This window comes from Gymnodraco acuticeps, unplaced genomic scaffold (genome assembly GCF_902827175.1).
Source record: "Gymnodraco acuticeps unplaced genomic scaffold, fGymAcu1.1, whole genome shotgun sequence".
Taxonomy (NCBI): Eukaryota; Metazoa; Chordata; class Actinopteri; order Perciformes; family Bathydraconidae; genus Gymnodraco; species Gymnodraco acuticeps.
In genome coordinates, this window is record NW_022990184.1 from 90,019 (window position 1) to 162,107 (window position 72,089).

General features: G+C 42.1%; 1 protein-coding gene, 3 long non-coding RNA genes and 2 pseudogenes across 9 annotated transcripts; 3 read left to right on the forward strand and 3 right to left on the reverse strand.

The window, feature by feature from the left end:
• The first annotated feature begins 2,188 nt into the window (after nt 1-2,188).
• Nucleotides 2,189-12,441, forward strand: LOC117547233 (annotated as a pseudogene).
• A 992-nt stretch (nt 12,442-13,433) lies between these two features.
• Nucleotides 13,434-47,786, forward strand: LOC117547232 (carbohydrate sulfotransferase 12-like). 4 transcript variants are annotated; one of them, XM_034217821.1, is made up of 7 exons: nt 13,434-13,614; nt 18,244-18,359; nt 18,576-18,737; nt 38,074-38,240; nt 40,711-40,854; nt 40,930-41,237; nt 46,624-47,786. In XM_034217821.1, exons 1-7 carry the CDS (start codon nt 13,502-13,504, stop codon nt 46,862-46,864), a joined length of 1,251 nt encoding a protein of 416 aa, XP_034073712.1. In that variant the 5' UTR covers nt 13,434-13,501; the 3' UTR covers nt 46,865-47,786. The 4 variants fall into 4 exon arrangements, with proteins under 4 accessions (XP_034073712.1, XP_034073711.1, XP_034073713.1 ...); XM_034217820.1 differs by having other exon boundaries at nt 40,711-41,237; XM_034217822.1 differs by having other exon boundaries at nt 18,576-18,648; nt 38,147-38,240; nt 40,711-41,237.
• Nucleotides 20,408-22,599, reverse strand: LOC117547236. The gene is made up of 4 exons (XR_004569141.1): nt 22,029-22,599; nt 21,562-21,703; nt 21,374-21,466; nt 20,408-21,167 (listed from the first exon to the last, which is right to left on the reverse strand). It is a non-coding gene; the product is annotated as an uncharacterized LOC117547236 (long non-coding RNA).
• On the reverse strand, nt 25,071-28,279 carry LOC117547239. Of its 2 annotated transcripts, none has more exons than XR_004569144.1 (5): nt 27,792-27,918; nt 26,508-26,673; nt 26,326-26,354; nt 25,721-25,912; nt 25,071-25,197 (listed from the first exon to the last, which is right to left on the reverse strand). It is a non-coding gene; the product is annotated as an uncharacterized LOC117547239 (long non-coding RNA). The 2 variants fall into 2 exon arrangements; XR_004569145.1 differs by lacking the exon at nt 25,071-25,197 and adding an exon at nt 28,069-28,279 and having other exon boundaries at nt 25,368-25,912; nt 27,792-27,852.
• On the forward strand, nt 31,197-36,442 carry LOC117547235. Of its 2 annotated transcripts, XR_004569140.1 has the most exons (7): nt 31,197-32,002; nt 32,619-32,738; nt 32,839-32,972; nt 33,965-34,385; nt 34,711-34,852; nt 34,948-35,040; nt 35,247-36,442. It is a non-coding gene; the product is annotated as an uncharacterized LOC117547235 (long non-coding RNA). The 2 variants fall into 2 exon arrangements; XR_004569139.1 differs by lacking the exon at nt 31,197-32,002 and having other exon boundaries at nt 32,134-32,738.
• A 216-nt stretch (nt 47,787-48,002) lies between the features above and the next one.
• LOC117547222 lies at nt 48,003-52,706 on the reverse strand (annotated as a pseudogene).
• Between the last annotated feature and the right edge of the window lie 19,383 nt (nt 52,707-72,089).

Here is a 72,089-nt window from a genome sequence, read left to right on the forward strand (position 1 = left end):
TCGCCATCAGAAGAGAATGCGTCCTCAAATCTCTAATGATCTACCTGGGTGAACCTGTTGACCATCTCATCAAAGAATTCCAGGTAAGACCTCCCACTCACTCACAAGAAGTTTGTTCATAAAAGAAAACATATTTGTACTGCATGCAAATAACTGCTTGGTTAGAAAGATAGTCATTTGTGATGACCTCCTGAGCTTTCCTCTTGGGCCGACTGAACTGACGCCTCAGGCCTGTTGAACTACACTCTGTGGTCCTCATCCATTCCCCTTTTTTTTGCATGATCTGCAGGACGCTGAGGCTGGAGAACTGGAGCAGGCAACAATGGAAGCCTTTGACACTGGGAAAGAGGATCAGCTTCATCGACCCAAAGACGTCAAGGTTCTCATCGAAGGAACAGAGGTCCTCAGCGGCTTGCCCTCGGTTGCGACAGCTTTTGCCATGCTCTTCGGGCTCATATACGCACTGAAATGGGGCGAAGCCTGCGAGCTAGTTCAGGCAGTCAACTCGAGCACTTATGCTGCATTCATACATAACGCCCCCTTGCCACTCTACAACCAACCAAACAGAGTCTCCTTAATATGCCGCTCTATTTAACCTGCCAGATCTCTCTCCATGCATTGCTTGCTGCTGCTATTGCTGCAGATACCTCTACGTCGCTGCTGCTCGCTGCCCCACCACCACCCCAGCTTCCACCTGTAGGCTCGGGGGTTAGTTATTTGATCATCACTCATCGTGCTATGTATATCTATGGAGTGATGATGCCCGAGCCTAGTCGCCAAACTCAACTATATGCTGCTTCTAATAAACATGTTAAAGGAACACGTGAGTTGTCTGACTGAACTTAAGATATCAGAAATAACTGCAATCCACTTTTGAAGTTGTGCAAAAAGTCCTGATGGAGGGGAAAAAGATGAGCCCAAAAGTGAATAGACTGAGAACCCAGCTGGTAGACACTTTGTTGCACTCACTCACAGTTACCATTGTTACATGGTAAGGTTTCTAAAACCAAGGTTTTATAATAATTATGCATTGTAAAACATTTGCGAAAAAGTGTTGTGTTCAGAAGTTGCACTTACAGTATGACCGATTTTCACTGTAGAAGTTATGCATGTCTGATCATTTTCAGAGATTACATGTCTCACAGGCGCACGTTGTCAGTGTTGCTTTAAAAAAGTGTGCAGTGGGTAATAAGGACATGTCTTTTTTCTAAGAGTTTGATGTTTGGAAGCGGCCCACATATTACCGCATTTTAACTGTGGTACTTATTAACATGTCTAAGATCAGGTAATGGCTGCCTCAGAGGCCAAAGCTGGTTGTGTGAACAACTTGTTTTTCATTCAAATAAATGTGCTCTGGTGTTAAAATATACAGATTGATCTGAAGAAATTGAGTCAATGTAAAATATTTCGTGTGATTGATTACTCTAATATTTTTTTGTTGGTACAACGTTTTACTTTTATTAGTGTACCTTTCAGTTGCATTGCACTCCTTAAACGTGTTTGAGACACTTTAGATAACAATGTGGCTGTCATTTGATTAACTCTGAAAATACAGAGGTTTTTATTGAATAAATCACCCAAAAATCAAATGAATTGAGTTACAGGTGTCCCCTCAGCTGTGCAGACTTATTTAATAATATGATAGGAAATTGTGGAGTAAAGTTAATATCTATCTTGTACACACACTTTTCCTCTACTGATTATATTACTGGATGGAAACTGAAAGCACGGGAACATTAATAAACTACACAACAGAAAGTATGAATAACATTAATGAAATTGTGACTGTAGATATGTTTATACTTTATATTATTTACTGTAAATGTTTAATTTAGATTTAATTATTGTGATTATTTTCTATCTAAATCTCACAATGGGGTAGGTTACAGGAACTTTTCATCAACAGATTGCTTTAGTCTGGCTTAACTCTTCACTGATTGGTTGCACACACTTTAAATGTACTGGCTATGCAAAACAGAAGGTGGGGCTCATTATCATATTAAAAAACCGCGCGTTTATTTGATCAAATAAACGCGCGTTTATTTGATAAAAAAAACGGGCGAATAGTGGCACTTGAGGCTTTCCATAAAAACGCGCGTTTTAAACGGGCGAATAGTGGCACTTGAGGCTTTCCATACATATCCAACAAAACCCCGCCGCGGCCAAAAACCTCACACACACAAGCCCATGTATCACAACACTGGCCATGGCAGACTAGGAACAGTCCTGTTCATCTTGTCTCCTGCTTTACAGTCAACCAGACCCTCACAGTGCACTTCATCCCAACAGCTATCAGCAAGGTGAGTGGTGTTTAAATGGATTGTAGCAGTATCAAAACAATTTGAGTTGTTTCATTATAACCACTCATGCATCCCTCTGTGAGTTCATCTGATCAGAGTGAGTGTTTAATGTATTTACTGAATTGTGTTAGTTCCTGAGGTGACGCCTTGCATTTCTGTAGCTCTTAGCTGCTTTTTGCAAATGTGTTCTAAATTAATTGTATGTGTGTTTCTTCGGTCCTTCCGTAGGACACAATAAAATATTAGTTTTATAGATCTAGAAACCACATTTTATGAATGTCGAGCCCAGTGCACTTTGAATTGAAATATGTGACACCTTCCTTTATGTCTTACACAGCACTCCGACTGGTATTTACACACTATTTATACAGTATTCAATCAGGAAGAAATAGGGATAATGGCTTTTACCATCATTCATCATATTTAGTGTCACTAAAATGTCAATCTTTTTGTTTCTGATTCATTGACAGCTCCCCTGTTGCTATGGCACAGTACAGTGGATTCAAGCAGCTCCTCATATATGCGGTATCCATGTTTATCATTGCATTGTCCTTTTACCAATGGGACATGTCACAAAGAAAACAAGGTACAGTGTGTGTATGTGTGTGTGGTTCTTACCGTTCCTGCTGTGCATCCTGTTTGGTCTTCCTGCTCCAGACACTATTTTCATGCTCCACTGCCTATGACAAATAGTAATTTAATAGATTAATAAATGTTGACACTGTGACCTCACCCCACAGTGCTTGCTTTTGGATAATTGTGGCTCACATTAAACTAAACAAACATTTTGCTCTTATTCCAGAGGAGAGGATCCATGAGACGCAGGAGCTGAGGAAGCAGCCGCTGAGAGAAACATGTGCCGGGGACAAAGAGACATTCAAGCACCGTTTAGAAGACGTCAGAAACAATGAGCTGGCGAACCTCATTGTGGACGACAAACACGGCATCATATACTGTTACATTCCCAAGGTGACACGCACAATACACTCTTATGGTACTAACTGAGGCTCAATGCACTCACTGTGTCTGAACCAATTAAGCTGGTTCCTTTCAATAAAAAAATATGGAGATATTATGTTATTAACACTAACTCACTGCATCTAAATTAAATAAAAGAAACTACTTTGCACACTTTTCCAATGTATACTGTATTCTATGTTTATAATAGTAGTAGATTGGTCTATTTTAGAGTATTTTAACTTATTGGATACATTTTATATTGTGTATTATTTAGATACAAGACATTATCTCATACTGTTTGGTTTATTATTTCAATTTTTATTTGTAAATGTTTTTAACTCATGTGTAATGCCTGTTAACATATATATACATTTTTATTGATTGGGATAAACCCCTTGAGATGCACCATCTCGTTTTCAAGGGGGTCCCGACAATAGCAACAACTTACAGACATACATAAACAAAAAGACGAAATGCAAAACATGACACACAAGACAAACCACATACAGTCTGTTAAGTAAAATTCAAGCAATGCATACAATCATTACAATTTGAGACAGTCAAGCAAATCAGTTTCATCAATATCAGTTTCATTAATAACAAGTGCAGACCAGTTGAAAGTGAGATGATAATGCATGTTTAAACATACTCAATTATGCAAAAGATCTAATAGCAGCAGGTAAAGTATTCCAGTCAGTTGAGGCTTTGAATATGAACGCTCTTCTGTCAATCCATTTTTTTGCAGAGGGGACAGAGAAATAAATCTGAACAGAATGTCTAACTTGATGATTTGGTGAGTAGGGTACAAAATACTGCTTTAAATAAGGGGGATAGTTAAGATAAATGCATTTAAATATCAGCTGGAGCCAATGCGTGTGTCTTCTTACATTTAAAGAAGGCCATTTAAGTTGGTTATACATTGTGCAGTGATGTGTACGAAAAAGACAACCAAGAACAAATCTGCATAGTCTATTGTAGGCTATGTTGAGTGGAGCAAGATCTGATTTATGTGCATTTTGGTAGACAACATCACAATAGTCCATAATCGGAAGAATAAGTTGAGAAGCAATTCTCTTTCGGACACTGAGCGTAAAACAATTGCGAGAGCGGTGTAAAACACTGATTCCGTAATTGACTTTTTGTATTACATGCTTTATATGTAGTTTAAATGAAAGTTCAGAGTCTAGCCATACACCAAGATATTTAAAGCTATCAACTTTATGCAGCGAAGTGCCATCCTTACATGTTATTACTACATTAGGTTTGGATTTGAGCTTCTGCCTGGTACCAAAGACCATGGTATAAGATTTTGTTTTGTTAAGCAGTAGTTTATTGTGTGATAGACAGTCCTGTAAGATATTAAAAATCCAATTGAAGAGAGATCTGAATTTGTGAAAAATCGGATTTGGATGTATATATGACAGTGTCATCAGCATAAAGGTGATTACAACAATTAATGAGACAAGAAGATAAATCATTTATGTAAATAGAGAACAGAAGTGGGCCCAGAGTTGATCCTTGGGGTACACCCTTTTGTTGGATCAACAGGTCAGACTGTTTCCATTAACAACCACACATTGCTTTCTACTGTGAAGGTACGAGTTAAACCATAACACTGTATTATTAGAAAGGCCAATGCCGTGAAGTTTATCCAAGAGCAGATATCGATCAACGAAATCAAAGGCTTTTGTCAAGTCAATAAAAATGGCACCTGTGAGTTCACCATCATCTGCAGCAGAGTACAAGTCATTCGTAAATGCTGCTGTGACAAAACAAGTTCCCAATTTGGGATGAATAACGTATATCTAATCTAAACGTTAATCTAGTCCTGTTGCAAGCAGGTACATTTAAGTGAGAAGAGCAAAAAAGGTGGAATGCAAAGACAGAAATTCAATCTCCAAACCGATAAATAATCCTCTCGTAGACATCGCCCCTTTACTCCAACCTCATTCTTTTAAGCTTGAAAACACGTGGCACATTTAAACCAGGATATCTGCTGGTTACACAAGACTCGAAAACATGGCAGCCTGAGAGCTGAGATTTTTCCACCTAGAAACTAAATTCAGTTTCAGTAATCTTATTAGCAATTATTTACCCTTCTACTATAGCGTGTAGATCCTTGTCCTTTTTTTTAATCTGCTGGATAACCATATTAACAAAGACACTAATATCACTGATGTGCAACAACACTGGCTGTACATATGAAAACTGTTTTGCAAAGCCACTGCTCGTGCAATTTACGTTTTATTTTTGGTTTCAATTTATCTGCAATCTGTCCGGCTCCTACAACTTTCATATGTTCGCTAACATACTGCTACTTAATTTTTCCATGCTGTACTTATTTGCATATCATTTTATTAACATTTTGCCTTTTTTGTTATTATATATATCTACTCTTTTTCCTCTTGCCTTTTATTCGCACTGTACATTTGCTGCTGTCACACCTTACATTTCCCCACTGCTGCAGAATAAAGGATTTCTGATTTATAACAGGTGGCGTGCACCAACTGGAAGAGAGTGATGTTTTCCCTGACCAAGGACGAGCCGTATCCTGACCCCCGCCTCCATTTCTCCTGATTTAGTCCATCTCCCCAACATTCTGCCTTTCCTGAACAGCTTCCCAAGATCAGAGATTAAGGTCAGTCCACACAATGACACATCAAAAGTGTCTAACGGTTACAACCAGGAAGCTTTAACTTTTTCTTTCTTACAGGCCAAGCTGAAGCACTACACAAAGTTCCTGTATGTCCGGGACCCATTTGTGCGTCTCATCTCCGCTTACAGAAACAAGTTCCAGGAACACAATGAGTACTTCTACCAACGATATGGCCGGCATATTCTGCGCCTGTATGCAAACCAGCCTGACCCTCCACAGAGTTTGAAAGAGGCCAACGCGTCCGGGATGAGGGTCTCCTTTCAGAACTTCATTCAGTACCTGCTGGACCCTCTGACGGAGAGGAATGAGCCATTTGAGCCCCACTGGAGGCAGATGCAGCGCCTGTGCCTCCCTTGTCTCATAAAGTACGTTCATTAATGACTGTTTCTGGACATGTAAAGTGGTCTATGGAGGAACTACTTTATACACAAAGTACACATGGAGCTTTAAAGGTTTCATCATTATAGTTCTCAGATATACACAAAACATGTCTCTGAAGTGTTTGGCTCCAAATACCAAACAGATCATTGCAGCATCCCATAATCCCCTCTGTTTCAGCCCTGTTCCAAAAGTGCTCTGTCTGTTACTTCAGATGAAAATAAGGAGCCACTCCCCACGCCCCTCTGAGAGATATTTGGTTAAAAAGAACACATTTGGTGCTCTAGGAGGAGATTCAGGTGATAAGGTGTGGGGGGGGGGCTTGGTTGGTGATTGGCTAATGGTTACACAAGCCAAAACAAACGTTCAGACAGGTTTTTATATAAATGGATCAGGACAAAAAGAGACAGAATATTTTTTCCTGAAACTTTCAGAATCTCTTAACGCAGAGGGGACACATGTTGATGTAGAAGAGACATGAAAAAGTGGATTTTGCATAATAGGTGACCTTTAAGTGCCGTCCATACCCATGTGAACCACCTAATCCAGTGGTTTTCAAACGGTTGGGCGCGACCCCTGGTGGGTCGCGGAGGTACTGCAGGGGGGGCGCGGGAAGATTTTTTTATTTTCTCCTTTTAGCTTTGTGAAGCACCTTGAGATCATAGCCGCGGGAAGTCATTTTGCTCAGGGGGTGCTGCCAAAAGTGGGGAGGGAGCCGCTTAAGCGATACAAGCCGCATCAATTGTTTGTTAAAGGCGAGACACGGCAGGCAAAAACATCGTTTTTCATGCACTGGTCAATTTTGAGATGTTGTGCTATTTTGATTCCATAACATGTTTTCTTTCAGGCTTTTGGAAGGAAAACGTACAAAATACACATTTAAGTGTTCATTTTACTATAGTTTGTCTATTTGCATCTGTATATTTCTCCTAAATTCACCAAAAGTTAGCATTCTAACGTAACATAAAGTACCGCGACCGCTGTTTGCACAATGTCATCGTTGGAAAAGCTCCGTCTCTCCTGCACAATCTCATCGGATCCAAATATGGGTCATTTCCTTTGTATCAGCAACCAATCGTGAAAGTACAAAAGGGTCTTAAACCAAGAAACGAAATCTCATTGGCTGGTGTCAACTTCTGACAACGTGATTCGTTCAGATGCGTCACGTGATGTGCTAAAACACTTCCTGGTTAGCTTTCCGCTAGAAATTTAAATCTCAAAATGGCAAAAGAACGGCGAAAAAACGTTCACAGAGAAGACAACAACAATTGTCACTTGCACGAAGCAAGATTATACAAAAACCAAATTACCCCGAACATGAAATACCTTCACGGAGTGCGTCGAGGCGCAAGCTGTCATCCAAAGAACAGGAGGGTTTAGCTAGCGCCTCACTGCAATCTTTAAAGGTCATTTTCTCAAAATGAGTTTTTTCTCCTACTCTGAGTCAGAAATGTCCACTTCAGTTGCACTTACATACACCAAACCTTCCAGTTATATTCCTATCAATATTATGAAGGCTTTTACAGAAGGGTTTGTTCATATATCATTCATAGCCTGAATTATATAAGATTTTATACCTAGAAACATGGCGAAAATTGATATTTTAGGGCTGTTGACAGTATTTTCTGATTTATGGAGTGATAAAAAGAGATATCCAAAATCCCTTATGTAAAAGCCTTAGATGCTAATATGACTACAAAATTAAACGAGAATTTTGAACCTGGCTTTATCCAAAGTTCAGATTTCGGTTCCTGAAATGTGTTAAAATATGCGCAAATTTAATGAGATAATGGATCATTTGCATATTCAGAAAACTTGTAATATAAGAAACAATTGCCTTATTGTAGGTAATTAACTGGATAAATTACCCTATTCACCTGGGGTGTCTCGCCTTAAAGGCTTAATAAACCATTATAGACCTACATCACTTAGCAACAGCTGCACATGCCCACATGCTAACTATGGGTCTTACAAACCTACATAACATTACAAATAGTCAGAAAATATTATTTACAATATTAATAAAACTATGAATTCAATTTTAACTGATTGACAAGGCAAAACACTGCACAGCGGCAGCAGCATTAAAGGACAAATATCGTCTTACCTTGTGTTGGGGCTTCACAAAACTCCAAATGTAGCCTGGGGTGGCATTAATGAAGACCCTCATTAGAGTAGATACATCCACATTGTCCAAAATGTTACTATGGACATGCATTAAAGTCAGATGTGTCAGTCTCTTCTGTGTCATATTACTCTAGTTGTAGAGGTGGTGGGCTGAGGAGTAGCTGGTATTTTTATTGGGTTGTTTGTTGGAGAAAAAAATCCAAAATCCTTGTTTGCGCCATTCTAGAAAGTTGTCACTGCAGTGTGTGTGTCGCGTCAATTACGTCACTCTCCCAGGACCTACGACCTAGATGACTCGGATTTTATTTATTTAGAAAATAAATTCAAGCCACCTGATATATACAAATATATACTATGACTATTATATGCTACTGTATACAGCTAATTTTATTTTAAGTAAAATCATAACTATTTTATGTAGTTTAAAGGGATAGTGGAAATGGAACCTCAAATAGTTTCGTTTTAACTTATATACAAGCATAATTACGTACCAAAACAATCACACCTGATTACAAAAATATAATAATTGCCTTACGCATGTTAGAAGCACTTTATTGCAGCTTCCCCGAAGTTTTTTAGAAACGAAATGTTCGACTCAGCCAAACCGGAAGTGACGAAAACTTAGGAAGACGATACGATAACAAACCATGGCGTCTATGCAGAATGAACGTGGAAGGGCAAATATACCAGACAAAGAAGAAGGATTGTACGAGGTATCCAGTGATGATAGCGAGTCAGAAACATCCTCTCGGCTTTCCTACGAAAATGTCGTTTTAGGAACTGAATCTGAATCCGGTTCAGTAAGCGACGATGGTGACAATATTGAGCCAGACGATGGACCATTACGTCCTTATTTGTTCGAGCCCGAGCCCGAGGTGATGGTTCACGGCATGGGCAATGGCGAGGATGACCAGGACCAGGTGCCAGATGATGCACCCCTACGCACAAATAATCTTGACTGGTAGGTCCCTAAGCATAGCTCACGCATCTTAAGATCACCTGTAGCCTTTACAAATATTAATAATTGTTAACCAGTTAAGCCCGAAGGTCCCCCCAGTGGACCCCTCCCACAGTTTTTTTTCTCTCACATGTCTCAGGGCTTCTTAACATTTATGAAACTATTAATGTTTCATACCCTTTTAAAGGTAAGAAACTCCGCTAACTGACAATAAGAACAATTGTTAGCTAGAAAAAACACAAGAGTAATACCAATCCTTTGAATTAGCATTGAGCGAAACAATGCTAACTAATGCTAACGCTTTTTTACACACAACACACGGTAGAAATGCCCTTATTAGTTATTACTATCTTAACTGCACAAACAAGATATACGATTTAAAGCTGAGACTCCACAGATTCCACACATGTAATGTCATCACTGTAAGACCTCGAATTCCTGGAGCTATCAGCCAGAAAAGAGAAAGTAAAAACATCCGGTTCCAAAAATATTACAATAATTACGTCTTACCTTTTTTGATTTGTGATCAAAATTTCACCCACTGACGACGAATGGCTGGGTTTCTTGGAAACGCATGCGTCGATAAGCCATTCTCTGCATTTGCTGTCGCACTACAGCCATATAAAACACAACTATTCACCATAATAAAGGTCGGCTATTCACATGCAAATGCTATTGAATGTCCGCCATTGTTTGTGCCCGTCTTCCTATGCTCTCGTCATCACCCGAAGATTCCCGACGATTCCCGAAGTATTTCGTTTCATTGAGAGGGCGCAGTAAAATTGAAAATAAAATGAAACTAGGCGCATGAAATTAAAAAAAATTGTTTATTATGCTTATTTTTAATAAAAATACATAAGTTAAACCCAAAATTCGCGGATTTCCACTATCCCTTTAATCATTTTTATTTAGGTGGTCACTCCGTTTTTCAAATGTATACCACTCGCCAACAGGGGGTGCTGCAGCACCCCCAGCACCCCTACTTCCCGCGGCTATGCTTGAGATGACGTTGTTTTTAAAGTGTGCTATAAATCAAATGTATTATTATTATTATTCAATTGTAAACAAACACTGCTCGAAAATATCTCATTGGTCAGAGAGCTGTGGGCATAATGATGCCTTTTGCAACATCCTACTTGTGTGAGATAGGCTTTTCTGCTGTTGCTGCCATCAAAACGAAATACAGATCAAAGCTGAACATTGAGAATGAACTGAGAGTGGCAGTCTCAAAACAACAGCCCCCGGTTCCAAGGGAAAGCAAGCACACACAAGTCATTGATAGGCTATGTGTGGAATAGGAATGGTCAAGTGATGTGATCGTTTGCAACCTGCAGTAGAAATAGTAGTTAATTAATACATTTTCCTTAAAGAAATTTGAATTTAAAAATCTACTACTCAGGGAAGAAGGCCAACCAGTTTTAATTAGGCCAAATTAATTCACAGTATCTATTACAAGCACTTTTGTTCATGTGTAATCCATAATAAAATATAAAATTATAGTTGGATCTTTGTATCTTCTTATTATTAGTAGAGAAAATGTAATGTTTTTACAACAATATACAATTAATCCTACCAATATAGATGGGAACCGGGTTGGGGGGTCCCGAAAATATTTCCAATTACCCAAGGGGGGCCCGACTGAAAAAGTTTGGGAACCACTGACCTAATCTAATCCAAAATTGATCACAAATTAATAATACTATATTAAACAAAGACCAATGCCCAAATATAATAATGAAACGCCTTATAGAATTTACGCTAGAAACCACTCTCTCTCTTTAAACAACATAAAATAAATTCAAATATAGTTGTGATAACTATTCCAGATGCAGAATTTGACTCTCACAGCTACAAGACATCACAGAGGGAATAACATTGACATTGGGTTTAAGTCCAGACAGTACAAAAAAGAACACAATATTTCTTCTTAGATTTTGTTTAAGACCTCAGCATACAAGAAACAATTTGCCAGGGCAGATGATTGTTATTAATGTGTTATTTAATGTCTGACTTTTAAGGATTGGTCTCTGAATGGACTACTACATTGAAAACCAATTAAGTCAAGCCTTGTTGATGTTGTTTCAATCTTGAGGTTTTCCCTGTAGTTTTGTGAATGTGCACTACAGTGATTTAGAATTGTGTTAAAATAGGGAATCACAGGAGGGACACATTTCAACAAGACAATTACTTATTACTGCGGCTGAGACTGAAATAAATACAAGAACCCTGGGACACATATTACAAATGAAAGCAATGCTGTGGTTTGACCTGAGTTTGTTTGACCTGCCAGGTATGATTTCGTGGGCCATCAGGAGACTCTTCAGCAGGACGCCTCACAGCTGCTGAAGATCCTAATGCTGCAGGATGACATCCAGTTCCCTCCTTCCTATGAAAACATGACCACACCTGCTTTTCTGTTAGACTGGTTCAGCGCAGTGCCCCTAGAGGACAGGAGGAAGCTGTACAAGCTCTATGAGCAGGACTTCAGGATGTTCGGCTACAAAAGGCCTAGAGAACTGCTGGATGGTTGAGAGGATGTCATGACTACTAACTCACTGCTGAGCAAAGAACAATCTGTTAAGGACATGACAAATACTCAACCACCTCAACTTAAGTTATTATAAGCATTGTGGTTATTTAAAGGCATTTGTCTTTGCACAAAAGTCTGGGGAATTATTGTTTAAGGGGTTAGGATTATAGAAAAAAGATGCCAGGAGGTGGGTAACAAATAAGCAAATCCACAATAGTTGAAAACAAGATCTACTGTACTAGAAACTCAAAAGACAGGGAGATAACTAGGACATGGTGAAACAACAAGGGAAATAATACAGGAAGTGATGACAAAATGATATAGAAAGTGAGGAAACTAATACTAAATACACAAAAGCACAAAAGACTCATTGACATGAAGCACAGGTGGAACAAGCCAGGGTGGGGAAGACTATTACAATGGCGGGAAAACAAACAGAGGAAGAAATGAAACAAAAAAAGACACCATGGATGGAATGAAGTCTAGTGTGTTGGAATTTTAACATCATGAATAAAAGACCTCATTAATCATATTTAAAAAGCTCTCCCTTTCCCTTGCATCACCTCCAACATGTCCCCATGTAACACCTCCACCTCCTGCAGGAGCAATGCACGTTGCAGAGCAGCAGTGGTCCAGGAATCAGACTTTGTTTCCCTCCACACCGATATTACATAACACTTACTACAACTGGATTATGGTTTTTTGCTCCATACAGTTACATGTGGCGCTGGCGCAATGACATCATCTCACTGTGGATTTTCGGTTATATAGAGTCGTGTGTGTGTGTGCGTGTGTGTGTGTGTGTGTGTGTGTGTGCGTGCGTGCGTGTGTGTGCAGCAGGTCGCTTGAAAAAAAAAACCCGCTAGAAACATAAGGAGCGTCTCACCTACGATGCACGGTTTGGTTTCAGTTCAGGATCGACGGAGCGGACGCTGAGGCGGAGGAGAGAGACCTGCACTTGTTCTCTGGCGTGTCTGTCAGTCCTGTCAGTCCGTCTGCGTGCCTCTGTGTGTGAGCGTGCGTGCCAGTGTGTGTTCGTGTGTGCGTGTTTGTGCAGATATTTGGGGAAACACCCTGATACTGATACGAGAAGGGAAAAAACAAAACATATGGTGTTTCAAGCGCTGCGCTGTAACGACTGTAACGCTATGTCTTTAACACAGGCGGGTTGGAATGCACTAACAGGTGACTAATGATGATTTCCGTTCACACCTGAGGATCTACAGGAGGTGTGTTATGTAAATAACGCAGAGTTATTGGCGATGTTATAATTAATACAATTATCATTAAAAAACGTAATTTTAAAGTGATGCACAGATTTTTTTTTTGTGCAAGGGTCGCCTACTTCACCAATCAAACGCAGCAGGATGAAAGGGAATAATTGGGATGTAAGTGCATGCAATGAAGTCAGCAAAAACAATGCGTGGGAATAGCTTGTTTTGTGCCTGTTGCAACACGTGAACGCCCTGTAAGAGAGGGAGGAGCCAGGGAAAAACCCTCGCCTTCTAGCTGCAACAGCGCTCGAATAGGACACTTCCCCCTTATATCCAACAAAACCCCGCCGCGGCCAAAAACCTCACACACACAAGCCCATGTATCACAACACTGGCCATGGCAGACTAGGAACAGTCCTGTTCATCTTGTCTCCTGCTTTACAGTCAACCAGACCCTCACAGTGCACTTCATCCCAACAGCTATCAGCAAGGTGAGTGGTGTTTAAATGGATTGTAGCAGTATCAAAACAATTTGAGTTGTTTCATTATAACCACTCATGCATCCCTCTGTGAGTTCATCTGATCAGAGTCTGAGTGTTTAATGTATTTACTGAATTGTGTTAGTTCCTGAGGTGACGCCTTGAATTTCTGTAGCTCTTAGCTGCTTTTTGCAAATGTGTTCTAAATTAATTGTATGTGTGTTTCTTCGGTCCTTCCGTAGGACACAATAAAATATTAGTTTTATAGATCTAGAAACCACATTTTATGAATGTCGAGCCCAGTGCACTTTGAATTGAAATATGTGACACCTTCCTTTATGTCTTACACAGCACTCCGACTGGTATTTACACACTATTTATTAGGGATGCACCGAATATTCGGCCACCGAAAATTATCGGCCGAAAATGGTTAAAAAGGCCCTTTCGGCTTTCGGCCGAAAGGGTTTTAGCGCCGAAAACATATCACCGAATGTCAGAACAGGCTTACGTTGGTAACCTAACGTGTTGTTGTGATGACGTAATAAAGACGCGGCGACCATGCTCGCGGCTGGCTCACAGGGGGGGGGAACATTGACCTTTGTCATCGAGATTGCCCTGAGCCTTTAACAAATCGTATTAAATAATCTGATGACAGACTGTAAACAGAATAGCTGACATTTTAACAAACTAAATAACTCAGTTACCTCTAATCATTAACCCATGTTTGCAGTGGCGTTTATAGGTGTACAAAACTGGGGGGGCAGAAAGAGGTCGGGGAGAGAGAGAGAGAGAGGGGGGGGGGACAGAGAGAGGGAGGAGAGAGAGGGGGGACAGAGAGAGGGGGGGGAGGAGAGAGAGAGGGGGAGTGTCAAATTACATACTGAAGACCACAGGAGCAACACTGTGAGCGCATACATTTACGTACACAGCGTGGGGATGTCATAGTAATGCACCTTCATACATGGAGTAAAGGTCACCATCACAAAGTAATTCTTAACAATAACAACAACCGTAATGCTTTAGCATTAAAACACCATAGACTGTAAATATAAGGAAAACACAGACACTCATCATCGAGGTCACAATATCAATCGATCCAGCAGAGGCAAAACACAGAAGATCAACAAAATATATGACATAAATGAACTTACCAAAGCTGAAGGCTCACTTGAAAAGAAAAGCGGCACGGCGGTCCTTCCTCTGACAGAATGTGTCTATCACTTTGGGGATGAAGTCCTGTAGTTGCTGGATCAACTGGCTTTCAATTGAAAGCATGGCCAATGCGTTAAGTCGCGGCTGTCCCATGGTGTTGCGAGTGAAAGTCTTTATCCTTTTGAGGGTGGAAAAGTTCCTCTCTGACTCGGATGTCGTCATCGGAGTTGTCACTATTATTTTGACCAAAATAACAGTCTCAGCAAACGTTTCCTCCAAGTTGTTCTCGTGAATGGATTTCAACAGAGACAGGGCAGTGTTTCCAGTGTGAAGCTCACTGTGGCGGTAGAGCGTGGTCAGCTCAGACTTCAACTTCTCCTTGTTTCCCAACGCAGGCCACAGTTTCACGGCGCAGTCAAGCTCAGGTGTAGGAAATGACAGGACATGCTGTGGGAAGAATGAGCTGTCAACAAGCTTTGCAGCGATCAAATGGTCACTCTGTGAGAACCTCTGTTCCACCTGTGAGATGACTGTGTCACAAGCCTCCTTCATCACCGGCGCTGTGCTGCTGACTCGTCGGCCTGGCTCGTCTGTTCCATCATGAGCAGTGGCGGCCAATGCATCAGTTTTCTGCCTCATTTTCTGAACATTTTCCTTGAAACGGCAGAGCGCGCTGTTGATCCCAGGTGCATCGATGCTTCGTTTTTGCAGAGTGTTGTATAGAACATCCACTTCTGGCATAAGCAACGAAAAAAACTCCAGGAGCTGCATAAATGCTCGGTCCCGCAGTTTCTTTGACAGGCCGTATGCCTCACTTATGGTGACCGCATCCCATCCTGGTTGTGCGCGTATATGCTTCATACACTGAAGTAGTGCATCTCGGGTCTCCCAAACCGCGTTCACAGTTCTGCTTTTAAAGTTCCATCTCACAGCCGGTGGCCGTGGGATGCGTCTCTGTGTTGCCTCTGCAAGAGCTGCAACACGTTTTGGAGCACCGGAGAAAAAAGTGGAAAAAGCAGTTAGATCTGCAAAAAACACCTTCAGGATGCTCATCCTTGCTGAACACAGTTGCTGCAGGGTCAGGTTCAGTTGGTGGGCGTAGCAGTGAACAAACTGAGCGTTTGGGTACGTCTCCTTCATCACCGTCTGTAGCCCGCACACGTTACCGCTCATGACGGCCGCCCCGTCATAGGTCTGAGCGATTAGCTTTTATTTCAGCTTCAGGGGTTCCAGAACAGCCTTGATGCTGTTAGAGAGACCTACACCAGTTTTGTCCTTTACTTCCACAAACTCCAAAAAACGCTCTGTAACTGTGAGGTCAGGCATAATGTATCGCAGCACAATCACCATTTGCGATTTACAGGAGACATCGGTTGTCTCGTCAGCCTGAACGGCAACAAATGATGTGTTGTCCACTTGCTTGGCTATTTCCTCCCTGTACACATCATACATGCAGTCCAAGAGTTCATTCTGTATGGTGCTTGATGTCCCTTTGAAAACAAGCTGAGCTTCGTAGTGCCGTTGAAGCCTGGAATCGCCCTCACACATTGTCTCGAAAATTGACCTGAATATCCCTGGATTCAGAGAGTCCGCCGACTCGTTGTGGCCCCGCAGTGCTGTCTCACATTTCCCACACAGTTTAATACAGGTGATGATCCGACCAAGCACGTACCTGTTTTCTTCCACCTTCCTATTATGAGAATCAATGCCGCGTCTGTAGGCGCTGTCAATCTGAGCTGCAACATTCACCCTTCCAAGTAATCCCAATTTTACGGCATTTTCCAAATGACTGTTGCTGCTCTCATGCTTCATTGTCCTCTCCGAAAGATGCTTTAAGTCCTTGTAACCTGTCCTCGACCAAGTACCTTGATCTTCACCAAAAAGCAGGCAAGGAAAGCAAAAGAGGGAATTCTTCTGGATGCTCGCCGTTAGCCATTTCTTTTTAGCAAACCACTCAGCGTTAAACCCACGTTTAACTTTGCCCGCAGTCTGGACCATTTGGAAATCCGGTGGATGGTGGGCACCGAGGCGCTTTACCTCCAGTTTCTCTCCGAGACTAAGTGTCTCAAATGTGTGCTCCAGTAAATGGTCAACTTCATTCATTTTCTTTCAGTTTTTTACTTCTTTTAATCGCTGGTGATGTTAGCTATATGCTGCTCTCTCGTCTCCTCTTCAAACTACACGTGACGTTTCGCAGCACTGCACACGTGAGTACTTACAGCCAATCAATTCTGAATTATGTGAGATGACGTATGGTGGGGATGGGAGCACTATTTTTTTGCCACACACATTAAATAGAAAAATACTCTGAGCATGCGCAGTGTAGTTTTTACAATCACCGTTCACTTAGACTGTGAGAGGGAGGGGCAGGATCGGGTTGTGTCCCACATGGCTCTAAACAGCTCAAAACGGCACTCTAGACACTAATTAGAAGAACACAGACTAAAACAGAAATGTACAGACGAATCAGATTATTAAACATGACCTTAAAATATATTTTATATGTTTTTTTATTTATTTTTTAGTATTTTTTTGTAATCATTATTTGTAATACTTTCTTCTGACACTAGGTGGGGCTGTGCCCCACCTGCCCCTAATGACCCGCCGCCACTGCATGTTTGTATAATGTAGTTAACTCCGTGTGTTGCTGCTAGCATACATAACACCTGACGTGGAAACGTTACTCGTGATGGAGCTACATAGCTGCTAGAAAGACAGTCGAACCCGGTACATTCCTCCGTCTGCATGCGGTGCACTTTTGCTAAATGTTTAGACAAATTGCTCGTGCTTACATGCTAAACTCTTATTGCACTTATGGTAACAAGTATTCTCCACATCGAGACGGGTAAAGTTTAACCACACCTCGGAGCGCGTTCTCTCCGCCATCTCCGCAGTGTGCTCCGCTGCATGTAGCAGCTGCGTGTGTGTAAACTGCCCCGCCCCCTCGCACACAGACGGGGGAGAGAGATCTCGTCTGATCGAAAATACATCATAGACGCATTTGTTGTCTTTGCATATTAGAAACGAGTTGGCGACACTAAGACTGCGATATAATGTTTTTTAGCAATAATACATGACATATATAAATGTACTGTATGCATTCAAAAGTGCTGAATAAATGTTTTATGGACCCATAATAGTGATTATTATTTAAGTTAAGTTTTGCCATAATCATGTCTATTTCCATAATCAGGTAGCTGAACAACATTGGTAAAAAATGTATACATTATATATATATATATATATATATATATATATATATATATATATATTTATAATATTAATCATTTTTGGCCTTTTGGCATTCGGTTTTCGGCCAACTGTTTCCTATTTTCGGTATCGGTTTCGGCCAAGAATTTCCCATTCGGTGCACCCCTACTATTTATACAGTATTCAATCAGGAAGAAATAGGGATAATGGCTTTTACCATCATTCATCATATTTAGTGTCACTAAAATGTCAATCTTTTTGTTTCTGATTCATTGACAGCTCCCCTGTTGCTATGGCACAGTACAGTGGATTCAAGCAGCTCCTCATATATGCGGTATCCATGTTTATCATTGCATTGTCTTTTTACCAATGGGACATGTCACAAAGAAAACGAGGTACAGTGTGTGTATGTGTGTGTGGTTCTTACCGTTCCTGCTGTGCATCCTGTTTGGTCTTCCTGCTCCAGACACTATTTTCATGCTCCACTGCCTATGACAAATAGTAATTTAATAGATTAATAAATGTTGGCGCTGCGACCTCACCCCACAGTGCTTGCTTTTGGATAATTGTGGCTCACATTAAACTAAACAAACATTTTGCTCTTATTCCAGAGGAGAGGATCCATGAGACGCAGGAGCTGAGGAAGCAGCCGCTGAGAGAAACATGTGCCGGGGACAAAGAGACATTCAAGCACCATTTAGAAGACGTCAGAAACAATGAGCTGGCGAACCTCATTGTGGACGACAAACAGGCGGGCTGGAATGCACTAACAGGTGACTAATGATGATTTCCGTTCACACCTGAGGATCTACAGGAGGTGTGTTATGTAAATAACGCAGAGTTATTGGCGATGTTATAATTAATACAATTATCATTAAAAAACGTAATTTTAAAGTGATGCACAGATTATTTTTTTGTGCAAGGGTCGCCTACTTCACCAATCAAACGCAGCAGGATGAAAGGGAATAATTGGGATGTAAGTGCATGCAATGAAGTCAGCAAAAACAATGCGTGGGAATAGCTTGTTTTGTGCCTGTTGCAACACGTGAACGCCCTGTAAGAGAGGGAGGAGCCAGGGAAAAACCCTCGCCTTCTAGCTGCAACAGCGCTCGAATAGGACACTTCCCCCTTATACATATGGAAAGCCTCAAGTGCCACTATTCGCCCGTTTAAAACGCGCGTTTTTTTAATATGATAATGAGCCCCACCTTCTGTTTTGCATAGCCAGTACATTTAAAGTGTGTGCAACCAATCAGTGAAGAGTTAAGCCAGACTAAAGCAATCTGTTGATGAAAAGTTCCTGTAACCTACCCCATTGTGAGATTTAGATAGAAAATAATCACAATAATTAAATCTAAATTAAACATTTACAGTAAATAATATAAAGTATAAACATATCTACAGTCACAATTTCATTAATGTTATTCATACTTTCTGTTGTGTAGTTTATTAATGTTCCCGTGCTTTCAGTTTCCATCCAGTAATATAATCAGTAGAGGAAAAGTGTGTGTGTGTACAAGATAGATATTAACTTTACTCCACAATTTCCTACCGTATTATTAAATAAGTCTGCACAGCTGAGGGGACACCTGTAACTCAATTCATGTGATTTTTGGGTGATTTATTCAATAAAAACCTCTGTATTTTCAGAGTTAATCAAATGACAGCCACATTGTTATCTAAAGTGTCTCAAACACGTTTAAGGACAGTCACAATTTCATTAATGTTATTCATACTTTCTGTTGTGTAGTTTATTAATGTTCCCGTGCTTTCAGTTTCCATCCAGTAATATAATCAGTAGAGGAAAAGTGTGTGTGTGTACAAGATAGATATTAACTTTACTCCACAATTTCCTATCGTATTATTAAATAAGTCTGCACAGCTGAGGGGACACCTGTAACTCAATTCATGTGATTTTTGGGTGATTTATTCAATAAAAACCTCTGTATTTTCAGAGTTAATCAAATGACAGCCACATTGTTATCTAAAGTGTCTCAAACACGTTTAAGGAGTGCAATGCAACTGAAAGGTACACTAATAAAAGTAAAACGTTGTACCAACAAAAAAATATTAGAGTAATCAATCACACGAAATATTTTACATTGACTCAATTTCTTCAGATCAATCTGTATATTTTAACACCAGAGCACATTTATTTGAATGAAAAACAAGTTGTTCACACAACCAGCTTTGGCCTCTGAGGCAGCCATTACCTGATCTTAGACATGTTAATAAGTACCACAGTTAAAATGCGGTAATACGTGGGCCGCTTCCAAACATCAAACTCTTAGAAAAAAGACATGTCCTTATTATCCACTGCACACTTTTTTAAAGCAACACTGACAACGTGCGCCTGTGAGACATGTAATCTCTGAAAATGATTAGACATGCATAACTTCTACAGTGAAAATCGGTCATACTGTAAGTGCAACTTCTGACACTTTTTCGCAAATGTTTTACAATGCATAATTATTATAAAACCTTGGTTTTAGAAACCTTACCATGTAACAATGGTAACTGTGAGTGAGTGCAACAAAGTGTCTACCAGCTGGGTTCTCAGTCTATTCACTTTTGGGCTCATCTTTTTCCCCTCCATCAGGACTTTTTGCACAACTTCAAAAGTGGATTGCAGTTATTTCTGATATCTTAAGTTCAGTCAGACAACTCACGTGTTCCTTTAACATGTTTATTAGAAGCAGCATATAGTTGAGTTTGGCGACTAGGCTCGGGCATCATCACTCCATAGATATACATAGCACGATGAGTGATGATCAAATAACTAACCCCCGAGCCTACAGGTGGAAGCTGGGGTGGTGGTGGGGCAGCGAGCAGCAGCGACGTAGAGGTATCTGCAGCAATAGCAGCAGCAAGCAATGCATGGAGAGAGATCTGGCAGGTTAAATAGAGCGGCATATTAAGGAGACTCTGTTTGGTTGGTTGTAGAGTGGCAAGGGGGCGTTATGTATGAATGCAGCATAAGTGCTCGAGTTGACTGCCTGAACTAGCTCGCAGGCTTCGCCCCATTTCAGTGCGTATATGAGCCCGAAGAGCATGGCAAAAGCTGTCGCAACCGAGGGCAAGCCGCTGAGGACCTCTGTTCCTTCGATGAGAACCTTGACGTCTTTGGGTCGATGAAGCTGATCCTCTTTCCCAGTGTCAAAGGCTTCCATTGTTGCCTGCTCCAGTTCTCCAGCCTCAGCGTCCTGCAGATCATGCAAAAAAAAGGGGAATGGATGAGGACCACAGAGTGTAGTTCAACAGGCCTGAGGTGTCAGTTCAGTCGGCCCAAGAGGAAAGCTCAGGAGGTCATCACAAATGACTATCTTTCTAACCAAGCAGTTATTTGCATGCAGTACAAATATGTTTTCTTTTATGAACAAACTTCTTGTGAGTGAGTGGGAGGTCTTACCTGGAATTCTTTGATGAGATGGTCAACAGGTTCACCCAGGTAGATCATTAGAGATTTGAGGACGCATTCTCTTCTGATGGCGATGTCCACAGTCTGAGTAAGAACAGAGATATATATATATAATAAATTAAATGCAAATAAAGGAGGATTCAGCCACTGATCCCACAGATAAACTCATTCATAGATACCTCATCCAAAACCTGCAAGATCCCGGTGGTCTTCTGTTTCACAACTCCTCCCCTGCTCCTGATGACCTGAGTGTTTGTCCAACTGCGCCAAGAACTTTGTCTCCAATGGAATTGTTGTTATGCGCATTAACTCAGCATTTACCTAGAAAATATAAGCAGCATAGAAAACAAAAAATACTAAGAATTTATAATACACATGTTTTTTATAAAGAGCCAATGGTTTGATTAAAAGTACTCCAAGTCAGCTTGTATGAATGTAACATTTAAATTAATTAATCCACATATTTATTGAAAACCACCACCAAATAAAGACACTAAGAGTAATAGATGTAAAGCTTATATTGTGATATATATTAAAAAATAAACGTCAACATATTTGCCTCGGCTGTCTATAGTTGTTAGTTAGTTGGGCCCTCAATTCTTCTCCACTACAGGCTTACAATCAAGGGTTTCATCAAAATAATTACCTCTTCCATGTGAAAAAGTGCAGGCCACCGCTCCAAGAGGCCTTCAATGCTTGGCCTCCGATGCACTATTTCTTGTCTTCAGTATCCAAACGCCTTCGCCATCTTTTCTTTTATTGATTGCCGGTTGTTTCTTTTCTGTTGTTCTGCCAAAAGGGAAATTGTCTCTTGCTCCATGCTTTCTGGAGTCTCACCAATCGGCAAGGATGGAAAATGGTTGGCATCAGCTCGCCTGGCTCTCTTTAAAATTCTTCGCAGGGTAGGACTCTTCTTGAGACTTGGTCTTCAACGAGTTCACAGCAAGCTCTGCAGATGATTTGAGCTTGGTGTCAGTCTAGATTGGTTCTTTGTGTACTCTGCATTTCCTCTCTGTAATTGACATTCTGTGTCATAGGAGAAGACCGGGATTGGAAACACTTTTGGCCACTGCTGTGTTCTTAATGATTCTGAGTAGGGGTGCACCGAATGGGAAATTCTTGGCCGAAACCGATACTGAAAATAGGAAACAGTTGGCCGAAAACCGAATGCCGAAAGGCCGAAAATGATTAATAGAAATATATATATATAATGTATACATTTTTTACCAATGTTGTTCAGCTACCTGATTATGGAAATAGACATGATTATGGCAAAACTTAACTTAAATAATAATCACTATTATGGGTCCATAAAACATTTATTCAGCACTTTTGAATGCATACAGTACATTTATATAAGTCATGTATTATTGCTAAACAACATTATATCGCAGTCTTAGTGTCGCCAACTCGTTTCTAATATGCAAAGACAACAAATGCGTCTATGATGTATTTTCGATCAGACGAGATCTCTCTCCCCCGTCTGTGTGCGAGGGGGCGGGGCAGTTTACACACACGCAGCTGCTACATGCAGCGGAGCACACTGCGGAGGTGGCGGAGAGAACGCGCTCCGAGGTGTGGTTAAACTTTACCCGTCTCGATGTGGAGAATACTTGTTACCATAAGTGCAATAAGAGTTTTGCATGTAAGCACGAGCAATTTGTCTAAACATTTAGCAAAAGTGCACCGCATGCAGACGGAGGAATGTACCGGGTTCGACTGTCTTTCTAGCAGCTATGTAGCTCCATCACGAGTAACGTTTCCACGTCAGGTGTTATGTATGCTAGCAGCAACACACGGAGTTAACTACATGATACAAACATGGGTTAATGATTAGAGGAAACTGAGTTATTTAGTTTGTTAAAATTTCAGCTATTCTGTTTACAGTCTGTCATCAGATTATTGAATACGATTTGTTAAAGGCTCAGGGCAATCTAGATGACAAAGGTCAATGTTCCCCCCCCCCTGTGAGCCAGCCGCGAGCATGGTCGCCGCGTCTTTATTACGTCATCACAACAACACGTTAGGTTACCAACGTAAGCCTGTTCTGACATTCGGTGATATTTTTTCGGTGCTAAAACCCTTTCGGCCGAAAACCGAAAGGGCCTTTTTAACCATTTTCGGCCGATAATTTTCGGTGGCCGAATATTCGGTGCATCCCTAATATTTACCTTTGAATCTGGCCATGACTCATGCTGGTAGACCGCTAACGCTAGCATGCTTTATTCAGACATTGACTTTAGCCTTTAGTCAGGGGCGGACTGGGACACAAATTCAGCCCGGGACGTTCAGACGCACCGGCCCACACACCGGGCCGCCGCCCACGCATGCGGGCCACCCTTGTAGCCTACAGATAAATGAATGATACATCTACTATGCTCATATACTGTATACTGTTATGGCTAGATTCCCCAGAGTCAAGCCATAACATAAAAGAGATGGACAACAGAAGTAAGGTGCAAAATGAAACCTTCCTTTAGTTAAGGTTTCTTAAAAATGTCTGTGTCATGTGTGAAGTGTGTCAAAGGGGCTGACTGTAGGAGTCAGTAACGTGAATGTACAATTGGGATTAAGGACAAAGTATGGGTATAGTCAAAAATGGTTGCCTGTGCCTGGCTGTAAACAAAAAGAAGTGCCAATGCACATGCAGCTCAGATATTCAATCAATGCCATGTGGTCTAACCAACAAATGATTCTAATAGTCATTATGAGAGCACTTGTCCAGTATTAAATAACCAACTTCAAGGAATACAATATCATGCACAGTAATGTCAATCACTAAAATGAATGCAATAGTGAATTGGCCACACATCTCTGTGTCCTTATTATGCAATATTAATATTATTGAATATTAATATTATTTAATATAATTATTTAAAATTATAATATTAATATTATATAATTTAACTTGGAATATCATGAGCATATGACTCTATCCTAATGCATCTAACTGTATGCCCAATATAATAGTCTGGCAAGCCCTGCAGCCCGTTCTAGGTTCTGATTGGCTCTCTAGGTTAGCATTCTAGCTTCTGACTGGCTGTCCAGGTTGTCAATCACAGCCGTGGGCATATTATACTAGTCGTAACATCGCTAAACTTTTTTCTTGACGGTTTTCTCAGTCAACTAATGCTATTGCTAACAGTAACATAAATTAACACAGCCCTGCACACTGCACCTGCTGTCATTATATGCCGGGTCTGTGGTTCATCATCTTCCTTCTCATTCTCCTCCTTATTACTGCGACTGGGAGCGGGAGCCCTTCTACTAAACAGCTCTGTGATTTTCGAAAATGTTCCAGCATCTTCGTGTAGCAATTTTGTTTTTTTCATTCTGGCTTTTTCAGCCCCACCCTTTCTTTTTTTACTGTTCTCCATCTTGTCTTTCTCAATTTCGCTAGCTAACTTACTGATTAATCATCAAACGAAGCTAGGGAGCTTGTCTGATGAGTGGACCTCTGACGCGGGCCTCGCCCTCTTTCCAATTGGAAGAGACGACTCATCTCTCCCGGCCCAACCCCTTCAGTTCATCTATTTGCCTACTTTCGAAAACATAAGATTGACAAGTTTGACAACCTATCAATAGCCCCGTTTACATGGAATGCTTTTCCGATCGTATCCGATCACTAAATAAAGCGATCCACGTTTACTACATGGGCCAAGCATTAAGCTGATTACAATTTCACCTGTACCGAAGTGGGCCGATCGGAGTGGGGCAGTGGGCCGCGTCGATTGGTCCGACCGGCCCACTTCGGTACCGGGCTACCGGCCCATCGGGATTCGTCCCGAACGTCCCGATGGCCAGTCCGCCCCTGCCTGTAGTCGAATTGGAGTCATGGGTGGGTAGTGTTTTTACAGTCCACTAGTTCGGTTAAGAACATTTAACGTTACAGTTAATGTTGTGTTGAGAAATATATGCTCTGCTGAGTGTTCTTCACTGGATAATGCGTGGTCTGAATAAAGCATGCTAAATGTTAGCGCATGCTAAACATTAGCACAAGATAAACGTTAGCGCATGCTAAACATTAGCACAAGCTTTTACGGCCTACTCAGTCAGTCACGGCCAGACACACGTAGGCTAACGTTTCCCATAAATAACGTTACATTTTCTTAAATGAGCTACCGGACTGTAGTAACGTTAGCCACCCATAAATCCAAGCGGGCTAAAGGCTAATGTCTGAATAAAGCATGCTAGCGTTAGCTTATAAGGGCTATCAACAGCCGGTAAGACCCACAGCCAGAGTCAACGGAAGATATACTCAGACAAGCGTTAACGTTTCGGTATGTGAAATTATATTAATATATATATATATATATATTAACATTAGTTTATCCTAACCAGTATCACATGTGCTCGTTTTCCAAGTGTCAAAGACTGGATAGAGGCGGATGAAGACTGCTGGTTACGACGATTACCTCTGTCACTACCGATCTGCCCACATGATCTGCACCCCCTGCCCGATCTGTACTGCGCATGTGCGAGATGGTCTGCTACATACGGCAACCCAAATGGGACACTTGACACAGTGGTCTTTGGCAAAGCAGAAAAAGAACACCCGACAATATTAATCTGAACGAGAGAGATTAGTTAGTTAGTTAGATTAGTTATTGTTATTACAACGTGACTTCATATTATAACTTGACTTCTCTATTATTTAACAACTATTTTTATTGGGTTCTTTTATTTTGGGTTAAGTAGATTGTCAGAATAAGTGAGAAATGGATGTAACTTCTGTTAGACTATCATACTGAATAAATATGTACTGTGAATGTATGCAAAAATATATGGCATTAATAATGTATAATCTAATTACATTAACTGTGAATGTTTCATTTTATTTAAAATGAAATAAAATTACATGAAAAAGTTGATTCAAGAACAAATCTGTTATTAGATCAGTACTTTTCAACGGTGTGGCCTGGCTTGGTTGAAAGCCCACTCACCACGACAAGGTGCAGGCCTGTGGAACTGCCTGAAACATAAACATGTTTTAAATATATGAGACCTACGGTATTCAGAATTACTTTACAACATGCATAGTGTAACATGGCTACAACCCCTCCTTGGGATGTTTACAATAAAGAGACAAGAAGCCCATTCCAATATTGAAGAAATTGCTACATACCTCAAACGCCGTCTCACTGTGCGCAGAGATACTTTTAATATCTGCGCCATCTTTGTAGCTGTAAAACCACAGCTCCTCAAAAAAGAGAGTTGCTCCCTCGAAATGCTGTATTGTGGGGGACCTCGGCCACCCAACAGAATGAGTGGGGCGTGGTAGCCAGAATGACCTGCAACAACAGCAAAAGATTAGATTACATTTATTGTCATTGTTGCATTTCTGTCGTTGTGCCGGAAACCCACACTTTAGTGTCATTGCCCAGCCAAAAGTTACGATGAAAAGGAAATGCAGTTTGGCATTAAACCAGTGGACATGCAACACACTATAGTTGTAGTATACAGTATGAACAAAAACATAAAATGTGGATGGGGATATATCCAGTCTCTGATAGTGTGACGTTATTATGACAGTGCTCTGTTTGATTCTGAAACTAAGGACTAAGACATGAGGATAGGAGTCGAGGAGGGGAATTAGTGAAATGAGAAAGGGCCAGAGACTCCCCCCTCTGGCGCACTTTCAATGTCCTCATTCCCACGTTTGATGATACGTGGTATGTGTTCTACAATGACAGCTGGCCAGACTTCTCACGATAGGGGAGGGGGAATAGCATCTAGTGCAGCAGGAGATAAAGGTGGAATTTGGAGTCAAGTTTTAAGGTTTCAGTGGACAACTCCAGACTCAGCGTCTCACCAGAATGTGCTAATTAATAGCTGGCAACTACAGATTAAAAACTTTTTGTATTGGTATTACCGATATTTTAATACAAAATAATTACTTTAACCCTCCTGTTGTGTTCGGGTCAAATCTGACCGATTTACTACTTTCATCAATTATAACTTTTTAGTTTTACATTCGATTGCATTAAGGCGTTATGATATCCTTCACAGTAGACATTTGAATACAATTGCTGATCACCACTTTCATTGAATTTTGGATGATTTACTCAAAAATGACAGCCATAATGAAAAGGAATTAGTAACCATCCGGATCAGATAAAACACACACACACCCCCACCCCTTATGTGCCCATCCCCCCCATGTGAATCACACCTGGCACACGCAACAATTTGATACATTTCCTGCTCTTATGTGCCCATCCCCTTAGGTGTATATTCTTTGTATATTTACTGCAGTTTTTCATGTATACCACCAGTAGTCTGATACAATATCTACAGTTTGAAAGGGTGTTACATTAAATGTGGTGATGATTAATGGTTTTTGTGTTCATGTAATAGCAGTTAAAACAGGACCTGTCACGAACACCAAAGTAACATCACATCGACCTACCTTGTTGTGCGGTTGTGGTAGGCCAAGATCTCCGGACTTCATCTATATATTCCCGAAGGTCCTGAAGTAAAAGATCTGTATGGACGTTAATTAGCCTGCCCCGTGACCACTCGATGCTCCTCTTCATTGTTTCTAACCTGCCAGTAAACGGTTTGGTGAAATAGGGGAGAAGACAGAATTTGTAAGTGTGAAAGATCTCACAGCCCCTCAGTAAGTTACATGCAAAAACAAACTGCATTCCTTTGTGTTCGATAGTAGCGATAGGCTGGGCCCTTACCTCACTATTGTGGATTGTAACACAGCATGACCATCATCTGTTTGGAGAAGTCTTGTGCAGTCATTTATTGTCCTTTTGCAATGCAAGATGAAGTTTCTCGTGGACATTTTTCGACGAGTCTACTGTTTCTACAACTAAGATTCTTCTTCTGCCTTCTGCCTTGTGCCCAGGGCGGCCCTCGGCATAGGCAATATAGGCGAATGCTAAGGGCGCATAGGGGGCGCCGAAAAATAAATAAATTAGACATTTAAAAAAAAACTTTTTTTATTTCATAACAACACAATTTCCCGATTTTGGATCAACAAAGTACATCTTATTATCTTATACTAACAGAACTACGCCTATATTGCGTACAGCGCCCATAAACTATGGCACCCCCCCCCCCCAAATCAAGTTGAACTGCCCCAGTCCCAGTAAAAACCAGAGGTTTATGTGAAATTGTTCTTTTTTTAAAATAAGGGTTTTAGTGTGCAATTATAGGTTTTAATTTTGTATTTGTATTCATTTAAAATAAATCAAACTCCCAAAAAAACTTACACAGCTTCTGTGTGCTTTTATTAACATTGGAATTTACTGTGTAAGCAGCCGCGGGGGGCGAGCTTTAGAGAGCTCTCTCCTGAAAGACTGAGAGGCTCTGATAACCTCAGCTCATCATATAAGGCACACCTTCATATGATCATTATAGTTATAAAAAAATAAGAGAATAGGTGAAAAACAGGTATAAAATACTGACAGTACAAATAGGTTGTTATTAATAAACAAGAATACAGTTTGAAAGGGGAGTGATTTGTAAAATATCCATAAAGAAAAAGAAAATCTGCTTACAGTTCTGTTTCATATGGATGTTGAGAGATGTATCCATAGATCTCCTAATGTTGCTCTCAAAGTGTACCAGATTGATGCTTTTAACTTCAATATTAAAAAAAAAAAGTCTTCCCGGGGTTGCATGCCCCCGGACCCCACTAGAGGAGGTGAGGTCCCCCCCCCACTTAAATCATGTTCAAATGGATAGGAAACTAAATACAGTTGCACACATCTTGTGTCAATATCTTTGTTTTGGTGGTCATGCCACAACCGTGCACACGCGAGTCATAGTGAGTGTCTGCATTTTGGGGGGGGGGGGCGCCAGCTAAAATATTGCCTAGGGCGGCAAATTGGTCAGGGCCGGCCCTGCCCTGCCCCGCCCATTTCTTTAGCTTCCGGTTTAGTAGACAACGAAAAAAGTAAACAATTAATTATATTTAGCCTTTAGGAACAGTGCTTTGTAATAACTCTCAGTACCAGATTAATTACCTAACCTAAACACATTTACTACCCAATAGCATAGTTCCATCCCCTGAAGACAAGGAATGTGTCATAGTAGAAATGTGCAGCCCAATGAAAGAAGGAAGCATAAAGCTTGTACATTTCTATAACCCGTGTAAAAATCTTCACATTGAAACTTTACAGACAATAGCAGGGACGAGTCATAGAAGGGAAGTATGGTGTGGTGATTTTAATGCTCACAACAGCCTATGCGGAAGCAGTCAAACAGACAGTAATGGTGATGTTAGAGGAAAGATCATTGTTTTGCCTTAATGATGGACAAAAAACAAGAATAGACGTGAATAGGGGGACACAATCATGTTTGGACCTCACACTTGTGACGGATAGTTTAGTTAAATCGTGTGAATGGAATGTAAACGTGACTATACCATAGGAAGTGATCATTACCCAGTATTCTCTATCATCAACACAAATAGGAAGTGAGTATATTTTCCAGGTGGTGCTTTGGTAAAGCAGACTGGGAGAAATGTAGAATTCGCTGTAAGGAGTCAGCACAATTGTTAGCATTAGAAGGAAGTATAGAGGAGTGCTCAAATCAAATCACAATGCACATTAAAGAAGCAGCAAATATAATTATACCAAAAAGAACAACAGAGGGTATAGGAAGAAAGTGGTGCCGTGGTGGAATGAGGAATGTAGCAGAGCTATTAAAGAACAAAACAAGGTATTCAGTAACTACAGACATAGCATTAACATCACACTTGTGTAAATGGATGGAGAAGATGACATAGACATGTCTTAGAACAAAGAGGGTTGCTGAGTAATTTCCAGACTGGTTTTCGCAAAGGAAGATCCACAATGCTTTGGTTAGAGTGATCAATGAGGTGGGAATACAGTGTGAAGACACTGAAAATGAAAGAGGTTATGGCAATAGTATATTTTGACATTGATAAGGCTTATGACTCTATGTGGAGGGATGGGTTACTCATCAAATTAAGTGACAGGTGACAGTAACAGTGACAGTAACAGCATCTTGGCTCAGACAGGAAATTCAGAGTTCAAGTAGGGGCAGAGGTTTCGAAAGACTTCAATATAGAAAATGGTATTCCCCAAGGGAGTTCAATCAGCCTGATATTATTTAACATTATGATAAATGACATATTGACTAAGTTGGACGGATGCATCAAATCTGCGTTGTATGCAGATGACGGGGACATATGGATAAGGGGAAGAAATGTTCCAGAAGTGGTCATACAACTGGGGTTTCAAACTGTCAGCAAGCACATCTTGCTTCATGACATTTACAAATAAACGCAAGATGGAGACTGAGAAGCTTACATCATATGGAAAGCCGATGAATGAGGTCAATGCATTTAAATATCTGGGGCTATGGTTAGATAGTAAATGTACATGGAAAAACCATATTAAACATTTGGAAACAAAATCCCAAAAAGTTTTGAACCTATTAAGAGCAGTGGCTGGATGAGACTGGGGGCAGACAAACAGGCACTAATTGACATCTATAGGGCAATTATGAGGACAACTCTGGATTACGGGTGTATAATATATATGCAGCAGCAGCAAAAACGTCATTACTAAAAATGGATAGATTACAATATAAAGCATTACGGTTGTGTATAGGTGCAATCAACAATTAATCAATCATTATCACAATTACCTCAAAATATAGCCAACACAGATAGATAGATTCAACTTATTGTCATTACACAGTACAGGTACCGTGTAACGAAACGGTTTCTCTGCATTTGACCCATCCTAGTGTTAGGAGCAGTGGGCTGCCATTATGTACGGCACCCGGGGAGCAGTGTAGGGAACGGTGCTTTGCTCAGGGACAACTCGGTAGCACTTGGTCTTTCCGGGACTTGAACTGGTGACCTTCCAGTTGCCAAGCCCCTATGGACTTCGCCACCACCGCCCGATGGTTCTAAGAACAAGGAAGAGTGTGTTGGAGTTGGTATATATATATCCCAGACTTTAAAATATCAATTTCAAAAAGAGCGTCAGATCAATTATCAGTGTGCAACAGAAATGCTGGCTGTAATAATAGGATTACAGTGGGTTGAAGAGGTCAGACCAGATAGGGTGGTGATATGCACAGATTCATTATCCATTTTAAAAAGTATACAGTCAACAACAACTATCAGAGAAGAATTACTCATATAACTTAATCTAGGAAATCATGATAGCTAGACTCAGACTGGATCACACAGCATTGAATGTTACTCTATGTCGTAGGAACTGTGGAGTTAAAAAAAATGTGGAACATATCATATTACACTGCAACATGTACAAAACAGAGAGGGAAAAACTAAGAGACAGGGAGAGTGGAGCCTGATGGGGATACTGGGAACAGAAGGTGAGGGGGTAAGAGCTACCAGGAAGGCCATTCTTAAGTATTTGAGTGAAAAAGGATTGATTGGAAGAATTGAAAACAACGTAAACACAGTGGTATAATTCCACAAGTGCTGACAGGATGATATGTTGATACACGCTCTTGTACAGTAGGGGGCGGTATGCACCTTAAAGTTGTTTGCAATCCGCCAAAAAACCGAGAGAAGAAGAAGAAGAACGATTATACATCCATGGAAGGACCAGACACATGGCAGCAACGTTCCCATCTGCTTCATTCATTTCTCCTGTTCAACCGGTTAGTAGTGTGGACACAGATTATGTCATATTTCGATCAAAGAAGTGTGTTTGAAACTGTTTTATGTGTAGTTTAATGTCATTCTGTGAGCTACGCCACTAGCGTGTGGCTAATGGCGTCCGCTAGCTTCTTTAGCACAGGCTGTTGCTCCCTGAATAATGTAGGGCTCTACCATGTTACCATGTGTATGACTCCCTTGCACTAGTTTGGCTTACATTTCAAGTTTATTCTGTTTGTATAAATATGTGAAATGCTGGTCTGAGGTCATAATTGTTCATATTATTTAAATGCTAAAGCGCTAATGCTATGCTAATAGTGTGCCTGTACAACATAGCAATGTTAAAGTGAGTACAGTCGACCGGGTTGTGTGTGTGTTATCTGTAATCACTGTATTATATACTGTAAATGAAAAAGGCTTTAATCCTTCATCAAAGTCATAATATGGCATGTGGATTTATGTCCATTTTTTATTAGAGACACATATGTCATACGGTTATTTTGATTTGCTAAATGTATGTTTACATTCTCAGTTAGCTTCAGGCCTCACCGAGGCGAAGTATTGAGGTAGAAAGCTGGTGAAGCCATTTCCTGCTGTCATTATATTCTGTTTGCACAGATAATAAACCTGGTTGACAAGAAGGAAGTCGTTTTCATTCGACACAACGCAGAGATACATGTGGCGTCAATCCAGACCGGTTACACAAAGAATGATAAATAGAGAAAACAGATATAATTTGTAAGTGAATTTATTAATTTGTTTAATACATTCTGGCTAGAACGACCACACAAACGGCAGCAACTTTCCCTCTGCTTCATTCTTTTCTCCTGATCAACAGGCTTATTATCTGATTACCAGCTCTGCACAGCGGACTTGTAACACTAGCAGCAGTGGAGATGGAGCATCAGAACCTGGAGGCTTCTACTCTCCTGAAGAAGAAGAATACAGCAACAAGGATCCATTTGAAGATAGGTAAATGTAAATATTACAGTAATAGTGTACTTGCATTGTGTGGGTGTAAGGGTGTAACTTTGGTTTGCGAAGTGGGGGGGACACAAAACAGGGGGCAATGAAACATTTTCTCAATTTAATTCCATTTCCTGCCTTTTTACAAATATATTAGGGGCTATAGTGTTAATAAATCCAAGAAAAATGTGTAGTGTATATAATGAGTGTGCACACTTATCTAGTATCCTATCCATGTGAACCTGTTTTATTTGTGATGACCTCACATCCTCTAGGGGGGGTACTAGTATATATTTCAATCATCAAAAATCCTGCTTGCTCACAAGCAATAACACATATTTGATCAACTCCTCTCTCCTATCTTTATCTTACCTAGTCTGCATTCTTTCTTTTTATTTATGCATATTTTACTAATCACTCCCCTTTCAAACTGTGTTTTTTATGTTGTACTGACCTATTGCACACAGTGGAATGATTTATTAACTCATTTTATATACAACTAATATTACATAGATGGAAATGATGACCAAACCTCCCTGAGCTGACGTTATCTCTCTCAGTCCCACAGGAGAGAGCTCTCCCTCTCCTTATTGTTGAAACGGCTTCTAATCTCCGTTAGCTCCGAGCTAGCACCAAATACTAACAACGTCTCTCTTTCTATCTCTCACATCATCATCATCATCATCATCATCATCATCCTCATCATCCTCCTCCTCCTCCTCCTCCTCCTCCTCCTCCTCCTCCTCCTCCTCCTCCTCCTCCTCCTCCTCCTCCTCCTCCTCCTCCTCCTCCTCCTCCTCCTCCTCCTCCTCCTCCTCCTCCTCCTCCTCCTCCTCCTCCTCCTCCTCCTCCTCCTCCTCCTCCTCCTCCTCCTCCTCCAGAGAGAGAGAGATAATTTTATTTTGAGTTGTGCATTGTTATTTGTGCTTGAGAAACATTCCACTTGAACTTTATTTTAACAAACTTAGTAGTAATTATTGTCCTATATTTTTTTTCAGATTTCAGCTGCCTGGGCCTAGCAGCAAGAACCTCCATCTGTCCCTGCCCCCAGGTCAAGATCTACCGTGGCTCAAGGGCCTTCACCGCAAAGGACCAGAGGACCATCATCACTACAGTGGCCTCCATCTCCATCTGCCACAAGATTAAGATACACCTCGGGACAAAGGCCTCCACCACAGCCATCACGATCAACCCAGCCAGCAAAGAAGTCTCGCCTAGCACCGCCTCGGTGAGACTCCAGAAAGCATGGAGCAAGAGACAATTTCCCTTTTGGCAGAACAACAGAAAAGAAACAACCGGCAATCAATAAAAGAAAAGATGGCGAAGGCGTTTGGATACTGAAGACAAGAAATAGTGCATCGGAGGCCAAGCATTGAAGGCCTCTTGGAGCGGTGGCCTGCACTTTTTCACATGGAAGAGGTAATTATTTTGATGAAACCCTTGATTGTAAGCCTGTAGTGGAGAAGAATTGAGGGCCCAACTAACTAACAACTATAGACAGCCGAGGCAAATATGTTGACGTTTATTTTTTAATATATATCACAATATAAGCTTTACATCTATTACTCTTAGTGTCTTTATTTGGTGGTGGTTTTCAATAAATATGTGGATTAATTAATTTAAATGTTACATTCATACAAGCTGACTTGGAGTACTTTTAATCAAACCATTGGCTCTTTATAAAAAACATGTGTATTATAAATTCTTAGTATTTTTTGTTTTCTATGCTGCTTATATTTTCTAGGTAAATGCTGAGTTAATGCGCATAACAACAATTCCATTGGAGACAAAGTTCTTGGCGCAGTTGGACAAACACTCAGGTCATCAGGAGCAGGGGAGGAGTTGTGAAACAGAAGACCACCGGGATCTTGCAGGTTTTGGATGAGGTATCTATGAATGAGTTTATCTGTGGGATCAGTGGCTGAATCCTCCTTTATTTGCATTTAATTTATTATATATATATATCTCTGTTCTTACTCAGACTGTGGACATCGCCATCAGAAGAGAATGCGTCCTCAAATCTCTAATGATCTACCTGGGTGAACCTGTTGACCATCTCATCAAAGAATTCCAGGTAAGACCTCCCACTCACTCACAAGAAGTTTGTTCATAAAAGAAAACATATTTGTACTGCATGCAAATAACTGCTTGGTTAGAAAGATAGTCATTTGTGATGACCTCCTGAGCTTTCCTCTTGGGCCGACTGAACTGACACCTCAGGCCTGTTGAACTACACTCTGTGGTCCTCATCCATTCCCCTTTTTTTTGCATGATCTGCAGGACGCTGAGGCTGGAGAACTGGAGCAGGCAACAATGGAAGCCTTTGACACTGGGAAAGAGGATCAGCTTCATCGACCCAAAGACGTCAAGGTTCTCATCGAAGGAACAGAGGTCCTCAGCGGCTTGCCCTCGGTTGCGACAGCTTTTGCCATGCTCTTCGGGCTCATATACGCACTGAAATGGGGCGAAGCCTGCGAGCTAGTTCAGGCAGTCAACTCGAGCACTTATGCTGCATTCATACATAACGCCCCCTTGCCACTCTACAACCAACCAAACAGAGTCTCCTTAATATGCCGCTCTATTTAACCTGCCAGATCTCTCTCCATGCATTGCTTGCTGCTGCTATTGCTGCAGATACCTCTACGTCGCTGCTGCTCGCTGCCCCACCACCACCCCAGCTTCCACCTGTAGGCTCGGGGGTTAGTTATTTGATCATCACTCATCGTGCTATGTATATCTATGGAGTGATGATGCCCGAGCCTAGTCGCCAAACTCAACTATATGCTGCTTCTAATAAACATGTTAAAGGAACACGTGAGTTGTCTGACTGAACTTAAGATATCAGAAATAACTGCAATCCACTTTTGAAGTTGTGCAAAAAGTCCTGATGGAGGGGAAAAAGATGAGCCCAAAAGTGAATAGACTGAGAACCCAGCTGGTAGACACTTTGTTGCACTCACTCACAGTTACCATTGTTACATGGTAAGGTTTCTAAAACCAAGGTTTTATAATAATTATGCATTGTAAAACATTTGCGAAAAAGTGTTCAGAAGTTGCACTTACAGTATGACCGATTTTCACTGTAGAAGTTATGCATGTCTAATCATTTTCAGAGATTACATGTCTCACAGGCGCACGTTGTCAGTGTTGCTTTAAAAAAGTGTGCAGTGGATAATAAGGACATGTCTTTTTTCTAAGAGTTTGATGTTTGGAAGCGGCCCACGTATTACCGCATTTTAACTGTGGTACTTATTAACATGTCTAAGATCAGGTAATGGCTGCCTCAGAGGCCAAAGCTGGTTGTGTGAACAACTTGTTTTTCATTCAAATAAATGTGCTCTGGTGTTAAAATATACAGATTGATCTGAAGAAATTGAGTCAATGTAAAATATTTCGTGTGATTGATTACTCTAATATTTTTTTGTTGGTACAACGTTTTACTTTTATTAGTGTACCTTTTAGTTGCATTGCACTCCTTAAACGTGTTTGAGACACTTTAGATAACAATGTGGCTTTCATTTGATTAACTCTGAAAATACAGAGGTTTTTATTGAATAAATCACCCAAAAATCACATGAATTGAGTTACAGGTGTCCCCTCAGCTGTGCAGACTTATTTAATAATACGATAGGAAATTGTGGAGTAAAGTTAATATCTATCTTGTACACACACTTTTCCTCTACTGATTATATTACTGGATGGAAACTGAAAGCACGGGAACATTAATAAACTACACAACAGAAAGTATGAATAACATTAATGAAATTGTGACTGTAGATATGTTTATACTTTATATTATTTACTGTAAATGTTTAATTTAGATTTAATTATTGTGATTATATCTAAATCTCACAATGGGGTAGGTTACAGGAACTTTTCATCAACAGATTGCTTTAGTCTGGCTTAACTCTTCACTGATTGGTTGCACACACTTTAAATGTACTGGCTATGCAAAACAGAAGGTGGGGCTCATTATCATATTAAAAAAACGCGCGTTTATTTGATCAAATAAACGCGCGTTTTATACGCGTCAAAAACGCGCGCGTCTTACGCGCGAAAAACGGGCGAATAGTGGCACTTGAGGCTTTCCATAAAAACGCGCGTTTTAAACGGGTGAATAGTGGCACTTGAGGCTTTCCATATATATCCAACAAAACCCCGCCGCGGCCAAAAACCTCACACACACAAGCCCATGTATCACAACACTGGCCATGGCAGACTAGGAACAGTCCTGTTCATCTTGTCTCCTGCTTTACAGTCAACCAGACCCTCACAGTGCACTTCATCCCAACAGCTATCAGCAAGGTGAGTGGTGTTTAAATGGATTGTAGCAGTATCAAAACAATTTGAGTTGTTTCATTATAACCACTCATGCATCCCTCTGTGAGTTCATCTGATCAGAGTGAGTGTTTAATGTATTTGCTGAATTGTGTTAGTTCCTGAGGTGACGCCTTGCATTTCTGTAGCTCTTAGCTGCTTTTTGCAAATGTGTTCTAAATTAATTGTATGTGTGTTTCTTCGGTCCTTCCGTAGGACACAATAAAATATTAGTTTTATAGATCTAGAAACCACATTTTATGAATGTCGAGCCCAATGCACTTTGAATTGAAATATGTGACACCTTCCTTTATGTCTTACACAGCACTCTGACTGGTATTTACACACTATTTATACAGTATTCAATCAGAAAGAAATAGGGATAATGGCTTTTACCATCATTCATCATATTTAGTGTCACTAAAATGTCAATCTTTTTGTTTCTGATTCATTGACAACTCCCCTGTTGCTATGGCACAGTACAGTGGATTCAAGCAGCTCCTCATATATGCGGTATCCATGTTTATCATTGCATTGTCCTTTTACCAATGGGACATGTCACAAAGAAAACAAGGTACAGTGTGTGTATGTGTGTGTGGTTCTTACCGTTCCTGCTGTGCATCCTGTTTGGTCTTCCTGCTCCAGACACTATTTTCATGCTCCACTGCCTATGACAAATAGTAATTTAATAGATTAATAAATGTTGACGCAGTGACCTCACCCCACAGTGCTTGCTTTTGGATAATTGTGGCTCACATTAAACTAAACAAACATTTTGCTCTTATTCCAGAGGAGAGGATCCATGAGACGCAGGAGCTGAGGAAGCAGCCGCTGAGAGAAACATGTGCCGGGGACAAAGAGACATTCAAGCACCGTTTAGAAGACGTCAGAAACAATGAGCTGGCGAACCTCATTGTGGACGACAAACACGGCATCATATACTGTTACATTCCCAAGGTGACACGCACAATACACTCTTATGGTACTAACTGAGGCTCAATGCACTCACTGTGTCTGAACCAATTAAGCTGGTTCCTTTCAATAAAAAAATATGGAGATATTATGTTATTAACACTAACTCACTGCATCTAAATTAAATAAAAGAAACTACTTTGCACACTTTTCCAATGTATACTGTATTCTATGTTTATAATAGTAGTAGATTGGTCTATTTTAGAGTATTTTTAACTTATTGGATACATTTTATATTGTGTATTATTTAGATACAAGACATTATCTCATACTGTTTGGTTTATTATTTCAATTTTTATTTGTAAATGTTTTTAACTCATGTGTAATGCCTGTTAACATATATATACATTTTTATTGATTGGGATAAACCCCTTGAGATGCACCATCTCGTTTTCAAGGGGGTCCCGACAATAGCAACAACTTACAGACATACATAAACAAAAAGACAAAATGCAAAACATGACACACAAGACAAACCACATACAGTCTGTTAAGTAAAATTCAAGCAATGCATACAATCATTACAATTTGAGACAGTCAAGCAAATCAGTTTCATCAATATCAGTTTCATTAATAACAAGTGCAGACCAGTTGAAAGTGAGATGATAATGCATGTTTAAACATACTCAATTATGCAAAAGATCTAATAGCAGCAGGTAAAGTATTCCAGTCAGTTGAGGCTTTGAACATGAACGCTCTTCTGCCAATACATTTCTTTGCAGAGGGGACAGAGAAATAAATCTGAACAGAATGTCTAACTTGATGATTTGGTGAGTAGGGTACAAAATACTGCTTTAAATAAGGGGGATAGTTAAGATAAATGCATTTAAATATCAGCTGGAGCCAATGCATGTGTCTTCTTACATTTAAAGAAGGCCATTTAAGTTGGTTATACATTGTGCAGTGATGTGTACGAAAAGGACAACCAAGAACAAATCTGCATAGTCTATTGTAGGCTATGTTGAGTGGAGCAAGATCTGATTTATGTGCATTTTGGTAGACAACATCACAATAGTCCATAATCGGAAGAATAAGTTGAGAAGCAATTCTCTTTCGGACACTGAGCGTAAAACAATTGCGAGAGCGGTGTAAAACACTGATTCCGTAATTGACTTTTTGTATTACATGCTTTATATGTAGTTTAAATGAAAGTTCAGAGTCTAGCCATACACCAAGATATTTAAAGCTATCAACTTTATGCAGCGAAGTGCCATCCTTACATGTTATTACTACATTAGGTTTGGATTTGAGCTTCTGCCTGGTACCAAAGACCATGGTATAAGATTTTGTTTTGTTAAGCAGTAGTTTATTGTGTAAGATATTAAAATCCGATTGAAGAGAGATCTGAATTTGTGAAAAATCGGATTTGGATGTATATATGACAGTGTCATCAGCATAAAGGTGATTACAACAATTAATGAGACAAGAAGATAAATCATTTATGTAAATAGAGAACAGAAGTGGGCCCAGAGTTGATCCTTGGGGTACACCCTTTTGTTGGATCAACAGGTCAGACTATTTTCCATTAACAACCACACATTGCTTTCTACTGTGAAGGTACGAGTTAAACCATAACACTGTATTATTAGAAAAGCCAATGCCGTGAAGTTTATCCAAGAGCAGATATCGATCAACGAAATCAAAGGCTTTTGTCAAGTCAATAAAAATGGCACCTGTGAGTTCACCATCATCTGCAGCAGAGTACAAGTCATTCGTAAATGCTGCTGTGACAAAACAAGTTCCCAATTTGGGATGAATAACGTATATCTAATCTAAACGTTAATCTAGTCCTGTTGCAAGCAGGTACATTTAAGTGAGAAGAGCAAAAAAGGTGGAATGCAAAGACAGAAATTCAATCTCCAAACCGATAAATAATCCTCTCGTAGACATCGCCCCTTTACTCCAACCTCATTCTTTTAAGCTTGAAAACACGTGGCACATTTAAACCAGGATATCTGCTGGTTACACAAGACTCGAAAACATGGCAGCCTGAGAGCTGAGATTTTTCCACCTAGAAACTAAATTCAGTTTCAGTAATCTTATTAGCAATTATTTACCCTTCTACTATAGCGTGTAGATCCTTGTCCTTTTTTTTAATCTGCTGGATAACCATATTAACAAAGACACTAATATCACTGATGTGCAACAACACTGGCTGTACATATGAAAACTGTTTTGCAAAGCCACTGCTCGTGCAATTTACGTTTTATTTTTGGTTTCAATTTATCTGCAATCTGTCCGGCTCCTACAACTTTCATATGTTCGCTAACATACTGCTACTTAATTTTTCCATGCTGTACTTATTTGCATATCATTTTATTAACATTTTGCCTTTTTTGTTATTATATATATCTACTCTTTTTCCTCTTGCCTTTTATTCGCACTGTACATTTGCTGCTGTCACACCTTACATTTCCCCACTGCTGCAGAATAAAGGATTTCTGATTTATAACAGGTGGCGTGCACCAACTGGAAGAGAGTGATGTTTTCCCTGACCAAGGACGAGCCGTATCCTGACCCCGCCTCCATTTCTCCTGATTTAGTCCATCTCCCCAACATTCTGCCTTTCCTGAACAGCTTCCCAAGATCAGAGATTAAGGTCAGTCCACACAATGACACATCAAAAGTGTCTAACGGTTACAACCAGGAAGCTTTAACTTTTTCTTTCCTACAGGCCAAGTTGAAGCACTACACAAAGTTCCTGTATGTCCGGGACCCATTTGTGCGTCTCTTCTCCGCTTACAGAAACAAGTTCCAGGAACACAATGAGTACTTCTACCAACGATATGGCCGGCATATTCTGCGCCTGTATGCAAACCAGCCTGACCCTCCACAGAGTTTGAAAGAGGCCAACGCGTCCGGGATGAGGGTCTCCTTTCAGAACTTCATTCAGTACCTGCTGGACCCTCTGACGGAGAGGAATGAGCCATTTGATCCCCACTGGAGGCAGATGCAGCGCCTGTGCCTCCCTTGTCTCATAAAGTACGTTCATTAATGACTGTTTCTGGACATGTAAAGTGGTCTATGGAGGAACTACTTTATACACACATGGAGCTTTAAAGGTTTCATCATTATAGTTCTCAGATATACACAAAACATGTCTCTGAAGTGTTTGGCTCCAAATACCAAACAGATCATTGCAGCATCCCATAATCCCCTCTGTTTCAGCCCTGTTCCAAAAGTGCTCTGTCTGTTACTTCAAATGAAAATAAGGAGCCACTCCCCACGCCCCTCTGAGAGATATTTGGTTAAAAAGAACACATTTGGTGCTCTAGGAGGAGATTCAGGTGATAAGGTGTGGGGGGGGGGGCTTGGTTGGTGATTGGCTAATGGTTACACAAGCCAAAACAAACGTTCAGACAGGTTTTTATATAAATGGATCAGGACAAAAAGAGACAGAATATTTTTTCCTGAAACTTTCAGAATCTCTTAACGCAGAGGGGACACATGCTGATGTAGAAGAGACATGAAAAAGTGGATTTTGCATAATAGGTGACCTTTAAGTGCCGTCCATACCCATGTGAACCACCTAATCCAGTGGTTTTCAAACGGTTGGGCGCGACCCCTGGTGGGTCGCGGAGGTACTGCAGGGGGGGGCGCGGGAAGATTTTTTAATTTTCTCCTTTTAGCTTTGTGAAGCACCTTGAGATCATAGCCGCGGGAAGTCATTTTGCTCAGGGGGTGCTGCCAAAAGTGGGGAGGGAGCCGCTTAAGCGATACAAGCCGCATCAATTGTTTGTTAAAGGCGAGACACGGCAGGCAAAAACATCGTTTTTCATGCACTGGTCAATTTTGAGATGTTGTGCTATTTTGATTCCATAACATGTTTTCTTTCAGGCTTTTGGAAGGAAAACGTACAAAATACACATGTAATTGTTCATTTTACTATAGTTTGTCTATTTGCATCTGTATATTTCTCCTAAATTCACCAAAAGTTAGCATTCTAACGTAACATAAAGTACCGCGACCGCTGTTTGCACAATGTCATCGTTGGAAAAGCTCCGTCTCTCCTGCACAATATCATCGGATCCAAATATGGGTCATTTCCTTTGTATCAGCAACCAATCGTGAAAGTACAAAAGGGTCTTAAACCAAGAAACGAAATCTCATTGGCTGGTGTCAACTTCTGACAACGTGATTCGTTCAGATGCGTCACGTGATGTGCTAAAACACTTCCTGGTTAGCTTTCCGCTAGAAATTTAAATCTCAAAATGGCAAAAGAACGGCGAAAAAACGTTCACAGAGAAGACAACAACAATTGTCACTTGCACGAAGCAAGATTATACAAAAACCAAATTACCCCGAACATGAAATACCTTCACGGAGTGCGTTGAGGCGCAAGCTGTCATCCAAAGAACAGGAGGGTTTAGCTAGCGCCTCACTGCAATCTTTAAAGGTCATTTTCTCAAAATGAGTTTTTTCTCCTACTCTGAGTCAGAAATGTCCACTTCAGTTGCACTTACATACACCAAACCTTCCAGTTATATTCTTATCAATATTATGAAGGCTTTTACAGAAGGGTTTGTTCATATATCATTCATAGCCTGAATTATATAAGATTTTATACCTAGAAACATGGCGAAAATTGATATTTTAGGGCTGTTGACAGTATTTTCTGATTTATGGAGTGATAAAAAGAGATATCCAAAATCCCTTATGTAAAAGCCTTAGATGCTAATATGACTACAAAATTAAACGAGAATTTTGAACCTGGCTTTATCCAAAGTTCAGATTTCGGTTCCTGAAATGTGTTAAAATATGCGCAAATTTAATGAGATAATGGTTCATTTGCATATTCAGAAAACTTGTAATATAAGAAACAATTGCCTTATTGTAGGTAATTAACTGGATAAATTACCCTATTCACCTGGGGTGTCTCGCCTTAAAGGCTTAATAAACCATTATAGACCTACATCACTTAGCAACAGTTGCACATGCCCACATGCTAACTATGGGTCTTACAAACCTACATAACATTACAAATAGTCAGAAAATATTATTTACAATATTAATAAAACTATGAATTCAATTTTAACTGATTGACAAGGCAAAACACTGCACAGCGGCAGCAGCACTAAAGGACAAATATCGTCTTACCTTGTGTTGGGGCTTCACAAAACTCCAAATGTAGCCTGGGGTGGCATTAATGAAGACCCTCATTAGAGCAAATACATCCACATTGTCCAAAATGTTACTATGGACATGCATTAAAGTCAGATGTGTCAGTCTCTTCTGTGTCATATTACTCTAGTTGTAGAGGTGGTGGGCTGAGGAGTAGCTGGTGGTCCACTATTTTTATTGGGTTGTTTGTTGGAGAAAAAAATTCAAAATCCTTGTTTGCGCCATTCTAGAAAGTTGTCACTCTGCAGTGTGTGTGTCGCGTCAATTACGTCACTCTCCCAGGACCTACGACCTAGATGACTCGGATTTTATTTATTTGGAAAATAAATTCAAGCCACCTGATATATACAAATATATACTATGACTATTATATGCTACTGTATAAAGCTAATTTTATTTTAAGTAAAATCATAACTATTTTATGTAGTTTAAAGGGATAGTTGAAATGGAACCTCAAATAGTTTCGTTTTAACTTATATACAAGCATAATTACGTACCAAAACAATCACACCTGATTAAAAAAATATAATAATTGCCTTACGCATGTTAGAAGCACTTTATTGCAGCTTCCCCGAAGTTTTTTAGAAACGAAATGTTCGACTCAGCCAAACCGGAAGTGACGAAAACTTAGGAAGACGATACGATAACAAACCATGGCGTCTATGCAGAATGAACGTGGAAGGGCAAATATACCAGACAAAGAAGAAGGATTGTACAAGGTATCCAGTGATGATAGCGAGTCAGAAACATCCTCTCGGCTTTCCTACGAAAATGTCGTTTTAGGAACTGAATCTGAATCCGGTTCAGTAAGCGACTATGGTGACAATATTGAGCCAGACGATGGACCATTACGTCCTTATTTGTTCGAGCCCGAGCCCGAGGTGATGGTTCACGGCATGGGCAATGGCGAGGATGACCAGGACCAGGTGCCAGATGATGCACCCCTACGCACAAATAATCTTGACTGGTAGGTCCCTAAGCATAGCTCACGCATCTTAAGATCACCTGTAGCCTTTACAAATATTAATCATTGTTAACCAGTTAAGCCCGAAGGTCCCCCCAGTGGACCCCTCCCACAGTTTTTTTTCTCTCACATGTCTCAGGGCTTCTTAACATTTATGAAACTATTAATGTTTCATACCCTTTTAAAGGTAAGAAACTCCGCTAACTGACAATAAGAACAATTGTTAGCTAGAAAAAACACAAGAGTAATACCAAGCCTTTGAATTAGCATTGAGCGAAACAATGCTAACTAATGCTAACGCTTTTTTACACACAACACACGGTAGAAATGCCCTTATTAGTTATTACTATCTTAACTGCACAAACAAGATATACGATTTAAAGCTGAGACTCCACAGATGTAATGTCATCACTGTAAGACCTCGAATTCCTGGAGCTATCAGCCAGAAAAGAGAAAGTAAACAACATCCGGTTCCAAAAATATTACAATAATTACGTCTTACCTTTTTTGATTTGTGATCAAAATTTCACCCACTGACGACGAATGGCTGGATTTCTTGGAAACGCATGCGTCAATACGCCATTCTCTGCATTTGCTGTCGCACTACAGCCATACAAAACACATCTATTCACCATAATAAAGGTCGGCTATTCACATGCAAATGCTATTGAATGTCCGCCATTGTTTGTGCCCGTCTTCCTATGCTCTCGTCATCACCCGAAGATTCCCGACGATTCCCGAAGTATTTCGTTTCATTGAGAGGGCGCAGTAAAATTGAAAATAAAATGAAACTAGGCGCATGAAATAAAAAAAAATTGTTTATTATGCTTATTTTTAATAAAAATACATAAGTTAAACCCAAAATTCGCGGATTTCCACTATCCCTTTAATCATTTTTATTTAGGTGGTCACTCCGTTTTTCAAATGTATACCACTCGCCAACAGGGGGTGCTGCAGCACCCCCAGCACCCCTACTTCCCGCGGCTATGCTTGAGATGACGTTGTTTTTAAAGTGTGCTATATAAATCAAATGTATTATTATTATTATTCAATTGTAAACAAACACTGCTCGAAAATATCTCATTGGTCAGAGAGCTGTGGGCATAATGATGCCTTTTGCAACATCCTACTTGTGTGAGATAGGCTTTTCTGCTGTTGCTGCCATCAAAACGAAATACAGATCAAAGCTGAACATTGAGAATGAACTGAGAGTGGCAGTCTCAAAACAACAGCCCCCGGTTCCAAGGGAAAGCAAGCACACACAAGTCATTGATAGGCTATGTGTGGAATAGGAATGGTCAAGTGATGTGATCGTTTGCAACCTGCAGTAGAAATAGTAGTTAATTAATACATTTTCATTAAAGAAATTTGAATTTAAAATCTACTACTCAGGGAAGAAGGCCAACCAGTTTTAATTAGGCCAAATTAATTCACAGTATCTATTACAAGCACTTTTGTTCATGTGTAATCCATAATAAAATATAAAATTATAGTTGGATCTTTGTATCTTCTTATTATTAGTAGAGAAAATGTAATGTTTTTACAACAATATACAATTAATCCTACCAATATAGATGGGAACCGGGTTGGGGGGTCCCGAAAATATTTCCAATTACCCAAGGGGGGCCCGACTGAAAAAGTTTGGGAACCACTGACCTAATCTAATCCAAAATTGATCACAAATTAATAATACTATATTAAACAAAGACCAATGCCCAAATATAATAATGAAACGCCTTATAGAATTTACGCTAGAAACCACTCTCTCTCTTTAAACAACATAAAATAAATTCAAATATAGTTGTGATAACTATTCCAGATGCAGAATTTGACTCTCACAGCTACAAGACATCACAGAGGGAATAACATTGACATTGGGTTTAAGTCCAGACAGTACAAAAAAGAACACAATATTTATTCTTAGATTTTGTATAAGACCTCAGCATACAAGAAACTATTTGCCGGGGCAGATGATTGTTATTAATGTGTTATTTAATGTCTGACTTTTAAGGATTGGTCTCTGAATGGACTACTACATTGAAAACCAATTAAGTCAAGCCTTGTTGATGTTGTTTCAATCTTGAGGTTTTCCCTGTAGTTTTGTGAATGTGCACTACAGTGATTTAGAATTGTGTTAAAATAGGGAATCACAGGAGGGACACATTTCAACAAGACAATTACTTATTGCTGCGGCTGAGACTGAAATAAATACAAGAACCCTGGGACACATATTACAAATGAAAGCAATGCTGTGGTTTGACCTGAGTTTGTTTGACCTGCCAGGTATGATTTCGTGGGCCATCAGGAGACTCTTCAGCAGGATGCCTCACAGCTGCTGAAGATCCTAATGCTGCAGGACAACATCCAGTTCCCTCCTTCCTATGAAAACATGACCACACCTGCTTTTCTGTTAGACTGGTTCAGCGCAGTGCCCCTAGAGGACAGGAGGAAGCTGTACGAGCTCTATGAGCAGGACTTCAGGATGTTCGGCTACAAAAGGCCTAGAGAACTGCTGGATGGTTGAGAGGATGTCATGACTACTAACTCACTGCTGAGCAAAGAACAATCTGTTAAGGACATGACAAATACTCAACCACCTCAACTTAAGTTATTATAAGCATTGTGGTTATTTAAAGGCATTTGTCTTTGCACAAAAGTCTGGGGAATTATTGTTTAAGGGGTTAGGATTATAGAAAAAAGATGCCAGGAGGTGGGTAACAAATAAGCAAATCCACAATAGTTGAAAACAAGATATACTGTACTAGAAACTCAAAAGACAGGGAGATAACTAGGACATGGTGAAACAACAAGGGAAATAATACAGGAAGTGATGACAAAATGATATAGAAAGTGAGGAAACTAATACTAAATACACAAAAGCACAAAAGACTCATTGACATGAAGCACAGGTGGAACAAGCCAGGGTGGGGAAGACTATTACAATGGCGGGAAAACAAACAGAGGAAGAAATTGATACGCGGAGTGAAGCAGGTAGGACCCAAACGCAGATAATACTGATAATACCTTTATCTTATCGAACATATCACATGGAAACAAACAAAACACTCTACGGTGAACTAGGTCACAAACAAAAGAAGCACCAACACTGAACACAGGAAGAGACCATACTAAATACAGGGAGGGGTAATCACCAGACGAGAAACAGCCGGGCAGGGGAGGAGAAACACAAGGGCCACAGGTGAACACAATCAAACAATTAGACACACCAGGGAAACTAACGACAGGGAGGAAAAACCCAGGGAGAGGGACCAGACAATATACAAGGAGGAAAACATGACAGAGAGAACAGAAACACACCCATCACAAGACATACAAAACTAAAACGTGACATAACACAAGAATCATGACAGAAATGAAACAAAAAAAGACACCATGGATGGAATGAAGTCTAGTGTGTTGGAATTTTTTTTTATAAAAATGGTCATGAGATAAAAATCATAGTAGATCAAAAGGTCTCAACCAAAATGTCAAACTTAAAGGAAATGTAATATCAATGGAACTGTACTTATGGATCAATGTATTATACATCTTAATAAAGGTGCACACACTCAGTCAGAGCTACTTTACAAACACTTGAAGAATGCTTACATGTTTGATTTCTGGGGGGGGGGTAAGAGAAGCACACCCACAACCAGAAACTTTGTTATGCTTTATTACAAAACAACATGACAAAAACAATACATGTTTTAAGTTCCACACTCACAAAACGAGGTGATGGTGGCAAGGTCCATCCCGTGAGGCTGAAATTAATTTCCCATTCACATGTTCCAGTAACTGAAGGTGAACAGAGACATGTCACCTGTCAGTTTCTTGCATGTTGAGATTTCCACACTGACACGTATCGTCCTGCTGAGCTGTGTGGCAGTGCAGGCAGGGACAGCCCCATCACTGGAGTCCGCCTGAAGGACTCTCTCCACGGTTCTCTGCTCTCTGACAGCCACATCGCTCTGCCTGAAGCCCAGGATTGATGCTGCATGACGGGACAGTCTGTGACCTCTGGGATGTCAGCGGTGTGTCAGAGAGAGGAGCAGAAACACAGAGAAAGAGACAGAGGTGCTGAAAGATTCAAAGTGTCAGGAGAATGAGAGAGCAAACAACAACAGGAGTAAAGGAGAAAACAATATGGCTTTTCAATGTCTACACGTGTAGACACGTCATCTTTGATTTTTTTTTAAACATTTAAATTGCGCGACATCACAATCAGTTTGGACTCTTCGTATTTACAATTTATATTATGACACATTTTTCAGCTGTGGCTCTCATCCTGAACGCCTCACAACACTGGTTTCTCCCGCACATGCTTGATAAACGTATATTTCTCATATATCTCTGTAGTCTCTCTTCATGCCACAGCTCCCGTTTAAAGGCATTTAGTAGTAGCCATTTTGCATCCGTCCTGGGACAGTTCAGTTTGTTCTGAGGATGCTAAATGGCGCATCAACTTTTACATCAACCTTTCATATTGAGCTTTCTTCACACTGAGCCAGTGGTGCTGGTAATTTAAACATGGGAAAGCTTGCCATCTCCTCCTCTAGTCCTTTTATTCCATCCCCCAACGCGTCCCCCAGCCCCTCATCCACAGACTCCCTCATGTCCAGACTCCCCCTCTCCCCCGTCCTTCCATCCATCTGCAGCTAAAATTTCAGAGGTGAGCTTCAGTCCGCTGTTGCTGGTGTTGCAGTTGGAGTACAGGGAGTTCCCGTGGCCATTGCTGGGGCTGATCAGGGTGCCGCTGTAACTATTGCCATGGTGACCATCATTCCTATTGTTGCTGAGGAGCGTTGTGGTCGTGTTGGAGGTCACCGTCCCGTTGCGTTTTTCCGTCAGCCTGAATCCATCGGACAGCAGGCTGGCGCTGCTCGGGGACTGGGGCGTGGCCGAGGAGCCCAGCAAGTCCCGCCCCTTCTCTGACGACAGCGAATTATCCGGCAGGTGGTGACCCTGGTGGACAATGCTACGCCGACGGGTCAAGAAGTAGAGGAGGAACGCACCAAACGCTAAACCCAAGAAGAAGAAAAGGATGTAGATGGCCAGCACGTGGTGCCCCCCTGCTGTCACCACCACTCCTCCAGCATTAGGGCCTTCTAGAGTCAGTTGATAGGCTGCTCTGCGGCAGGGGGTCAGTTCTCTGACTCCTGGCCCTGCCTCCTGGAGAATAGCAACATGACACAGAAAAATATGACTTGTTTAATCTCGTAAACCGTTAAAACAGGTACTTTTAAACTCTGCAGTTTGCAGTTAACTGGGAGTCTTATAGCAGGATACACATTTAACAGGCTGAATATGCAAAGATAAGTTTTGAATATATGTTTTGCCTGTGTACCTGGCAGGTGCAAATGTAGTCTCCGAGGCTGTCCTCTGTGACCGTCACCTCCAGGTCAGAGTTGTGCTGCCGGGTGTGTCTGTGGGGGGGGGGTGCTCCCAGCTGCAGGGCCTGGGAGACAGCTGGACACATGGCAACAGGAGACGCAGACCAAGAGACACCCGCAACTCCCTCATGGACGGACTGCAACGCCCTGGAGGAGATGACACGCAGGGAGCAGAAGAGAAACACACAAGGAGAATATGTTAATGTTACACAGGCTTGACATCTTTGCCAAAATTACACTGTAGCTTTTTGAATAAAAAATCAAATCACGCTTACCCTCCTCTTTATCACACTTTCTCAAAGCGTTGTCAACCACATCACCTGGACCAGGCCTGGACACACAGAAAACTGTTTATTTTTGACACATAACCAAACCATTTTCCAACCCAATACTGTTGCTGTCTGCCTTTATTTTTACATTTGGAAGATTTCCAGTTTTATATTCCAGCAGTACTCACTCTGCAGTGGTGGGCCTGCAGGCGGCCTCCTCTGTGCTCCAATCACAGCCCAGCCCTCTGGCTCTGGCACACTCTTTACAGTCGGAGTACAGAGCGCAGCCTTCAGCCTGGACCCGAGCCAGAGACAGGGGGCTGCCCATCAGAGCCAGACCCTGCAAACACATGGAGACATTACAGAACCACTGAGCTGCAAAACAGAGCAGATGGAAATATGCAGCATGTGTGTGAAGAACTGTGCCAATACCTGGTGCAGTAAGATGTTGTTGACGGGCTCCTGTGAGCTGAACAGAGGAATCTCCTGCAGCAAGGTGGCGTTCTGTCCCACTACCGCCACCCGGTGGAGCTCCCCTCGATCTGCAGCACACGAACACAGAGGTTTGAGTTCATTTCTTCACGCTTTCTGTCTTTTTTACTGCCTCCTTTCTTCTGAACCCTTCCTCCCTCTCCTCACCTGTTCCGAGGTGCAGCACTGCTCCCTTCTGCCTTTCTCCGCCTCCCATCTGCGTTACAGCCAGCTTGGTGTATCTGACTCCCTTGTGGACCAGTAGAGGTGCTGCAGTAACGCTGTTTTCCATCAGCGGGTGGTCCCTCACAAAAGTCAACACCTTGTCGGGAAGTTTCAGGGAGGACTCGTAGCCCTCGGCCTTCAAAGCGTTGTTCAGACACTAACAAATGTAGAGGGAAGGATAGAAAAAGTCTGAGTTATTTGTATATAATGAAAGGTATTTTATGAAGTAGAAATGCTGAGTACATATGCAGTAGTTGTGTGGTTGAACAGTTTAGTACCTGTCCAGGTCTTGGTGTGGGGACAGGTTCAGGGTTGATCCAGTCGCAGGTCTTCTTCAGCTCTTTAAAAGGGCCGTCCATCACTTTGCTGATTTCAGCCAGACTGAAAACACACACTGCTGACAACTCCTCATGCTCCCTATGAAGAAGACAAATAAATGTTCACATTTTAGGCTATGTTTCTGTTACATTAGGGAAAAGGTTAAATGAAGTTGTTTGATATGAAAAGAATAGTTGACATTTTGGGAAAAACACTTTCCATTTCTTAGTGAGAGTTATCTGAGAATATGTCTCACACTGTACAGTAAATAAGAAACTACAGGCAGGAGACAGTTAGCTTAGCTTAGCATAAAGACAGGAAACACTGCAATCTCTGCTCCCTCTGCCTCCCTACAAAATCTACTTTCTCTCCTTTAATAGCTGACAGTTAATTGTCAATGACGCAACCTAAAATGAAAAACTTCATTATCAATTACATTATTTAAATTAAGTTGATGGATCGCTCAGTTCGGATGCGCTCCTGCTCAGTGCCCGGGAGATGTCGAATAACGTTCCCAGGAAGTTACTGGTGGCTGCTGTGTAAAGGGTACCACCTAGACACAAGAGAGAGGAAGTAAATTAGTTTATCCCTCAGATTAGCCTGATATTAAAGCAGATTATTGAGTGTAACATTCAGTGGTACTGACTCACCTGCCATGACAGCTGTGTAATGCTGACTGGGCTCAAAGGGACACTTCCCCTTCCCTGTCTCCATCTTCACTCCTCCATCCTCAACTTTCTCCAGGGTGAAGGAGGTGATCTCCTGCAGGACGACAAGAGTAGGAATAGTTAGAACTACAATAGGGAAATATCAAATAAATAATTATATTGTAGATAATATTTTTTCACAGCTGTTTGTTATGTCCTCCATCCTCCATCTTTTTACAGTGAGTTAAATATTTTAAGTTTCGTCTAATTGTCTGCTTAAAATGTCACAATAAACTACTGTTGACTTGCACTTCACAATTTTCTTTGTACTGAGTGTGACAGTGGAGCCTAAAAAAATAATACGTTTGCATAGTAGGATAGCTATATATATTGTTGTGTGTGATTATGTACTCTTCTGCCTGTCCCCTTGGTGAAGGATTTTGGTGTGAATGAGTGTGGGAACTTGTCACGGATATTCATTTGCAGCTATCAATGCCCATAATGAAGGTGCAAGGTACAAAGACATGCAAGCGGACACACACACCAGTTTGGAGTTATAGCACAGTGCAGCTATCTGACAGATCCTCAGGCACAGATCTGCCTGATAAAGTCTCCTTCAAATATGAATTCATACATGCAGACAGGGACTAACACAAACACACACTTTACAAAACACACAGAAAAAACGGACCAGGAAGGCACACTGGGGGTCGAAGGCGTAGGTGCCACACACGTAGATGCGTCCATCGCCCAGAAACTCCAGCAGACGGATGTAGTTATTACAGTCAACCTGCAGGGGGAGACAAACACCCAGGAATAGTATTATTAACATCCGGATTTAACTTTATGAAGATTTTAAATAACATGAAATAAAAACATTTTTTAAATAATTGTAAGACAAATAAGTGATGTATTTATTGAATTTATACATTTAAATAAATACAAATATGTATTATAAATATTTATATTAATAATCAAATATATATATATATTTATGAATAGTCAAAATAATTGTAATATTATCATCTGTAGCCTAAATTTGCTTATTTACCCAGTGTAGGGGAATACAAAGAGAGGTTAAAATATATAACTGCATTATTCTTTAAATTGATATTGCTATTCTGATTTCTAGTTTTAAAACAAAAATAATATTTATTTTTCCCGTGAACAGAAGTATTAACCACACTGAGCTTTAGGACAAAGGTTGCAGTAGATTCTGAGAGCAGCTGGAGTATTAATGAATGTGATTGGAAATAGGAGACCCCCACTGATGGGAGGGACACTTGAGACCCCCTTTGCTACCAGCAGAGACCATCCATACTTACTCACACTAACATGCATGCAAACGGCCTCATTTTCATTCATTAATGATCCATAAATATTCACATATGCAGTCCTTGTAGGTCTCATAAATACACAACATAGATGATGTATTTGTTGAGCTCTCCTCTGTGTACACACACATTTTGAGTCCGCAGAGAGTATGGAAAAACACCTCCATTGTTCCTCCCCAGTCAGCATGAAACCATGACGCAGGCAGTTTTTAGTGAGCGTCTGCGTGCGTGCCATCTTGGATGAGCTCCAGGCCTGAGTCACCTTCACCCCCGAGGCCTGAGTCACCTTCACCCTCGGGACCTGATCCTCTCTGATGGCAAAATTATGACACCCAAATCAGCCCCCGCCCCACCATGCCACCACCCTGTCCCCCGAGACAGACGCAGGGCCAGAGATGAAGAGAGCTCAGAATGACAACAATGGGATCAGTTTGGGATTAGATATTTCATTGGTCCGAATTAACGTCATTCATACTAATAAGATGAATTCACAATCTGGCATGGATTGAATCAAATGACTCTATTCTGTTCAAGTCTTTTATATGTCAGTGTGTTGGAGATTATAATTAGAAATCCTTATATTTATTATGTTAAAAGCTCTCCTTTTCTCCAAGAGGTACATACTCCTCATCTATAACCATATCAAGAAAACTCTGCCTGGTGTTACTCTCTTCCTGGTGTGTTGTTAGGCAACTGTTTGCTAAGACTTTAGCTAAATCCACTTATTATCATGTGTGAATGATTTGTTTAAAGGCTGTCGGGCTGCCCTGAAGTGGCCCAAAATATCAAAATGGAATAATAAAATAATAATAAAAAGTGCAGGTGGATAAGCTCCTCTCTTTGTGTTGCAACAAAACCAAAAGTGTTTTATTTCTGTATGTTAACCTTTACACAGAGTCTTTCTACAATCAAATTGTCATCATTCATTACACCCAGAGTGTACAAGAATATTATTGGGCTGTGCGTCAATCAGTCCAAACCTATTACCACTGTAGGTGTTGAAAGGCAGCACACACCTGGACATATTCTCCAATCAACACCCAGTAATAACAACAGATGAGTCAACAATGGTTTGAACTAACTTTGGTCTAGCCTTCCTTTATAGTTTCACAAGAGACATGTATGATGCCTTGCTCTGCCTTATGATCAATGTTGACAGCAAAGTACTATTTTATCTTTTGCAGCTGTGTGAGGTCTAAAAATCCTGACCCAACTCCAGTGGAATTCCATCATGTACTGACAATCATATCTGTGGGGCAGTTCCTCACCACCATCAGCTCTGGGAGCTACCAGGAAGACCACATTAGCTTTTTGGCAGACTTCCTGGACACAGGGGAGCCACAAATCACTCCATCAGTCAGAGTGGAACAGCTGATGGCGGTGAACAGAGCAGCAGCACCTGACCTCACAAAAACTGAGAAATGTATTCTCTTCCATCTTGCAGGCTACATCATCCACAAAATCATCAAGTTTGCCAGCATCTGTGAAAAATGCAAAATTGCAACAGAGCACCATGATGAGAGTCCTTCTGGTGACAACAGCTTGTTAGTGGACTTGAAAGACTTCAAGGCAGGTGCTCTTTGTTGTCCCTCCCAAGAAACCTTTGACTTCATTCACCAAATTGAGGAACTATTTAGGACCAAGACTGGTTCCTCCCTCATGCAGCTCCCCAACGCAGTGGGTGTCTTGGAGAAAGAAGCTCAGGCCCTCTCCAGCAGGCTTCCGTCATGCAACAAAAACTCGTAAAAAGATTCATACGGCTGAGGCTGAGAATTGAGGCCAAACAAATCACAAATGACAGAAAAAAAATAAAATTAAAAGATGGCCATTTTGGAAGCAAGAGCCAATCCAAAAAGGTAAAAAGGAACAACATCAGCCAAGCTACCACATCCAGCAACCCCCAAACAGATCCACAGCTGCAATCATTTCCATTAGCCGTTGCAATGGAAATATTTGGACTAAACATTGCTCTTCCACCTGCCAGCACCCAGCTAACATCACTGCCCCTCCACCTGTAACATCACTGCCCCTCCACCTGCCAACATCACTGCCCTCCACCTGCCAGCACCCAGCCAGAGGAGCGCAAACAACAAAAACAAGCAAGGTGTCCCGTCATGTACCTGGAAGTTTGGGTTGGCAAAATGGAGTAAGAGAGGGACTTGAAAAACCTTGGTGGCTCTCTACTCACTAACACTAACACTAAGAAAGTGGATCACATCACTCCAGTTCTGAAGTCTTTACACTGGCTTCCTGTGTGTCAAAGAATAGATTTCAAAATACTGCTGCTGGTTTATAAAGCACTGAATGGTTTAGGCCCAAAATACATTTCTGACCTCCTGCTAAATTATGAACCATCCAGATCTCTCAGGTCTTCAGGGACTGGTCAGCTTTCTGTCCCCAGAGTCAGAACTAAACATGGTAAAGCAGCGTTCAGTTATTATGCTCCAAATATCTGGAACAAACTCCCAGAAACCTGCAGGTCCGCTACAACTCTGACTACTTTTAAATCCAGGCTGAAGACTTTTCTTTTTGTCGCTGCTTTTAATTGAACTATTCATATCTTAGACTGCACTGTAACTTTTATCCATGTACTTTTTTATTTTAATGTTTAATTGACTGCCATGTATTTTTTTCTTTTAATGTTTATTTTATTAGCTTTTCTTTTTAATGACTGATTTTAAATGCCATTTTCTTAATCTCTTTCATTTTTTGTAAAGCACTTTGAATTGCCTTGTGTTGAAAAGTGCTATATAAATAAACTTGCCTTGCCTTACTCATGTTGTTACAGTTGTCTTGGTTACAGCTCTCAAGTTTTTTTTTATGCCATTTCCACATCTTTAGAAAATATGAAATAAAAAATGTAAGTGAAATCAACCTCTTCTCTGGAGAACAAACTTTGATTTCTCTGTCTTGTGAGTTTGCAGTCTTGCAGTTTTGCTCCTCCACCTGTAACATCACTGCCCCTCCACCTGCCATACAGTATGTTACTAACAAGATTACTTATATAATACAGTGATAGAATACATGTTTAGTATGCTTACTTATATAAAACAGTAGTATTAAACTTACCTTGTGTGTTCACTCTCACTTAAGTTCCTCTCCCTTTGCCATCAATCCAAAATCAGCTGAGCTGCAACATTATACACACAGGTAATAATCAACATAATCACAAGGACACAATATGGCTCTGCTAAAAACACTCACTCTTACACGCACCAAAGTTATATTTATCTAATATTTAACTCCCTCCACCCCCGCATACAATCCCGTTTAGAAGCCCCTCTTCTCTAATTCAACAACGTTGGACGAAATGACATTAAGAGAACGGAATTTACAATTAAAAGGCTGTTCAACGTGTGTTGCTAACTTGCTTCGGTATCCTAGCTTAATCTATTATCTGTAAACGTTCCCTAAATCTACTAATTTAGGGATAATCCACTGACATCCTTTAATACACATGTTAATTTGAATCAGATGTACTGATAATATCCGCAATATAAATCTTTAAACTTCTTCTTACCTTTAAAAGTCCGTCACGAACGGTCTATTATGCTGCAACTCTACAGCTCTGCAAGCCTTGGCGCTAACTTCCGGGGAACGATTGAGAGGCTCCACGATCTGCCATTGCTGTAAAAAAGTGGTCCATTGGAGTGAACGGAGATGTCGTAACTCTTCTATTATATGGCTCTGGCTGGCCCTAGGCTCTGGAATACTTTGCCCCTCCATGTGAGGTCGGCCCAGACCCTGGGGGGTTTTAAATCAACACTTAAAACTCACTTTTTCTCTTTGGCTTTTGTTTAATTATCTATTTATTCATTTATTTAGTTATTTATTTATTCATTTAGTTCTTTATTTTAATATTTATAACATAACATAGGATTTCATAAAGTATTTTAAAAATAGTTTATACATTAGTCAAATATAGGAATAGTAGATAGGATTACTTAAAATATAGTACCTTATATTTAATCTTTTTTCCCTTTGCGGTTTATTCTTAAAAATCCTTACCCTTACCCACCCCCCATTTTCCCTCTGCTGGTCTATGGCCTTGTAGAGGGTAACGGGGTACAGAGTCGCTTAGATAAGCGGGGAGTGCATCTGACGAAGAGATAGGTTGTTGTGCTCCCTATCTCTGTTTCTTATCCTATATCTAATAGAACTGCTCGGGTCTTGATAGATTGAGTGGGGAAGTTCATGAGATCTTTCTAGAGGGTTATCAAGAATAACTTGTATCCAATGACCTTTTCCCTCTCTGTCTGTGTCTTTGTATTCTCTTGTTCCGATTAACCCAGCCAAATCTTCTTTCTTGTTTTGTATCTATATCTACGCCGGGAACCGGAGTCGAGGCTGATCCTCTTGCTGTAGTTCTGTGTCTTGGATCCTCTATCCTGAGTTCTGGATTAAGTCGTGGACTTCGGGTCGTGGCTGAACCTGTCTCTGCGGTCCTGCCTTGGGTCTAGTCATGCTGCTTCCCTGATGGCTTCCACAGGATTGTAACTGACATCCTCGTGGATTCATCTTCTTATTACAGACACATGCATTTCCTAACATTCGGTCTATATGCTGTAAAATGTATTATCTCTTCGATTTACACACGGCATCTATTGCACGTCTGTCCGTCCTGGGAGAGGGATCCCTCCTCTGTTGCTCTCCCTGAGGTTTCTCCCATTTCCCCCCCTTAAACTGTGGGTTTTCTCTGGAAGTTTTTCCTTGTACGATGTGAGGGTCTAAGGATAGAGGGTGTCGTTTTTATTTCTCATACTGATATTCTGAACAATCTGTGCTGTTGTATTTGCTGTAAAGTGTCTCTACTGTAGGCTATTTTTATTATATGTACAGCGCTTTGGCTCGACCAAAAATCGTTTATAAATGTGCTATATAAATACAACTTGATTTGATTTGATTTAGAATGTAGGAGACATCTGATTGGCTATAGATAGAACAAATTACAAGTACGAATCGGGTGACCGTCAGGGGAGTCTCAAAAAACCCACACACGAATGCACAGCGATCCGTGCACAGAAAGCGGTTTGTGTTTGCAGGTTCAGGGAATTTAAACGGAAAACAAATATGTGAGGATCAAAAATACATATGTAAAACTTTTTTCTGTATTTGGATTTTATTTACATGTATATGAATTGCAATGAATGTGCATTGAAAAACACAAGTGTGAATCCTTTTGCGGATCATGAAATACAAGTGTGAATCCTTCTGTGTGCATGTGTGTATTATGAGACTGTTCTGAGCCCATATTTATTAAGTATGAAGCGAAGAAATGTGTCCTCCTGTTTATATGCCGTCTGGACCAATGAATAAAGCTCATCTAATTCAACCACGATCTTACGGGACGCTGTAATAAGTAAAGCGAACGCACCCGCAAGGACACCTGGCCTCCTATTGGTTGAGGGATTTTGACAGGATTGTTGCACAAAAGTTTCGAGCGCGCACAGAATACATCTGAGAGCAGAACAAATCTGTAAACAGCAATATATCTGAGTGCAAGCGTACAGTTTGAGCAGAAGCAGAGCTAATCTAAGTGCAAGCAGGCACTATTGGAGTGCGAGGACAGGGTTTGAGGGAAATAAATACATAAAGTATGCTCTCAAATTTAAATACCACGCTCTTGAATAAAGATAGGGAATAACCTCCATAGTTTATGTCCGACGCATCTTTGTAACGCACGAAGGACAGGAGCTGCGCTTCTCCACTCACATCTGTCATTTCATCCAGCTGCAAAGCGAACTGACCGGCTAGTTTTATTTTGTTCACCACTTGTCCAATTATATTCACAGACATATCATTGATCCGATTCCGACGGGATACGGTGTTATTCGACAGGGGAACTTTCTTGAGTGCTTCGGCTGCTTTCTTGTCTCATAATTTCGGCCAACGCAGTCGCTGCAGGGAGAACAATAGAGTGAGGTTTTTTTGATTTAGCCACAAGCAGGGACACGGCGTAAGATGCCTCGAGTGCTTTCATTGACACATTCTTGGCTTTCATCATTACTGTCTGGCTCGACTTAAATTCCGACAGCTTTCGTCTGTAAAATTATTCACTTTTATCGACACTTCCCGAGTGTTTGGTGCTCTGGTGTCTCTGTAAATGCGCTGGCTTCATCGCACTATTAGCCAGGACTTCACCGCAAAAGAAGCACTGAGGCTGCGGTGGGTCCGCAGAAGTATAAATGAATCCAAATAATATATATGTTTCACTGTACTGCCTTGGTTTCAGTTTGGCCTCTTTCTTACGTTTCTCGGCGGGCTCCTCTGAACTCTGGCCTGAATCCAGAGCAAGCGGACGTTTCAGCCATTTATCCATAGCGCAGATCTACCAGTATTTTTCTGGCTGCAGGTAAACAGCTGTTTTCATTGTGGGATTTTGGCGCGGTTGTGCGTGCCACAGACTATTGTTTCTCTAGGGAAACAAATCGCGCACTATCATTTTTGACGGGATTATTATTTGTTTTACTTGTCACCTTGGAATTCCACGTACCCCCTACAGTTCCCTCGCGTACCACTAGGGGTACGCGTACCCCCGGTTGGGAAACACTGCTCTAGGTCACACACACACACACACACACACACACACACACACACACACACCACACACACACACACACACACACACACACACACACACACACACACACACACACACACACACACACACACACACACACACACACACACACACACACACACACTTGGACTGTGCGCACTCAAACACACATGGACGATAAAGATTGAAAAAAAAAAGAAAAAGGAAAGTGGAGAGATTGTAAAACAAATGTAATTGATTGTTCTGAGTTTATTGCTGATGTGTTCGGATCCGGCTATTATTGAAGTGTCTCTGCTATGTGCACTATTTGTTGTTGAAATCATTTGATTAATGTTCTGATTGAAGGTCAACAGTTTAATGGCAGTATTGATCCTGTGTTGTTACTTAACAAAAGGAAGGGAGATGTTACAGGGTGGTTTAGGCTAGGTTGCAGCTCCACCCTGTGGACGTATTGTGCCTGTGTTATATATATATCTGCCTCACGTAATATACCTCAGTTGTATGATTGCCTGCTCAATGTGAATACACGGCATTGAGACACAGCCTGCCTTGCCTTGTTTATTAATGCACATACATCTACAAACAACACACACCTACACACTGTACCACACACACCTACAGCTCCTAAAGCATATAATCAGGCTACAGCCGTTGTGTATTTTATTATGTGAAGCACTAAATGGTCTTAGAAACATCTGGACTCTTTGTTTGTAGATATCTACTAAACTAAAGCAAATAAAGAGAGTAGGCCTGTTATACTGAGTGATATATATTACACACACTGCTCTGCTTTCTGCACGGACCTCACAGCTGTTCTCTCTGTAAACATCGCGTTGCGATGAGAGCAGTTAATAAAATAATATCCAGGGAATGCATGCAGAGCTGTCATTGGCTGAGATAAGTTCGACCGTGCGTCACGACTCTTTGAAACATCTCTGTTCCCGGAAATGCATTCATGAAGGAGCCGTGGAGGACCCATCAGTGTATCCTCGGTTATAGCTCCTCCAGAGAGCATCCTCGACGCTCGATCCTCGGTCCTCGGTGTGCATTTAGAGAAATGAGATGTCCTTCAACATGGCGCGCTGAAATTCATTTCCGGGTCACTACCGGAGGACCGAGGAGTCGAGGAGTCGAGGAGGGGGATTTGATGAAATGAGAAAGGGCCATGGTGTCTGTATGCTGGTGTGTTTATTATTGTTTATTTGAATGTAATCACACGCAGGCCTGTTTACTCCTTTGTGTACCTCAAACACCCTTTAACGTTTTGCATACAGAAATAATGTGCGACAGCTGGACTTCACAGGAAAATGCAAACATCAGACGGTGTATTTACATAAACAAAACTGTCCACGAACATGCCGTACAAAGTTTTTATTATTATTTTGTGCGATTATTAATAGCACACGAGTACAGGTCCAACAACACATTTCACACCCTGTCCTTCTCTAATATCCTATTTTAAATCAAACAGTTTGAATAAATTCATGATTACAAGGCCAGTTATAACAGAAAGACGAAGCTGCACAATAGTAAATGGAACCGCACAGACACAATAGATGAAGTGTCAGATGGAGGCACTGATCCACATTAGGTTACAGCTCAGATTGGAAGTCCTCCAGTGCTTTGATTATTATCTGCTCGTCGCTCAGATTATGTTCAATTTATAAAATGCCAATGTTCATGTCCTCACTGGACTTGGTTTCCTCCATGAAACCCTTCACGTGCTCCAGAAATTCCTCCACAAACGCAGCGTAGTCAAGTGGTCCTGCCGAGCTTTTCTTCACTAGCGCCATGATGGGGTCAAGGAGGCTCACATAGTTCAACCCGGAGAGACGTGATGTTTGGAATACATATTTATTGTTACACGTCATATGAATGAAATGATTGCCATGATAATACAACAGGAGAATGGAATGGTGTTTGGCGATTAGGCCCGGTTTGCAGGATAATTATTCAGGAGGGAAAGAACCGCTCCGATGAAATCCCCGGGGTCTAGACACTGGTGGTGGTGATAAGTAGGTGGGACCGGTCTGAAGGAGGAAGGTTTTAGCTTTGTCCTGGAGGAGACGGGAGGTGAGAGGGGTGGAGGAGGGTTGCATGTGGTAACCTGAAATGACAACTGACAGGAAGAAAGAGCAGGCATTTAAGGAATTTAACGTGTGCAGCAATTGGCTGCTGAGGGGTGACGCCCTCGCATTTAATGAGGGGGGAGGGAGCAATAGAGTGACGTGTAAGTGACTTATTGTTAGGTCTTCCTTATTGAACTTGCGCTAAAGCTTTCATTTCAACCCGGAGAGACGTGATGTAAGGAATACATATTTATTGTTACACGTCATATGAATGAAATGATTGCCATGATAATACAACAGGAGAATGGAATGGTGTTTGGCGATTAGGCCCCGGTTTGCAGGATAATCATTCAGGAGGGAAAGAACCGCTCTGATGAAATCCCCAAAACCAGTGAAGTATAGAATACTGAGATGAACTGAGTTTCTTACCTTGTAGGGTGACTGTGGTGATCTGGGGATGAAATAATAGATTAACATATGTATGCGGCAGGAGGCCGGAATCACTGCCGGAGCTTACGGGTCATGCTGAGACTCTGACGGCCAAAATCACCCGCAGTCCACAAGACCGAAGTCTACGGGGACACACGGTCCACACCTGACGTCGCAGGGTATACATTTTACACAGACACATTTGAGCACGGGCCTGGAATTAGATACCTGCGTGCAGGAGAATGTAGCCCGTGACATGTAGATGCAGCGTGAGACGAGACATTATTCCCTGTGGGCAGGGGCCCGCGGACTAGGACAGGAATGCAGTTTGAAATCCGATACCATAATGAGACATGTATACGTGTAAACGTGTCATAAACCACCACCAGTTATATGCATAGATACCATAGTTAGGGTCTGAGAGATCTTTGGGAAGCCAGTACGGTGCTGATGTCCGGGCGAATGTAGGTTGTGAAGGCGGAGGAGGACCACCGTCCTAGTTGTTGTAGGGATGAGGTAGAGAGACCTTGATTAGCAGCAGAGGTGGCTTCACCTATCCTGAAGGAATGTCCCGAGTATGATATAGGTGATAGGCCGGATTTAATGACAACTTGCTTGAGGTAGAAATTGGCGGGGGCCATGACCCTGCGAACCACTCTCGCTGGAAGAAACCCCCCAAAACCCACGGATGGGGCGGCATCCGTGAAAAACCTCATTGAGTCAGAGGAACACGCAAGGTCATCGTAAAAGAAAGTAACTTCGTTCCAGTGGGCGAGCAGGAGGGACCAGAACGTAGGTCTGAGCGGCAGCCTTCGTCTGAGAAAACGCAGTCATGGAGGTTGTCGACCGCCGATGCTGCGTCCAGGAGGCGGGAGATGAACGAGCGCCCCTGGGGGATGACGCGTATGGCGAGGTTGAGGTGTCCGAGAAGGGAGAGCAACTGTTGTTTTGTGATAACTTGTTGCTCGCAGTATGACTTGGTGATGTCCCGGATGCGCTGCAATTTGTCGGAGGGGAGAGACGCCTTCATGTCTATGGAGTCGAGGATGATGCCTAAGAACTCTGAGCGTGTGTCGGGACCTAACGTTTTCTCTTTGGAGAGAGGGACACCTCACTCCTGAAGCAGTGTTTAAGCTTGGCCAGTGAGATCCCTGAGCTGTCCTGTGGCGGGTCTATGAGGAGGAAGTCGTCCGGTAGGTGAAGGACGGAGGGGATTCTGACGATGTTCAGCAGGATCCAGCAGAGCGCTTCCGAGAAGGAATTGAAAATGCAGGGGCTGCTTCTGCACCCGAAGGTCAGGCGAACGGCGAAATAGCGTTTGGACTCCCACTTAATACCGAACAAATTCCACTGAGACGGATGAATGGGGATGATTTTGAAGGCATCGGTAATGTCCGCTTTGGAGAGCCAAGCTCTGTGCCCTGTGAACTTGATCATCTTTATTGCATTATCCACTGAGGCATGGTGAAGGGAGAACTGATCTGGAGGGATGATACTATTGACGCTGCAGAATGGGCCGGAGCAGGGAGCGGACAGATCGAAAATCAGCCTTTTATTTACGTGTGGCTATTCCGATGGGATTTGAACGGAACACTGAGAAGGGGGAGGAGCTAAAAGGACCGATTATATATCCTTTGAGAAGTTCTTTGTCGATGAGCTGGGAAACTATGTTGGGTTCTTTAGCGGCTGACTGTAAGTTTCTTGCTACAAAAGTCACTGTGGGAGATGAGAGGACCCCTACCCTGAAGCCTTGGGAGAGCCCTGACAGGAGATAGTCAACAAACACGGAATCTGGGTGAGTAGATAGCGCAGCTGCTCGCTGAGGGATGTTAATGGGAGGGGAGGGGTGATATTTCAAAATGTTTTTGTTTTTTGTTTTTTTTCCCACGAGGTTTCTGGCGCAGAGCTACTGTGACGGCCCGTCCACACGGCGGCGTGCGTTAAAGCTTCCAACGCTTCTGCCCATTCACTTTGAATGGGGTGACGTCACTTTTAGCAGAACTGTATTTTGGGAAGCGACGTGGAGCGTTGCTGGCGTTGCTCGCTTCAAGCGTTGAGCAATGTTCAACTTTTGGCGCCTCGGCAGAAGCGTCAGCCAATGAAATCCCGTTTATGCAAATCTGCCAGTACAAGCCAATCAAACCGCGTGTATGCTGGGAGAGACTACGCAGGTCATTTCCTCATATTCCAAAAAATTGAGGGAAAATTCATTATAGCGGTAGTGAACAGTGTTGTGCTAGTTACTGAAAACCAGTAACTAGTTACCATTACTAGTTACTTAATTTCAAAAGTAACTCAGTTACTTTACTGATTACTTACACCAAAAAGTAACTTTTTAGTTACTTAAAAAAAAAGGGCTCCCATTAATGCCCTTATAGCCTTCATTTCAGTACTGTTATTGCATTGGAGAATAATACAATCTGTTGATCAACAGATTATTATGCAAATTATATGCATCCGAGTGGCGGATTATGCAATTGAGTTCCGCACTATGGCTATTGATTGCGATTAGAATGATTCAGCGTTAAGGGACATATTTCGGAACGGACTATCAGAGAAAATTAAGGATAATTTATTGCTTATGGATCCTCCCACAGACTTAGAAAGTATGGTAGCGGCTGCTATTAAGATTGACAATCGCATCTGTGAGAGAGATAGAGAAAGAAAGAAGACTGCCGTTTCGTCCAGCGGAACCAGAGGGTTCTCAACAGCTGTTCATCCTGTCCGGAGAGGACATCATTCGGCTCGTCACCTGCTTCAGAGGCCACAGCGTCCCCCATTGACTCGGAGGAGCCGATGCAGCTCGGCAGGGCCAGAATCTCACCCTGTTAAGCCCCAAGGTCCCCGCCGGCGGGTGTTTTCCCTTCCCCTGTCTGTGTGGGCGTGGTGGCTGTCACTCCTGGCTCCCGGCTCAACCTCCACCTGCTGCAATCAGTTGGGCACCCTCCTCTGCTACACACCTGATTTCCATCAGCCATTACTAATGGCATATCAGCGGAGGCTCCACAACCTGTCAGCGCCAGATCGTTGTTTAAACCCCAGTGGTAAAACTCTCAGCCTTCTCAGCCTTCTTAGAATTAGTTAGCTATTTCCGCTACACCTGAATGTTCTTCTTACCTGTTCTTCTTGTGCTCCAGGATTACTCTCCAGCCGGATTACTCTCCACGCTCCTCCACCTCAACAGCCGCTAGCAACCGGATTACTCTCCACGCTCCTCCACCTCAACAGCCGCTAGCAACCGGATTACTCTCCACGCTCCTCCACCTGAACAGCCGCCAGCAACCGGATTACTCTCCACGCTCCTTCTCCTCAAAATAAAACCTTTGTAACACTCTGCCGTGCCCTGCGTTTGGGTCCTCTCAGATAACCGTAACAGAACGATCTGGCCAGTATGGACCCAGCGGACACCGGCTACCAGCCCAAGACTGCGGACTAACTCTGCCAAGCCCTGGCCAATCAAGGCGCTCTCGTGGGGCATCACGATACAGTTCTCCGTGAGGCAGTGGAGACTCTCCGGAACCTCTCCGCTAATGTGCAAAGGATCGGCACGCAGGTAGAACTGCTCACCTCACAGGCTTTTCCCCCGCAGCCCGCTGCACAGCCGACAGCCCCCCCCCCCCCCCTCCTGCCTCACCCCTCCATCAGCTACGAGAGGCTGTAATTCCCACACCGGAGCGATACGCTGGAGATTTGGGTATTTGTAGAGCCTTTTTGTTCCAGTGTACGTTAGTTTTTGAGCAGCAGCCTAGTACTTATCACACAGATGGGGCTAGGGTAGCATATGTAATGAGTCTGTTGAGGGGGAGGGCTTTAGATTGGGCTACAGCTGTTAGGGAGAGCCAGCCACAAATTTGCTGGTCATATGATAGTTTCATTTCCGAAATGAAAAAAGTTTTTGATCACCCGGTACGGGGGAGGGATGCTTCCAGATGCCTTCTTTCTCTCCGGCAGGGCTCCCGTAGTGTAGCCGAATTTTCAGTTGAGTTTAGAACAGTTGCTTCCGACTCACGCTGGAATAACGAGTCATTGCAGGATGCTTTTCTTCAGGGGCTGAACGAAGCAATTAAAGACGAGCTAGCGGCTAGGGATAATTTAATTGCCACAGCCATTAAGATTGATAATCGCCTCAGAGAGAGACGTAGGGATAGGACTAGCCGTCACTCCAATCCCAGCGACTCCTCACTTGATCCCCAAATTGGCACTGCCACTACCCCAATCCCCAGATCTTTCCCGACTCCTTACTCAGTCTCATCCCCTGGAGATGAGCCCATGCAAGTGGGAAGGGCCTGCCTCTCACCATCTGAGCGTGCTAGAAGGATCCAGGCTGGGGAATGTGTTTATTGCAGCCAAACCAGTCATCTCGTTTCCTCCTGTCCTAATCTGCCAAAAGGTCAGGCTCGTCAGTAGCTGTGGGGATTCTGGCGAGCCCTTCCTCCTCTCTCAACCCCCGACCCAGAACGCAGCTAGAAGCCATGCTTTGCTGCGACCAACAGTCCCTACCCCTGCTCGCCTTAGTGGACTCGGGGGCGGATGAGAACTTTTTGGACATTGACATTGCAGCTCAGGCAGGAATTTCCTGCGAAGTGTTAGATTCACCTCTTAGTGCTAATGCTCTAAATGGAAAATTCCTGGCCCAAGTCACTCACCGCACCAAGCCAGTAAACCTAATTCTGTCTGGAAACCATCGTGAGTTTATTCAGTTTCACCTAATTTCCTCACCTCATGCCCCCATAGTGTTGGGCCATCCCTGGTTAAGAACACACAACCCCCAGATTGATTGGATAACTGGCAAAATCATTAGTTGGAGTTCTTTTTGCTTATCCTCATGCCTGCAGTCTGCCCTACCGCCAGCAGAGGCCGCCTCTCCACCACCCAAGATCGAGCCGCCTGACCTGTCATCTGTTCCCACTGAATATCATAACCTAGGAGAGGTGTTCAGTAAACAGCGAGCTCTTTCTCTTCCTCCTCATCGACCCTACGACTGTCCCATTGACCTCCTTCCCGGGGCCCCTCTGCCTTCCTCACGTCTGTTCAACCTGTCTCGCCCTGAGAGAAAATCCATGGAGAATTACATCCATGACTCCCTGGCTGCCGGTGTCATTCGGCCATCCTCCTCCCCGGTCGGTGCTGGTTTTTTCTTCGTCTCCAAGAAGGACTGCTCACTGCGGCCCTGCATTGATTACAGGGGTCTCAATGCCATTACTGTAAAGAACAAATACCCACTACCCCTCATTAACTCCGCCTGTGAACCCCTCCAGGAAGCCACCATTTTTTCCAAACTGGACCTCCGCAATGCCTACCACCTCGTCAGAATCCGAGAAGGGGATGAGTGGAAGACGGCCTTTAACACACCACTCGGTCACTTCGAGTATCTGGTGATGCCTTTTGGACTGACGAATGCCCCAGCAGTCTTTCAGTCGATGGTGAACGATGTGCTCCGTGACCTCCTCAACCGGTCAGTCTTTGTCTACCTGGATGACATCCTCATATTCTCTCGTAACAAGGAGGAGCACATTATCCATGTCAGGCAGGTGCTGCAGAGACTCCTGGAAAACAGACTCTTTGTGAAGGCGGAGAAATGCGAATTCCATGTCAACACAGTCTCATTCCTGGGCTGCATCATTGAGGAAGGAAAGCTTAGGACCGACCCTGAGAAGATCCAAGCGGTGGCGGGGTGGCCCAAACCAACCTCAGTTAAACAGCTTCAACAGTTTCTTGGTTTCGCCAATTTCTATCGGCGCTTCATCAGGGACTACAGCAGAGTGGCGGGTCCTTTAACCAGACTCACTTCCCCTACAACTGTTTTTTCCTGGACCCCAGAGTGCGATGCAGCCTTCTCAGAGCTAAAGAGACTCTTCATTACTGCCCCTGTGCTCATCCACACTGATTCCTCTCCCCAGTTCGTTGTGGAGGTCGATGCCTCCAACACCGGGGTAGGGGCAGTTCTTTCCCAGCGCTCGGAACGAGACCAAAAATTGCATCCTTGTGCATTTGTCTCTCCCCGCCTCACCCCAGCTGAGAAGAACTATGACGTGGGTAACAGAGAGCTGCTGGCTGTCAAACTTGCCCTAGAGGAGTGGAGGCACTGGCTGGAGGGAGCTGAACTCCCTTTTATTGTATGGACGGACCACAAGAACCTGGCGTACATCCAATCTGCCAAGCGCCTTAACTCCCGTCAGGCTCGATGGGCCCTGTATTTCGGCCGCTTCTCATTCACCCTCACCTACCGTCCAGGGTCACGGAACCTCAAGCCTGACGCTCTCGCCAGTTCGCTTCCGAAGGACCAGCTGCCAGTCCAGACACTATCCTGCCTGCCTCCTGCGTGGTGGGGGCTGTTACCTGGGAGATTGAGTCATTGGTCAGGGAGGCTCAGCGAACGCAGCCTAACCCAGGTAACTGCCCAGCTAATAGTCTTTTTGTGCCTACCCCTGTTCGCTCCAAGGTCCTGCAGTGGGCACACGCCTCTCGTCTCTCATGTCATCCTGGTGTCCATCGCACACTGTTTATTCTCAGACAACGATTCTGGTGGCCTTCCATGGCTCAAGACACCAGGGCCTTTGTTGCTGCCTGTACAGTATGTGCTCGTGCCAAGTCCTCCCACCAGTCTCCCTCTGGCCTGCTTCGCCCGCTGCCGGTACCTAGTCGCCCTTGGTCGCATGTGGCATTGGATTTTGTTACTGGACTTCCACTTTCACAAGGAAATACCATCATCCTAACTATTGTGGACAGATTTTCAAAGATGGTACAATTTGTGGCTCTTTCCAAGCTTCCCACTGCCCGAGAGATTGCAGATCTTCTGGCCAACCATGTAGTTCGACTTCATGGGATCCCCACCGACATCGTCTCTGACCGGGGTCCCCAGTTAATTTCCCACGTTTGGAAGGCCTTCTGTCAGGCTCTGGGAGCATCGGTGAGCCTGTCATCTGGCTATCATCCTCAGACGAACAGGCAAACGGAACAGGTCAACCAGGATCTGGGGGCGGCCCTTCGTTGTGTGGCTTTCAGGAACCCTTCGTCATGGTGCCCACATCTGCCATGGATCGAATATGCCCACAACTCCCTGTCAAGTGCAGCCACAGGTATTTCACCCTTTCATTGTGCCATGGGTTTCCAACCACCTCTGTTTCCAGCCCAGGAAGAGGAAGTTGCTCTTCCCTCCGTTCAGGCCCACCTTCGTCGCTGTCGTAAGGTGTGGAAGGACACCCGAGCAGCCCTGCTCCGCTCCGCTGCCCGCAACCGCCTCATCGCAGACCGCCACAGGACCCCGGCCCCCAACTACTTACCAGGTCAGAGTGTTTGGCTTTCTTCCAAAGATCTCCCACTCAAGACAGAGTCGAAGAAACTTACTCCACGGTATGTCGGTCCCTTCATCATCGACTCTATTATCAATCCATCTGCAGTCAAGCTCAAGCTTCCCTCACACATGAAGGTTCATCCGACATTTCATGTCTCTCTGTTGAAACCTGTTGCCAGCAGTCCTTTGTCTCCTCCAGTGAGTGTTCCCCCACCCCCCCGCATCATCAATAATCACCCAACCTACACCGTCAGGCGATTGTTGGACGTTCGTCGCCGTGGAAGGGGATTCCAATATCTTGTGGATTGGGAGGGCTATGGTCCAGAGGAGAGGTGTTGGGTTCCCCGGCGAGACATCGTGGGCGCATCTCTGGTACGGGACTTCCACCGGGATAACCCTGGAAGACCTGGTAGACCTGGTAGACCGCCTAGAGGCGTCCCTTAAGGGGGGGGGGGGGGGGGGGGGGTACTGTGGTGGTTGTATTCTCCAGCCACCTCCCTTGTGTGTGTTTTCCCTTCCCCTGTCTGTGTGGGCGTGGTGGCTGTCACTCCTGGCTCCCGGCTCAACCTCCACCTGCTGCAATCAGTTGGGCACCCTCCTTTGCTACACACCTGATTTCCATCAGCCATTACTAATGGCATATCAGCGGAGGCTCCACAACCTGTCAGCGCCAGATCGTTGTTTAAACCCCAGTGGTAAAACTCTCAGCCTTCTTAGAATTAGTTAGCTATTTCCGCTACACCTGAATGTTCTTCTTACCTGTTCTTCTTGTGCTCCAGGATTACTCTCCAGCCGGATTACTCTCCACACTCCTCCACCTCAACAGCTGCTAGCAACCGGATTACTCTCCACGCTTCTCCACCTCAACAGCCGCCAGCAACCGGATTACTCTCCACGCTCCTTCTCCTCAAAATAAAACCTTTGTAACACTCTGCCGTGTCCTGCGTTTGGGTCCTCTCAGATAACCATAACAGCGGGTACCCTTGTTTTTTTTTCTCACGACACTGCGTCTCAAGGGATCTTAATATTTAAGAACCTATTAATGTGTTATACTAGATCAACGGGAATAATCTCAGCTAACTGACGATACAAACCATTTTTACCAAAACAAAACACAAGTCTCATAAGAAGCATCTAACTGACCCCTGAGCGAAAAATGCTAACCTATTACTGCACCGATAATCACTCCTAGCTCCCTTATTACTTATCCTAGGTGCACATCCAACACATCTTTTATGATCGCAAGGAGACACAGAATCTAACGGTGCCCACCTCAACACTGAAAGATACAAACTCGTTATCAACAAAAACATACATCAAAACATATGGAGCTAGTTAGCTAAAAACGGCAAAATGGCTCACCTGTGTAATAGTCTGGTCAAAAGTGGTCTTCAATGGCATTAAAACGATAAGAACGATCCTGAAGTTAATCCATAGGTTAATCCAATGTGTCTGTGTCACTTTGAATGATTTCTGATAATCCATGAGCAATAAATCTGCTTTTCGGTTTTGAGATGTCAGACCTGAGACAGCTTTGCTCTGGAGCAAAACTGTGTACGCAAAGCCCCCACCTTTTCGTTTTGCCATGTGTGTGTGGGGGGAGATTCCCCTTCGATTCTATTGGCTCTAACTGTCAGAAAGAGATGTCACATGTCAAAATCGAAGAAGGGGGGCCAGAGATAAGGAAAATCCACCCAAATGGCCCCAGAAGAGGTTTTTTTGCTAAATCTGTCTGAAAAGGTCAAATATCACTTGTTTTGCATCAATCTTGATACAGGGTACTTATTATATGTTGTACTTTGGATTCATAAAGCACAGGTTTATCATTACTTTGAGAAAAAAGATTATTAATGTAACCATTTTAGAAGGGAAGATATGGTCATTTTGTTTTGGGAATGTCATTTTCGAGCCTGAAACCTGAAAAACAGGCTCGGGGCCTAACAGGTGATCTCTGAGTTGGTGTCCCTTTGTGCCTAAAGTGTGAAAAAAACACATTTTATGACATGGCACCGACTCTATTTGCTGTGTTGTGTCCACAGTACACTGTCAAAACTGAAACGTTGACTTTCACATAACTGTATTAGGTTAGATGAAAGCAATAATATTAGGTCTAAATAACAAATATTAGGTTCAACTTAATATAAACATATATCATAAAATAAACTGCAAGAAGTAATACACGTAAATAGAATATGATATATACAAGAACAGAATGTCAAATTAATTGTTGTAGGATAACATTAAATACTGTTTATTACAGTGATCACTATTTAGATATATAATTAAATTGCAAGATTACAATCAGATGCATGTTTATGGAGGCACTTAACAGAGCTCAGGTGTTTAGCAGTGTTATTGCCTGTGGGATCAAATTATCAAAAGGACAGGTTATTCCTTTTTCCACTTGACACACCCTTTTTAGGTTTGCATACTACTGTGACCACCAGAGGGCAGTACTTGATCACTGCTGCAAATCACCTTTTTCCTCAATGTCAAGCGAGTTTATCACAAGAGGTTTATCCTTTAAATAAACATGTGTGTTTAAGGTTGTGGTTTACCGTTATGGCTTTGCTTAAATAGTTATCAAAATCAATATATTTCTTAAAATCACTTTAATCTGAAGATGGTCGATGGCTACTGCCATATTTGCTAAATGTGCCTCTGAACCTTGACAGGTGCATGTTTCAGGCTTCTCAATTAACAACAGGAGGGGTCACAGACATAGTACCAGCTGTTAAATAAAG

Bases quoted from the DNA above. Each gene is read 5' to 3' on its own strand.
- LOC117547232 (XM_034217820.1), top strand. From the start codon at position 13,502: ATGTATCACAACACTGGCCATGGCAGACTAGGAACAGTCCTGTTCATC. The intron at 13,615-18,243 runs GTGAGTGGTGTT...ATTCATTGACAG, and splicing joins TCCCAACAGCTATCAGCAAG to CTCCCCTGTTGCTATGGCAC. The intron at 38,241-40,710 runs GTGACACGCACA...GATTTATAACAG, and splicing joins TATACTGTTACATTCCCAAG to GTGGCGTGCACCAACTGGAA.